This window comes from Protopterus annectens, chromosome 7.part0, assembly GCF_019279795.1.
Source record: "Protopterus annectens isolate FY-2018-M chromosome 7.part0, PAN1.0, whole genome shotgun sequence".
Lineage (NCBI taxonomy): Eukaryota > Metazoa > Chordata > Ceratodontiformes > Protopteridae > Protopterus > Protopterus annectens.
Genome location: NC_056739.1, coordinates 1,749,531,856 through 1,749,603,944, shown reverse-complemented (window position 1 = coordinate 1,749,603,944; position 72,089 = coordinate 1,749,531,856).

Genomic DNA, 72,089 nt, shown 5'->3' with positions numbered 1-72,089 from the left:
AAAGTATTTGTATTACTGTTTTAACTGGTTTTGCTGCAAAAAAATAAAAACTAAAAAAGTTCTAAGCTTGTTTCCTACCTTTGCTGTATCCAGGACAGTTTTGTAAGTTTTCAAGTTCGAAAACAAAACAGAGCAACAGAAGCAATAAATAATCCTTCAATTCTCCAATGGTAAGCGCTTTCGTCTCAACACCTTTACAACAAGACTTCTTCAGACAACACTTTCTTATAAAGAACAATCTTATATACTATCAGCAGCTAGTCACATGATCAAATACATCACATAATACATTAATTAATTACTAACCAATGCTAATTAAACATTTAAAAACGAACGTTTTCTATAAATAAAGCCTTGCAGTTTAAATACAATATATACTAATGTTTGAAACCTCTTATTTTTAAATACATTACAAATTATTCCCTATTATTAAGACCAGGGGGGAAACCGGCATTTAGCCTAAGTTGCCAAGTATACTCTAACCAGCCTAACTCTTCCTCTATGTTCATACAGAAAACTGTATCATTTAATTTTTCTAATACTAAAATTTTAAAGTTAACCTTACAATTTTTGGTTTTGTAATGCTTACTCATAGCATTTTTATCATCCTCAACTTGAATACCATATTTGTGTTCATATATACGACGGTATAATTCTCTTGTAGTTCTACCTACATAGAATGCATCACATTCCAAACATATGATTAAATAAAATACATTCTCAACTTTGCAGTTGAATAAACCAGGAATTTTAACAATATTCCTTCCCATCCCATATATAATAGTGTAGATTCGAAAGCTATTAAGAGTGTTATTATTCGTAATTGGAGCATTTTTTAGAACAAATGGTGGGTAAAATTGGAAATGGGCCAAGATTCATTCAGAAAAGGGGCAAGAGTTTTAAAAATTATTTAAAAATTATTTCCAGTCTAAACTCAATTTTACTAAACAGACTAATTCCAAATGTGGGATGGTCAAGTGTCTGAATTGCAATATGTGTAACTATTTGTATGTTGACAGTAATCAGTATGTAGGGGGAAGGAATATTGTTAAAATATGAACATAGAGGAAGAGTTAGGCTGGTTAGAGTATTCTTGGCAAGTTAGGCTAAATGCCTGCTTCCCCCCTGGTCTTAATAATAGGGAAGAATTTGCAATGCATTTAAAAAGAAGAGGTTTCAAACATTAGTATATATTGTATTTAAACTGTAAGGCTTTATTTATAGAATAAGTTAGTTTTTAAATGTTTTAATTAGCATTGGTTAGTAATTAATGAATGTATTATGTGATGTATTTGATCATGTGACTAGCTGCTGATAGTATATAAGATTGCTCTTTATAAGAAAGTGTTGTCTGAAGAAGTCTCGTTGGAAAGGTGTTGAGACGAAAGCACTTACCGTTGGAGAATTAAAGGATTATTTATTGCTTCTGTTGCTTTGTTTTGTTTTCAGTAAAAGTTTCATCCTGTGCCAACCTCCAATCAACCCAAGGCTGTTTCGTTGCCCTGCACTGTGAGACCCTGCATTGGTGGAACACTAAAGTGCTTTCAGCTACACTAGTTCCCCTCAGGAAAAGTTTCATCCTGTGTCTTGGCCAACCTCCAATCAACCCAAGGCTGTCTCGTTGCCCTGCACTGTGAGACCCTGCATCGGTGGAACACTAAAGTGCTTTCAGTTACACAAGTGTATGTTACAGTTGTATTTAATCTGTCCTCTAAACTGAAGACTCTTTCCCCTTTCACTGTACACATGCATACTACTGGTCTGGTCCCCCTCCCACCATTTTTCTATTCCCATTGTACTCCTAGGTCAATTACTTAAAACTACTTTCTCTTGGAAAAAGGTTACCTGCAGCCCATACTTCAATTATTTTTCCCTGTAGAAGTGGTGGTTTTTTCACCACACTGTACTAGATTAGTAGCATAAGATTTGTAGTTATTAGGAAGATACTGCACTGCACTGACCTGGAATTGACTTAGTTTGGTTTTCCTGCTTTCTTTTTAGCAGCTGGCCTAGTCCATTTTTTCTGACTCACAACCTTGTATTACTTTTTGTCTACCCCCCCTTCTCCACCTTGAACCTGCACAATGCCCTCCCACTCCTGCTTAATTACAGAGGTATCAAAAAACCTGATGTATAAAGAAACCATCTTTTGACTTAGCTTTTCTGCCTTGTTTCATAGGAATCCCCAGTAGTGTGGTCACATGTAAGCAGTGGCGGCTGGTGACTTCAAATCAAAGGGGGGGGGGCTGCAGGAGATAGCCAAATGGGTGGGGTCAGTGGGAAGGGGTGCAGAGAACTAGAAAGGGGAGGAGCTATGCTCAAAACCACAAAAACTAAACTTTAATTAAATATGCTGCCCTGGGTGCCAAACCCTCATTATGAGAGTCCAATCAAGACAAATTAAGTGTAAAAGAATAAAAATATTTCAATGCATTGGCTGCTTGACAGCTTACTTAATATCTAGATGGAAACAAAAAGGTTGTGAGGCATGAAAAATAAATTACTTTTTAAATACATTACTGGAATGCCAGTCAAAATAAAGTATAAGAAAAACAAGCAGCACTCAACTCAAACTGCTTCTCCTTGCACTGCAGTTCTAATTACAATTTATATTCAGCTTTATTAAAGTACCAAGTAACATGCTGAAAGTAGCAATCTCTGTGATGCCCCCACTTGTAAAAATGTTTCTTATCCAAAAAAGACCTGCTGCCTGACAACTATCTACTTGTTTCATGGGGAAAACATGATCAAAGTGAAAAACGAAAAGCAAACAAGCTCAAGATACATTGCTTAAAGGATTACTGTACAGGTTATGGACCACACATGAATGGCATTCTGTTTAGTTTACGGGTAAAGCCCTCAGAGATCACTGGAAGTCTCCAACAAGTGTAATGAGCTTCTTAAAACAATGTAATCCTGTCCTTTATTACAAATACTGTCATATGCATTTCAATACCCAATGCTTATACATTATCTAGTTAAGTATTCTCTGCATGGCAACAACAGAAAAGCTTCAATGTTGGCAATTCTTTAACAGTATGCTTATTAAAGCTTACTTGCATGTTATGATCTCAGACAAGCATACCTGATGGTAATTAAAGCATTGCTACTTAAAACACAGAGCAACAGGCACTTTGAGTAATAAGCATAAATCAACAGTACAAAAATATGACAGAAACCAGACCATTCTGCAAAATCAAGAACAGATGAAAAGCCACTGTAGTACTTGTGTCTACCTTGGATGGGCGGATACCCTGCACATTTACACTGCATAACTGCTCCTTGCCTTGCTTGGACACATCCAGAGTCACTACATGGGGGAGTGGGGTGCAACAAGTAGGTCACAATTTGAAATGTTTCTGGCTGACTGTGATCGCCCTGACACATTTGTCATACCTCTCACCCTCAGAGCAAAGCCATACATAGAAGTGGGACAAAGGCCTAAAAATAAGGACAATGTTTAAATATTGCTCTTATAAACTTAGAAAGTTAATAGAATAGTAAGTCTTGCATTAGTATGAATTTTCTGAAGGGTATGAAGTCTGAAACTCAAATGTCTGTCATTATTTTCTAACTTCAGTCTTTAATGATTTACCACTAATTTGCCAAAAAAACAATTTTATGAAAAATGGACCAAAAATGTGATGCAAAAATATAAAATAGCCACACAATACAGCTGGGAACCTGTCAAAGGAGGGACACTTTTTAATAATAGTACTGCTAACTTGAGCAGCTGACAAAATAAAATAATCTACATGCATTTCTGAAATAAAAGTATCTATAACTCTGATTATTACAGTTATTTCTTAATTGTAAACCCTCCATGTTTTCTTCCAAAATTACTATTTTGCGGAGGGATTATTAGGGGAAGAGCAACATTTTGAGCCAAATTCGGGGACAGTTGAGAGGTTTGGCTATGCCTAATTCTATATAGCAATTTATTTGCATGTACCTCTCAACCTGTTAATGCAATAAATCTGGACAAGGCCAAATATATTGGGGGAACATATAAACAGTACTAAAAATTGCTCTTGTATAAACTGAGACAGTTGATAGAATAACAGGTCTTACTTTAGCATGCATTTTTCTGAAGGTTATGAAGTCTGAAACTCAGTGTGTCATTATTTAGTAACTTAATTTCTAAATGATTTTCCAGGAAACCAGAAATATGAGGAACAAACCAAAAATAAGAAGCAAAAATCTATCCATTCTGTGAAAATCTGGACAGTTGGGAGGTATACTTCAGCTGGGGCTGTCTGAGTTTGCCGCCCTTCCCCCTCACAAAATCATGGTCGAATGGAGCCCTCCCCCCTGCAGCCATTCCAATGATCCATTACTTGACTATTTCACTCCATTTACCATAAACACTAATGTGCATACTGCTTTACTTCTATGATGATTTGGATTTCATTTGAAAGTTTTATTTTGCATTTTACAGCACAAACACTAAGACATCTGCTAAACAAAGCAACACAGTCTCACAATGAAAACAGGCTTAGCATTAAAAACTTCTCTGCCCTTGAAACTCACATTCAATGAAACAGCATTGAAACCCACATTCAAAGAAAATACATTTTGCCAGTGGCAGATAAAGATTAACTTTGGGCTGTTTTCAAATCATAGGCCCCTTGCACATGAATCATACAAGTGCTCTTTGATACACCTTCCTGATTCTACTAAATTATATTCCTTGTACAATACAGTTGTTAGACGGCATTTTAAATTTGTTATTTTGAACATTTTTCCAGTAAACAATGAAACAAAATGCATGCACCGATGACAAAACTACCCAATTCAGAACATTTCCATCATAAAAGTCTACTCAACCTTCTACATTCCACCAGTATCAGTAAATATGCATAATCTCTGAAGTAGTAAAAGTCTTCTAAATAATTCCACATTAAAGAAATCTGTAACAATGAAGAGGTTGCTGCTAGCAAACAACTTTATATGTCACTGTTTATTCATCTACAAATAAAGTGCCTGTTGCCTTTGAGGAATAAATTACCTATGTTGCATGCATTAAAAAAAATAAGTTAGTAATATTGCAATAGGGACTGTATGGCAAACTGATAACAGGTTCAGGTGCATAGTTACTACTCTAGGTATCTTTGCCAAAAAGGACTGCAGCATCCACCCACTTTACAATACAGTACAGTATCAGCAATGCATATATCTACTGTGGGAGTAGAACCCACAGCCTTCTGCATCAAAAGTAAGTGCACTACCTGCTGTGCTATTAATGCAAGCAGACTCAGAATAAGCAGCACTAAAGTTTTGTTCCCCTGCAGCTCTCAGCTCCTTGTAAAATCTACTTGACACGCAGTTGTATCTCTGAACTTTGCAGCACAAGAAATCTGGAAAAAGCCAAAATTTATTGGGGGGGGACAAAAGCCCAAAAACCAGGGACACATTTTAAACATTGCTTGTATAATGTTGGGAAGTTGCTAGAATTAAATGCTGTGTTACCACCATACATTTCACTGCAACGTCTTTAACCCAGGGGACCCTGTGCAAAACAGTCACAGAAACATACCACTATGCCAAATCAGCTGTTTGTAAAAGAGGGGAAGACAAACTTAAATGGCTACCATTTAGTGAATTCAGTTCTCAGCATAGCTGTCAACTTCTTGGCACAAAACACCTGAACAAAGCCAACAATGGGGGGGATACAGCCCCCAAACATATTCAGTGAATTTAGTTCTCACTATAGCTCACAACCTCTTAGCAAAAAACATGTGGACAAAGCCAGTAATGGGGGGGGGATACAGCCCCCAAGCATTCAATGAATACAGTTCTCACCATAGATAACTCTCAACCTTAGCACAAAACACCTGGACAAAGCCAATAATGGAGGAATACAGCCCCCAAACATATTCAGTGAATTCAGTTCTCACTATAGGTCTCAACCTCTTAGCAAAAAACATGTCGACAAAGCCAGTAATGGGGGGATACAGCCCCCAAACATTCAATGAATACAGTTCTCACCATAGATAACTCTTAACCTTAGCACAAAATACCTGGACAAAGCCAATAATGGGGGAATACAGTCCCAAAAATAGGGACAAATTTCAAATATCCATGTTATAAACTTAGACAACTGCTAGAACAATTTTGTGTTACCATGTACTTTCTGAAGAATATGAAGTCTGAAATTCAAATGCCTGTTATTTTTTAAACATTTAACCAGGAAACTAGTCTGACTTGGAACTAAACATTTAACCAGGAAACTAGTCTGACTTGGAACAAAAGACAATTTTCAGCAGAGCAGAGAGAAATGCCAATCACATCTTTGCAAGATGGGAGAACATGCAGACACTATACAGAAGGCAGCCCAGCCAAGAATCAAACCAGAGAACCTGTAGCTGTTAGACAGCAATGCTACCAGTGCACCACTACACTACAGACTTTGCAAGGAAAAATGCTGATACAGAAACCACAGATTTTATGAGGAATAGAACAAATATGAGGCAAAAATCTGCAAATGTTTTTAGAAATGGTGGTGGATAGGGAATTCAGGTCCTTGCCACCTGCATCCAAGGTACAGGGTTCAAGCCTGAGTATCTCTATCCACCACCATTTGCTCTCTCTAGCCACCAGTATATAGTAACTGGGGCATTACACACACACACCGTTTTACAGATGACACATCCAGCCAGCACGAACCAAAACCTTCTGAAGCAGCAATCCAGCCAGCGACCGAGCCCGCACAATGAATGTCCCGCGAGAGCAGCTCACCTCTCTCAGTCCTCATTGGATGCCAGCTCACCTCTCTCAGTCATTGGGTCTCCAGACCTCCTCTTCTGTGCGGTCATCATTGTCACCGCACTGATTCCTGGGTGCATTTGCAGCAATGATTGCTGGGTACCTGTCTATCTCTATCCGGACTGCTGATAAAGGCAGTCTGAGGTCTCCAAATGTGTCTGCACATGAGCAGAGGAGTCAGGACTCGTGCTTTTTTTTTCTGTTTTTGTTTTTTAGTTTTAAAGATTTTTCTTTTGCTTTTTCTAGGTGGGAGGGCTGCAGTCCGGCAGTCCGATAGCACGAGCCGCCCCTTGCATGTAAGTGCTACCTGGTATTGTTTTTGTGATTCTTATTGCTATTTTTGTGAAGCTTCACACATGGTATGCATTTTTGTCATGCATATTTTTAGTTGGTAATAGCTCTATTTGGTCACTTGTTTTCTGGACTTGCAGTTCAAGAGCATTTTTGTTTTTTTCCTTTACTCTGTTCACCCTGCATATGAGTGTTTTTGTTATGCCAGTATAGAATTGCATTTATAGCATATTGTGACTTTAAATAACAGGTAAAATCCAGCTTTATTCACTAATGTGAATATTGTCACCTGCTATGTGTACTTTTAGATCAGTAACCTGTTTGGCAATTAGAGTAGAACCTATTGTAACCTCCGAGAGATTCAACTTGACTCTGTGTATCTGCATAACATCACTGTTATTTCTGTTAGTTGGAGAATTCTAAATTGTGTGTAGCATCTTAGTAGTTACTATTTTCTCTTCATAACCCTATAACAATACATAATAGTATAGTGTATATTATAATAGCTTGGTATCAATTGCAGTTACTTTTTTATTTTTATTTTTTTGTTTTCTCTGCTATCCTTGCATTTTGTGTTGCTCATAGAATTGTGCTGTTTCTTACAAGATATGCTGCTCCTCCCCTGCATACTCTATCTTAGTTACTTAGTAATAAGAGTGTTTTAAAACGTCAGACCTAATATTTACCTCCTTTACCTTTTTACTTCCAGTCCCCTCAGCAAAAATTTCATCCTGTGTCTTGGGCAACCTCCAATCAACCCAAGTCTGTCTCATTGCCCTGCACTGTCAGACCCTGCGTTGGTGGAACACTAAAGTGCTTTCAGCTACACTAGTGTATGTTAGAGTTGTATTTAATCTGTCTTCTAAACTGAAGACTCTTTCCCCTTTCACTGTACATGTGCACACTGGTCACCCCCCCCTTTTTATTCTTCCTATTGTACTCCCATGTCAATTACGTAAGACTACTTTCTCTGGAAAAAGTTTACCAATGTACCTGCAGCCCATACTTCAACAGTTTTTCCCTGTAGAAGTGGTGGTCCTTTTCACCACACTGTACTAGATTAGTAGCATAACATTTGTAGTTATTAGGAAGATACTGCACTACACACTGACCTGGAATTGACTTAGTTTGGTTTTCCTGTTTTATTTTTAGCAGCTGGCCTAGTCCAGTTTTTCTGACTCACAATCTTGTATTACTTTGTGTCTATCCCCCTTCCCCACCTTGAGCCTGCACAACTCCCTCCCACTCCTGCTTCATTACAGAGGTATTTTCCTTTTACTGTTCTGTCCTGACCAGCCCTATAGATAGGTTCTGCAGTCTCGAGGACTGGTGCAGCCCCACTCCTTTCGCCTCACTACGCTCAGCTCACTCCACTCCCCAACTCTGCCCCTATTTCCCACCCACCCCACTACCTCTACATTTATTCTAATCCCAGATCACCTGACCACATCCTCCTCCAATCAAAGACCTCTCATACACACCCCCTATCAAATTTCTACCTTAAAAGGGTACATAGTATCTACTTGCCATGCATTCACACTCACACCCATAATTGAACCCCAAAACCACTAAGACCCAACCACTACTCCCTCATAAAATACCATTGGATTTCTCTTCCTAAACCTCACATACCTAACAAGCATCACATCATTGTATACAAACACATCACTAGAAAACACATCATTCCACATAACACTTTCTCAAACAAATATGCACTCACACATTTTCTTTCCTATCTCTTCTACATTATTTAAAGACAGCTTAATCCTACACATTCATAAGTCTTACATAGCACCATCTTACACCAGAAAAAACATCATTTAGATCCAAAATAGACATAGTGCACACAATTAAACGCATATCGTTTATCACTAAAAATCTACTTATATCTGGAGACATACACCCAAACCTTGGACCATAAAACTCTCTACTCTCTTCTAGGCAAATCTCTAACCTATTGATTCTGAATGTCAACATCAGAAGTATCTCTAACAAAATTTCTGACCTACATTCATTTATAGCTCACTACTCCCCTGACATACTAACCATTACCGAGACGTGGCTAAAACCTAGTACCCAAAATGAAGAAATTATCCTGCCAGGATATAATATCCTAAGACTGGATAGAGTGGGCAAAAAAGGAGGTGGAGTTGCTATCCTCTACAAAAATACAATCAACATCAAATCTCTACAAACCCCCATACCAAAATTTCAAAATGCCGAAACCTTAGGTTGAACCCTAAGCATAAATGACACAAAAACTATCATCATTCCCTGCTGTAATATTCCCCCAAGTAATAATTCTCCCATCACTGAAGAAATGTTACAATGGGCCACAGATAATCTCCCCCAAGAAACCATCTTACTAGGTGACTTGAACACTGATTAGTCAGCCTGTACCTCTAACAACCCCACTAACCATATTAATCTTTACAGTTTTACCCAACTTATCCAAGAACCCACTAGAATCGACAAAAAACCCGCATACAGTCTATTCTAGATTGGACAATAGTTAACTGCCCTAAACAAAACTATCAGACAGGATGCCTTCCTGATGGTCTTAGTGACCATCTCCCCACCTTCCTCCTTTCGGAAACGTACTAACATAGCCAAACCCATTGTTTTTAGACAAGTCATAGACGATCATAAACTAAATATACAAGAACTAAACAGTATTCTAAAACATAGTAACTGGAAACCACTACTAACCCTAAATCTAGACCAAGCCTTTGACTACTAAAACAATATTCTCATCAATATCCTTGATAAACTCGCACCAATTAGGAAAGTAAGAGCCAAGGCAAGCTATGCACAAATGTCTAGGGAAACTAGAGGTCTTCTAAAGTCAAGGGATAAGGCTTGGAAAATGTGGAAGAAATACAATACTAGCCTAGCCAAACAAAGTTAACTACAACTTAGAAATCAGGCCAAGAGACAAACTAAACTTGATAGACAAAATTACTTCCTCAATATCCAAAACAAACATTCAAAAGATCACCAAAAGTTTTGGCATGCCATTAACTCTCTCCTAAAACCAGACAAAACTACTGCTCCCACTCCTAACTCCACGAATGACAACAATGATATTGCCTCCCAATTCAATTACCACTTCACAGAATCCATCTTAACACTATCTTCCCAACTATACAAAAACAGCCCTACATATAACCCAACCAAATGCCCTGACAACATCCCATCCTTTACGCTCTCATCCTTTCCCACCCCAACAAATACAAAACACCTCTGAAAACTGAAACCTACCACCTTTGCTGCTGACAATCTACCAGCCAACTTCCTAAAAATAGCTTCTGAATCCTTATCCTACCCTATTTCTATTCTTATCAATTGCTCCATGCAAGAAGCATATGTCCCACATCTATGGAAGGTATCATACATTATTCCACTACATAAAGGCAGAAACTCTTACAAATACTCAAATGATCACCCCATTGCCATTTTATCCCCTTATCTAAAATACTAGAGAAATGTATACATTCTCATGTAACACAATTCCTAAACTCACACCCCCCCCCCCCTCCACACAGCATGGCTTCCGACAACACCATAGCACAACCACCGCTCTGCTCTCTTTCACCAATCTGACCAACCAACATAGAAATAATAATAACTTTGTATCTGCAATATTTCTAGACCTCTCCAAAACATGTGACATGGTTTCACATTCCTTACTACTAGACACCCTGACATCCCTATCCTTTGCCCCTTCCGCTATATCCTGGTTTAAAAGCTATCTGACAAATAGGCAAAAATCTGTCCAATGGCAAAGTGTACTATCCTCCTTACTCCCAACTACCATAGGTGTACCACAAGGCTCCATATTAGGCCCACTTCTTTTCTCCATATTTACCAATAATCTCCATACCACCACACAGCATGCTTCACTTATACAATATGCTGATGATTAATCTCTTATCTGATCAGCTCCATCACTTCCCACCCTACAACAACTCACCCAGGAATCTTTTAGCTCTGTGGAAAGTTGGATCACTCAGATCCAACTTATCCTAAACCCTAATAAAACCACATTACTATTTTTCACCCCCAACAAAAACATCTCCACCCCTCTGTCCTTCACTATCTCTTCCAAAAATGGCACTATTATCCTTCCCACTGACCATACCAAACTATTAAGTGTTGAAATTGATAAAAATATACACTTTGACATCCACAATTCACAAACCATCAAAAAAGTCCATAAAAAAATGGGAACACTATATAGGCACAGGAAATCCCTCTCGAAACAAACATAGATTACCCTAGCCCAAACTCACCTCTTGTCTACCGTAATACATGCTGCTCCAATTCTTACCCAGCTTAGAAAACTTGACCCTGCAAGACTCGAATCATGTTATAATAAAATTGCCAAGTTTGCAAACAACTCCATCTTTAAAACCCACCATTTCCAGGCTCTAAGGGAACTGCAATGGCTGGAAATTTCCCAGCTACTAACCTATCACCAATTGCCTACGATGTGGTAACACATCCAGAAAACCCCCTGCACAAGGCCAACTTCTCACCTACTATAATATAAATTGTCCTCTCCGATCTTCCGACAAACCCCTCCTCTGTGTCTCTAGGGCTAACAATAATGCAGGAAAAGCACTGTTCTCCCACTCCATATCTAGAACCTGGAATAATCTCCCTCCTGCTCTGATTTCTGCCCCCACCTCTTCTCACTTTAAAAACTCACTTAGAACACACTTAAAGAATAAGTGGCTATGCCTGTGTATTACATAAGTCCTCAAATTATTCCACTTATATACCTCACTTCCTAATATACCTACTGTAATATATATTACAGTCTAGGTCTTCTCCTAATGCTGATTGAATTTGTATACTTATTCTGTTATTAACCATGTGTAACTATTTATTCCTGTATATATAGGTCTTGTTATGTCTTCTGCTGTATGCTGTATTTTAACATATTGTTTTAAAATTCTCTGTATACTGTATTTTAACATATTGTGTAAAATTTTACTTGCTGTGGAGCTTTCCTCCCTGGGCCTCCACTGAAAATGGACCTGTGTCCAGTCGGACCATCCCGGTTAACAAATGTAAAATAAATAAATAAAATAAAAATAAATAAATATGTGTTGCATAATGTTTGTAAATGTAAACTTGTTAGGTGGTTTACATTCATATGGTTGAGCGCACATTGCTTGATCATACATTTTAGCGACTTTTCTCCGCGAATCCTGTAATGCCGAATGGTCGGAATGTCATAAAAACACAGAAATCGACATTTCTGACCACTCTACACCCTAAAACGAGTGCTAACATGGGTCAAAAAGGGGATGGGATTTTGCGATTCTTAACACTTGCAATTGCATTTTTGAGATGTTGCCGCACTTCTTTTGGCCATACCCACGCGACCATTCACCGATCGACCATATGCATGTACACCATCACAAGTGACATCCTTCTTCTGTAAAGACAAGTATCCAATCTCTTTAAGCATTAAACATTCTTAGGGTTAATCTACCCCCTTTGTTTATAATTTTCAGTCCTAAGAATGAAACAAAAATCAACAGATTCCACATTAAACTTTAAAAAATAACCGGGACCCATTTCTTGCATCTAAAGACCCTCATATTTTCACCCACTCCCTTACTAAGCTATTGCTGGATCTACAGGACAAATACCTCCTTAACGTCTCTTGACTTTGGATGCCCTAAAAAAACATGTATCACTAAAAAGTCCTATAAAAGTTGAGAGATTTCTCATGGAAGCATTGGAAAAGATTGTCCTCAACTGAAATCAGGGAAAGATTCCTATATAATGGGGAGACTCCATTTGTTTACATTGCATTATACTTGTTCCAGTTAAGTGGAGAGTAGTTACATTTCTATTTACATTTATACACATGCAGTAGTTACATTTCTATTTACATTTATACACATGCAGTAGTTACATTTCTATTTACATTTATACACATGCAGTAGTTACATTTATACATTCAAAGATTTTACAAAGGTACAAGTTACTGAAGAGAAAGCCCACGTGCAACTTAATGGATTGTACAGGCAGCAGTTATGTATAAAAATTGTTTTGTCATTGGAGTGAGAGGTTCTGAGTATTCTGTTTAAGGAGAGTATTTGGAGAGTACTGTATGGTGAGCACAAATCATTAACCTTCTGATGAGCATGTGCAGGACCAGGACTGGTTAAGATGTTGTTTAAGCAGTGGTTTAAAACTGCTCTGCTTGTCGGAGAGTTTTATTTTTGTGGGGATTCTGTTCCATAGTTCAACAACATAGTGGGAGTAGAGCGAGTCTCCTGCAACATTATTTGACTTATTTGTGAGTAGTAAGAATTTGTTAGTAGAACAGAGGTCCCTTGCTAGAGGGTAGGGCAGTAATAAGTTTTGGACTGCAGGGCATTTTTCTCTATGATGAATTAGATAATGTGCTGTAATTAGTTGTGAATATGTTAGGTAGTTGTGTAGTTCAAGCCAGTGTAATTGCTTTAAACTATGACAATGGTGGGTCATATGAGGGAGACTGGTGGCAAATTTAGCTATTTTATTGTAGCAGGAGGCAAGTTTCTTTTTTTGAGTATTGTTTAAGTTTGTTGGGATAAGAGCAGTGTATAAGACAGTTTGCAATAAGAAGGTGGTGGCTACAGTTTTTCATGCAGTATCTGTAAGAAGTCCATTGATCCTATTAAGGGAGCCTAGTTTCTGGTGTGTAGATTTAATGGTGTGCAGTACATGCTAGTTATATATGGGATTTCCATCTATTATAATGCCTAGAAGTTTACTGTGAGTTACAGTTTCAATGAGAGTATTATCTGCTGACTTTATTGTAAAAGACTGCTTTTGATTTTGGCAACTTTTTGAAGTTCATACACAACAATTGTACATTGCTGTGCATTTTGGCCCCAAGTAAACACACAACTGAGCATTTTTCACCAGCAACTTTATTTTCCTATTATTATAGCTGTACTATAAAGACTTAGCTATAACATTCTTATCCCAGTTATATACACGTTGAAACAGTGTCATACCAACACTCTTTCTCTTAGTTCTAAAGCTGTACTGTAAGATTGCGCTAAAGCATATTATACCTAGTATATACACACTGACAGAGCATTGTGCCAGCAATTTTGTCTTGATTCTAGAGCTTTATTGTAAGAATGTGCTAAGGTGTTTGTATGTTTAATTGCAATGTATATTACTACATACCCCTACTAAGCTTCTATCACTGTGTTGTGTGCAATGATTCTGTTCCCCATAGAGTCTGAGTCTCACTGTATGTTTCACATATTTATTTAAGTTCCACAGTCATAGTAATTGCATTTTATAGTAACAAATGTGTTATTGAATGTCTTGTTGTTACAGAATGCATAGTTCAGTCCAGGTAATTCCCGTGCATTGTGACTGTCCTGTACTCTCAACCTTCTAACCTACACTGCTGTACTCTCAACCCTCTAACTGCCACTGCTGAACTCACTCCGCTGACTGTCCTGAAGATACCTCACTCGCATACATATTCTCACTCTGCTATCTGCCCCCCCCATCTTGCCCTGCTGCACTCACTTCTCTCAGTTCACATATGCACTTCTCTCCCATCTTTCCACATATTTCCTAAGTCTCTCTGCCCACACCTTTGTACCCTATCCCACCACTTGATAATAACTACCTCTTTCTTCTTTCCTTCCAACTCGCTTGGTCTTAATGCAAGTCCCTCTCATCCAGGAAACTACCTAAAGGCTTCACTGTGCTCACACCTTCTGCCCAGAACCAAGGATTTACTGCTTCCCAAAATAGAATATAAATCAAACAGAACCTGTCTCACCAGAAGTGGATGTAAGCTCAAGTGGTCTTTGTACAACTGTAAAGTAAATAGTGTATGTTACCTCTGTTGGAGTGCTCCCTGATAGCTTGTAAACTCGAAAGGACCCCCATCTCCCTCTGTTCTCTGCCTGTACCACCAGCAGTCCACCAGTAGGCATCAGCAAAACTCCATTACTCTCCCTACTAGTCAGCCATCCCTACCAGTACAGACCATCGCAGTTATGAGAGGTGGTTTTGGTTAACTACGACAACGTCAAATTTGTTTATAATAGCCATAGGCAGGAAATGGTGATTCATTTATTTATTGATTTATATATTAATGTTAAACAATTCAGTTTTTAACAATATTTATTAACAGTATTATATGGACATTATTAATTTACTGCATTTTAATCAGCATTCAAAGGTTTTTAAATTTCAGTATGCTACGCTAGATTTTAGGACTGCAACTTTAAAATTTAGTCATTAAAACAAGGAATGAAGTCAATTATTTAATTAAGTCAGTAATAATTTGATGTTAATTGGTTTTTGTCAGACTATATAAGTCAATGTGATTTGTTATTAATTTGTACTTGATAAAGCCCGGTATCACCGGGCGAAAGCGCTTGTCTTTTATTTTTGCTTGAATTTTGTTGGCAACAACAGTTTTTATTCACTTAGATTTTATACATTCGTTTGTGACAATAAACAGAGTTCTACAGGATTCAGCACCTCTGTCTGGTCTCACTGCAAGAAGGCTGTTATACCTTTTGGATACAAGTCAGCTATTTCCTTGTATTTTTCTTGACCTGTGTGTTCGGAGTGTCTTGGGTCTGGTGAGCTTCCGCATTTGCTGTTCTTGGTGTTGAATACTTTTTTCGTGATTCATCAGCAAAACTCCATTACTCTCCCTACTAGTCAGCCATCCCTACCAGTACAGACCGCCACTGCTCTGCTACATTTTTCCAAGCCAAAATAGATCAGGTAGTTTCTCAGTGTAATCCCACAGCCTGGCACACAAGCCATTAGCCAGTTTCATCCAAACTACTACTTTAGATGCTGTAAAGGACTGCTAGTCTCTTGTTTCTCCTAAAGAACAAAGCTAAAACAGAAAGCAGCCAAATAAATGATATAATAATAAGCATCCAAAAATAAGTTGTCACTGATAGTTTTTGCTCACCTCTGTTATGGCTCCAACCTGCTCCATTCCCCCTATGGGCTCACTCCGCTCCCCTACCCTGTCTCCATTCCCCATCCGCCCCCATTACCTGTACATTTATACCATCCACAACTCCACCCACTTTTCCTCATCACAACATTAACACCTCACCCCACCCCCACACTCATTCATCTCTTATACTCCCCACCAAACCCAAACAATGCCCCCTCCCTCATCACATCTACTACACATTACTACCCTACTAACCTATATTACTTATCTTACTTATCTCACACAACTCCCCAACCCTCAACTAGGTATTGATGTACTGTTGATAAGATGGATAGCTGCATGTCTTATGGCAAGTATCACACACCAAATGGACAGTTGAAATCCTTGGTTACAGTCAAGGTGTCCCACAGGGCTCTATCCTAGCCCCTTACTTGTTTAGATTGTATCTTTCAGGCCTTACTTTTTCATCTTAGGTGTTCTACAGTCTATATGCTGATGACCTGAAATTGGGTAAACTGATTACAAGTGTTAAAGATAAGGCATGTCTGCAAAATAATTTGACTAAACTGACCATGTGGGCACAGGAGAATAATATGTTGCTAAATACACCATAAACTAAGCATATGAGATTTAGGAGACATAAACTGAAAGGTGAATATTTAATACAGCACACAGTGATTGAAACTGTAGACTCATTTAAGGACCTGGGTATATGGGTAGATTCAGCTATGAGTTTTTCTAATCATATCAACCAATTGGCTAATGATAGTTATAGAACTATAGGTTGTATAAAAAAGATTTATAAAGTCTAGGAAATCAAACGTAATGAAATCATTGTTTGTTAGTTATATTAGGCCCAAACTTGAGTATGGAATAGCAATATGGAAACCCTATAGGAAAACAAGCATGAATAAACTGGAAAGAGTACAGCGGGAATATACCAAGGGCATCCATGGATGTGAAAATCTAAGTTATTATGCAAGACTAAAATATCTGAACTTGTACAGTGTCTCTTACAGATATTTAAGAGGAGATCTTATTCTGGTATATAGGGCATTTAGGGACAACGACCTTTGGGAATGTTTGGGGTTATCAAAAAGTACTAGAGAATCGTCAGATAACCTGTGTAGAAGATTCTATAGGAATGAGAAGTGTGCTAATTGTTTCTCTGACAGAGTGATTGATGCTTGGAACAGACTACCAAATTACATTAAAGCAAGTACTAGTTTAGATATTTTTAAGAACAGCCTGGACATTTATTTTGAGAACAAGTGTTTTGGTATATTGGCAAGCTAGAAGGGCATTAATGCTCGTGCTTGAAACATTTATATGTATGTATGTATGTATGTATGTAACCCCAACCATACCTCACCTTCACATTCCACAACAACTGTCCAACACACCGCCACATCACCTTTCACCAACATAACACACGAGCTATACTCTTACAACCCAACCCTACTATTTAACTACAGAATCCTACCTATCCCACCATCACTTTATACACCCCCTCAACCAAACCCCAAAAATTCCAACCAGTTCCAAAACTTAAACCCTCCATCTACACTAAACTACCTTAAACTCATCCTCTACCAAATTTCCCTCTCACTCTCCAGCGACATTCATCCCAACCCTGGGCCCACTTCCACTACACAGACCTCTAACCCCCCTCCCACACAACCTCAAGCTCCCAAATCCATTTGCTTCACCACATTCAATGCCCAAACCCTCAGAAATAAAATCCCCATCCTCCATGCCTAGCTTTCCCACAACCACCCTGACATAACTGCCATCTCAGGGACCTGGCATAAACCCTTAATAAAGGACAACAAAATTCTTCCGCCAGGCTACCAAATGATTTGCAGTGACAGACCTAACAAGAAATGTGGAGGTGTAGCTATTATCTACCCATCCTCTTATACCATCACCCCATACACCAATCAAATCCCAAATGTTGCCAACACTGAAATAACCATAGCTCTACTAAAAATCAACAATCTCAAGTCCATATGCATAGCTGGCCTCTATATACCCCCAGGCAATAACATCCCAGTACTAGAGGATATTCTCTCCTGGTTTTCCTCCAGCATTAAAAATGAAACCTATATCCTATGTGACACAAACATTAATTGGGCCACAGTAAATTCACCAGCCTCCTCTCACACAATCAACCTTTTCAACCTCACTCAACTAATAAATTCTCCTACCAGGCCAAACAAAGATGGGACCTCTGGCACCATCATTGACTGGATCTTAACATCCCATCCCAACCTTATATCTAATTCTGGAATCCTTCCTGACCCTCTCAGCAATCCCCTGCCTGCTTTTGCTCACCATCACCCCTCTCCTCTTCATAGGCAACATCGCTACATTCAAACTCACATCCTTTCCTACTTCAACCCACAAACATTTTCCGAATGTCTAAAACTCACCGACTGGTCTCCCCTAAGAACCCTGCCCCTTGATAATGCCGCCGCCTACTTCAATGATACATTCTTAAACCTACTCAACAACCACACTCCCCTTAGAACCAAGTCCAAAGCCTCCCCCTGGCTATCAAAAGATACCAAACTTACCATGCTCCAAAGAGACAAATCATGGAAAAATGCCAAAAAACAAACAAACAGCACATCTCCTTACTTGAATTCAAACAACTTCATAACACTGTTAAAAAATTAATAGCTAGAGACCATAAAACATACTACTCCAAACTTCAGTCCAAACACTCAACAAACCCTAAAAAATTCTGGGACACAATCTTCTCCCTCCTCCACCCAGGTAACAAAGATAACCCCTGTCGTAACCCAAATCTTTCCGATCCTGAAACTGCCACCTGATTCATCTACTTCTTTGTTCATTGTATAGCTAAATTGTAGTCCTCTTTCCCTCACACGCCCCAACCCCTACCCCACCTGCTACCTGACCCCTCCAATAACATACCTCCCACCTCCCCCTTCAACCTAAAACTCATCCCAAGTACTATAAAAAAAAACCTTCTCTTCCAACTAAAACCTAGCCGAAACGCACCTGATAATCTAACATCAACATTTCTCAAACTATCTTCTGACAGCATTGCCTTACCCATTTTCATCTTAACAGATCCATCCAAGAAGCATATGTCCCATCTATCTGGTGTCATGCCTACATCATCCCACTTCATAAAGGAGGCAGAAACACTGACACCATCAATTTTAGGCCTATTACCATCCTTTCCCCACTGTCTAAAATCCTAGAAAAATGTATCCATACACAACTGATACCATATCTAATGCATAACAACCTCCTCACCTCCACTCAACACACCTTCCACCCTGGCCACAGTACCATGAATGCCCTCCTTTCCTTTCCTGAGACCATTAACAAAGCATGTGACTCTGGCAAACTTGTATATTCCCTGTTCCTTGACTTATCCAAGGCTTTTGACACCGTCTCGAACCCTATACTCCTATCCCAACTCTCCTCTCTTAACCTCTCTACTTCCACCATAGCCTAGCTCTCTAGCTACTTCTCTGAATGACATCAAGCCATCCAATGGAAATTCTCTACCTCTCCTTTCCTTCACCCCCCCCCCCCACTGGAGTGCCCCAAGGTTCTGTTCTAGGTCCTCTACTATTCAACATATTTATCAATAATTTCCACTGCACCATCCCTGAATCCTCACTAATCCAGTATGCTGATGATTCAACAATCATCTCCTCAGCATACTCCCCCTCTGACCTACTTCTACAAACTCAAGCAGCTTTCTCTTAAACAGAAACCTGGATGCAATCACCTGGCCCTAAACGCTAATAAAACTAAATTAATGATCTTTCCCCTTCTAGAAACTCCCCAATCGACAAAAACTCTTTCTCCATACTCAGTCAGAATAACATCCCCATTGACATTGTATCAAACACTAAGCTGCTTGGTGTTATCATTGACGAACATCTAAAGTTTGACACTCATATCCAAACCACCATCAAAAAACCCACCAAAAGCTAGGACTCCTGTACAGACACAAAGGCTTACTCACCCCCTCCACCAGAAAAAATCCTAACTTCCTCCTACCTTCTCTCCTCTTTTATGTATGGCACTCCCCTACTAATCACTTTCAAACTTGGCCTGCAATCTAAACTTGAATCCTGCTACAATAAAATAAGCAAATTTACTACTTATTCAAAAAACTCTTCCCATAATTGCCACTCTCTCCATACTCTACGACTTGAACTGCCCAATTACCTGACATTCCTCAAACTCACCACTGCCCATCTTCAAATCCTCCAGCTGCCCCTCTCTCTCTACCACCTTAACCCCTACGTTCTTAACCACTCTGATCAGAAATTCAACACCTCCTGCAAATCTACAAACCCTCACGACCCCCTGGCCACCTCCTGCTATCCTGCTCTTTATCAAAACAATGAAATTCTCTCCTTCCACCCTCTCGCAATACATCAAACCACACTAACTTCAAATCTCTCTTGTTCTCACATCTATCTTTAAAATGGACATGTCCATACCACTCTCCAACATAACTACCCCCTACACCTACTTCTCACACCTTTGCTCACCTACTACTTTACTCCAAAAAACCCACACTGGACAGTCTCCTAATGCACCTAGGATAATCCTGTTTAGATGCTCTTGTATGTAACTGTATCTAACTATGTATATACATAACCGCCACCTATATCTCACTATCTTTATTTCTTTTCATGAGTTTAATCTACCTCATATGTATCAAGCTGTATTTCTCAAGCCTATGAAAACAATTGCATAGCTTTGTTATGTCTATATCTCATTATCTGTATTCCTTTTCATGAGTTTAATTTACCTCATATGTGTTATGCTGTACTTCTGAAACCTATGAAAATCAGTTGTATAGCTTTGTATGTTTCTTTAATTGTCATTGGAGTTTTTCTCCCTGGGCCTCCACTGAAAATGGGCTCTTCTTGGCCCAGTGGACTTCTCTGCTTATCAAACTGAACTAACTAACTAACTAACTAACTAACTAACTAACTAACTAACTAAATAAGTAAAAAGCATTAACTGATTTTTCTTGGGCTTGAATAGGTTTGACTCTCAGAGCCAGGTTTATACAGAGGAGAAAGATTTTTGGGTAATGTCTTGAAGCTTATTTATTGTTGAGGCCGCACATAATAATGTTTAGTCATCTGCATACTGAACTAAACTAGCATGGTGAGTGGAGGTGTGGAGGTTATTAATAAATATATTAAATAGTAGAGGGCCCAGGATAGACCCTGAGGGACACCTGTAGTAACTGGCTGAAAGGATGAGTAGGTTTGTTGCCATTTATTGGCTTGTTGCCTTCCAGATAGGTCACTAGGAAACCACAACAAGGAGTATTGTGAAAGTCCTATTGAGGAAAGTCGAATGAGTAGCTCCTTGTGCAAGAGAGTATCAAATGCCTTTGACAAGTCTAAGAACATGGTGGACACAAGCAGACCATCGTTTCTATGTTGGTTTATTATACTGGTAAAGTATAGCAGGGCAGTAGTGGTGGTGCTGTGCTGGGGCCTAAAGCCATGTTGTGTTTCTGAGGCCAGTTATTTGAGGTGAAGTATTGCATCAGTTGCATTTGGGTACATTTGTCTAATATTTTGGAGAGGGGGAGTGGATCGCCATCAGTCTGTAGTTATTAAACTCTGTAGCCGTGCCACCTTTGTGCAATGGTATGATGTAGGATTTCTCCCATAGTGATGGAACGTGTCTTTCTGCTACGGACCTATTAATTAGTATGGACTCAGGGAAGGCTATGACTTCTAGAAGGTATAGGTCTTTCCTAAAAGACAGTTACTTGAATGTTAGGTTAGGGATCTTAACATTATTCCTTCTACACAGTGGAATACCCCATGTGTGAGCGTTATTTCCTCCTCTTTTCTCCTACTTCATTATCAAGCTACCTGCTGACATTCCACTCCTCATCAGCATACTCTGTGCAGGTAATATGGTAATATGCACAGCCTACACTTTTCTTCCAAATTAAAACTAAATTGAACAGGACCTGAGACTCCTCTCTAACTGGATCTTCCAACAAAAACTTGTCCTTAACACCCAGAAAGTATAGGCTATGCTCTTTGCAACCAGACATAAGCTGTATACAATACCTGTAAACTGGTCTATACAGTTCAACAACCACATCTAAATTGAAACAGTGAACACATTCAAAACTTAGATATATGGCTCAGTATCATATCCAAATGACTAAAGTTAAAATAAATAAATCCACTCGTATGTGCGGGAAAAATCTCAAAACTTCCTCTACCCAGTGGGAGGAACAATAATAGTGAAAGGAGTGCTTCTCCCACAGCTCACACATGAACTCACCTTTCTGAAAGCAATGTTAAATAATATTTTCATCTTTATAATCCTTCTCCTACCAGACAGCACCATTGCATTACTCTCTCTGCAGTAAGATGGCTGCCTTATCTATCCAACTAAATTCTACACTATTACTCAGCAACCTTTTTTTAATTAAATATCAGTTTAAATTCCTTCCCCTTCTTTGCCAGAAGACTGTATGCAAAATACCTTTTACAACTTTCACAGCCAAACTCACTGACTAAGAGATCTTCAAGTCCTCCAAATAAACTGCATACAACAGACCAGATTGTTTCACTTCCAGCACCAGAACATGGCAATAGCTCTTTATAATAAAGAATTGATTATCTCCTTTTCTACCTTTTACCTCATATTTAAAAATACCTGCCTAAAAAGTTAAATTCAAATGTTTCCATGACAACAGCATAACATAGGCTTACATTAATATGTTTACATATTTATCTTCTATAATCTTTTTATTCTCATAGCCATGTAGCATCTACATCATCTCCCTTTCCCTCAGCCACCGCTAATCCTGTGCCTTGCACTCACTTCTCTCTCTTCTGTCATGCTCTACCTTCAGTCATGTAAACTAATGTTTATCTACCTTCTATTTTCTCTTAAACTTTTAAGACTATTGCTGCCCCTGTTCATTCCCCTCCTTTTCATTTCCACTCTCAGTAAGGGTACTAACTCATAAAAAAATCTATGGTACCTCTATAAGTGCTATAAATAGTTCAACAGTTGTATATATGGCTTTCAATATAGTCTCTTTGTATTCAACTGCTACTGCCTGCTTTATAATAGCCACAATATTGTCTGATCCACTGTTCAGCCATTGCCTCTACATATTGTCTGTAATTATTCGTTTATTCTCTCTCTGTCTATATGAGCTCTTTACTACATTTGTATTATGTTACCAGCACTATTTCTCAGCAATTAGTTACTTTGTTTAATTATAAATTGGTCTCTGTGATGAAACCTGAAAAAGGCCCACTTGGATCAATTAAACAAGTAAATAAATAAGCAACCTTACTAATTTCTATGGTCTGTGTTGGAAGATCTTGATTAGTATTTAGCTGTTATTGGTATATATCTCAGGCTTTCTAAGTACTTTTAAAAGTATTTCCCACTCAGGCAGTATTTTGTTTGTCTGTGTCTTTCGGCTTTTCCTGGTTAGGGGTCGCCACAGCAGAACTCCGGTCCGCTAATGATTGGTAGTTGAGTTTTACGTGCCGAGTTACCAGCCCTGATGCACAACCTTCAATGAAGGTATGCCCATTCACGCATGTCTCCACGCAGAAGACGCTCTAGCTGAGAATAGAAGCGGACAGCGTCCTGCTGTGAGGCGACAACGCTACTGCAGCACCACCACCATTATGGTAAAAAGCAAATTTGCATCATCACATAGATGGCTGAGTGGCTAAACAATTGAAAACAGTGTTTCTATTATGGGTCATTATCTGAGATGGCTTAACAACTTAACAGGTGTACTACAGGTGTCTGGGCTGTTATTTTAAACCTTCCTAGGGGTAAAGAAAAAAGCATGTATACAGTTATGTTTGCAGAAGATTGTAAGACTGGTTCTAAAATACAAATAAAGATGATTTAAGTTATTTGCAATTACAGTTGGAATCTGTCTTCAGATGGTATACTACTGAAGGTTAATAATTAAATGTCATTAAATGAACTGTCATACAATTTTTGCCAGAAAAGTATCCCTTTTTAGATTACTAATTCAGGGCTCAGCAATTAGTCCTCTTTATCAGTTAATGTTCTGGGAGTAAGTACTATAGAGAGACGCAGCCACCTTTAATAATAATTCTAACAAAACCATCTTATTAGTCAGTTATAAAGTTGGGATAATCTTCTCGTCATTTAGATTACTGAACCACTTCTGGGTAAGAAGAATTTTATAAATGCTTTCTAAGACCATTATATGAATATAACAGCATTTTCTACAGTTATAAAAAATATAAACTTAAAATACTAAAAAGTGTCCAAGAAGATTTGCTAAATAATTACCTAAACTAATAAACTTATAACACATTAATTGCAGTTATACAATATCACTATGAGGTTGTTGAGTTAAGATTAGTACTATTATATAAAGTACTACATGGAAGGTAATGCCAAACATACTAAATTTTAACAGGAAATTTATATTTTAAGAGTTGTCTATAATAATTACGTTCTCAAAATCAAACTTGCAGTAGGTCATCATTTTTCATACATGCACCTTGTGGATTATTATTTCCTCTTGAATGTTTTAGTATGGACTATAATCTTTAAAGTTCATGACTTCATAATTTCATAGTTTAAAAAATGTGTATGGGCTGAACAGGCCAATTAAAATACAAAATCTGGAGTCATCGATTCTGCTAGTTAACCTTTCCAGATATCTAATGAAGTTTTCAAAGCTCTTAACCTACCACTTTGCCTTCTCTATGAAGGTAAGTTATACCATAAGCATTGCACAGAATGCTAAATAAATTTACTCCTTAATGGAATTCTACATTTAGCAATTTCAAATTTGTACTTTCCACCTTAGAAAGGAATTCAGTTTGTAATAAATTAAAATGTATTAATATTCAAAACTCCTCTTTGTGATAAGCTTTAAAGACTAGTATAATTTACCTGAAAGTTGCCTATTTCTTAATAGATGGAGACCAGAATTGTCAAGCCTAATGTTATATGGATTTTTTTTATTTGCAAATTGTAATTTTCTCTCTCTCTGCTTTATGATTTATTTTGTTTTTACCTTTTTTCTTTTGGTTGCATTCTATGTCAGTAGTAGCTGCTCTGTCAGAATATGAGATGTCTGGTCATTTTTCCTACCAGGTTGCAGTCAGGTAACTCTTTATTTAGTTTATTGTTCTGGATTCATTTGTAAGACCTTAGGCAGTTTTAAGCTGTATACTTGTATTTATTTACACATGTTTTTTTTACCTCAGGTTGCTGGTGTCCAGTGTGCTTCAAATGCTTTTTTGTCACTATGATTTTATCACTAAACTAGGATTGTTATGTAATGAGAATGAAAACAGAGACTGGTTCTTTGTCAAATGCAAATAACTTCCGTGGTGTGCTTGTAAGCATTTTGTCTCTCAACATGCTTCTGAGATTTTTTCAGACTGAAAAAAAACATTTATTCTTTCTATATATTTAAAAAAATGCAAAAAACAAATAGTCAAATGGTAAAATAAACAAGCTACTATACAGAGTAAATATAGGTATATAATACCAAATACTTTTGTGTATGCAGTATTAGAACCTTTAAAAGACTGATTTTTAATATTTTACACTGCATTGGTCACACCAATTTCCTTACCATCTGACCAATGTACACATTAGAGAAAGTGCTGATCTGCATTTTCTCCCCACTGAAGAATATTTGCAGACACATACTGTGAGGAAAACATTTTTTTTTAAAACAGCGCTAAACCTATTAGCCAATCACCACAATCAAAATGTAAACTTTAACCTCGCTGACATCAGCACTGCAAAGCCTGAACTACATCCATAGACTTTAATGGGTGAAGCAACATGCATGTCCAGAATTGATCCATTAAGGTCCAAGGACATAATTAATGGTATCCCTTTGCAGGGGGGGGGGTTACTGAAGGATATACTAAATGTATATAGTTACACAAGCAAATGTACATATCCACCTTCTCCAGCACCCTTCTCTCTTTCATAATCACTGTCTGTCAAACACATTTCTATCCCTTAACTCACCTGTCAACCTTTTCAGGCTCATTGGCTTGTCCTCCCAAAAAAATCTTCAGGGGTTTTCATGGGTTTTGAAATGTCCTCTCCTCTTTTAATCTCATCTTACAGCCTCCTGCAGCTTTCATCTTACTCTTCCACTCACAACAATAGGGTTTCCTCCCCTGCTGCGAGGGAATACACTTCTCATACATCGCTTAAAATTCTAATTTCTCTTACCTTAGTAATTTCCATTTAACTTCCCTATTTATATATCCTAGTATGTCATCCCCCAACCCTATCCACTCCCTTACAAACTTGTCATTGCATGTCACACCTACTCTCACTTGTTGATACTACAAACCTATCCCTTACAAGCCACTCCCTTAAATTTCTCAGATTCCTCTATAAATTTACCCTTATAATACTCCTCCTGCTCTTATGCAGTAACAGTGAAACTAACCCTGGCCTATCACTTTCACCTTGTGTCTTAATTAACATCCATAGTATCAAGAACAAAACAGACCAAGTAAACAGCTTTTTTATCCTCCACTACCCTCATATCATAGCTATAACAGAATCCTGGCTCAAAATCACTGATCCTTCCATCCACCACTACTTCCCTGAGTACAATAATTATATTGATGAGACACCTGGTTTTAGACCTGGCAGTGGGACATTACAGCTTTTTAAATTTGATTTAAATATCCAACTCTTGACTCAGAGCAAGACTACTTCAGACATTCTTCCTAACTGGCTATTTCTCTGTGTGCCATCCCTTAATAACTTCCCATTCATTTTGCTGTCACTTACCTCCCTCCTCTTACCTCCTTAGCCATATTCAAAACCTTTCTACTTGAAACTACCACCTCAATAAAAAGCTTCAAAAACTTCATCTTACTAGGGGACTTCAATCTCAGCATTCTTAGCCCTAATCAAAACAATATCTTGAAAATTCTTAATGACTTCAAACTCACACAACTGGTCACTGAACGCACCAGACCAAACCTTAACTCTTCTTATCACTCACTTTTTGATCTTATTATTACTAATAATCCTAACATTATTTCTCAAAGTCTTAGTCACTCCCCTTTCTTCAGTGACCATTGTCCAGTCAGCTTGCCACTGACTTCCATCCCATCTCCGTTCTTCCCATACTTCATAAAATCTTTGAAAAACAAGTTTACAATCAACTCACCCATTACATCTCCCAATATAATCTACTATCCTCAAAAACAGCATGACTATTGGGCTGGTAGGAGCACTTCTACAGCACTCTGGACACTTACTAGTAACATCCTCCTGGCTATGGACAAACACTTCCTCACTAGAGCCATCTTTACTGACCTCACCAGAGCTTTCAATCTGGTTGACCATAACATTCTATTAAATCACCTAACTGAAACTGGAATTAGCCCAGATACAGCTCCCTGGCTTAAAACTTATCTTTCCAATTGATACTTCTGTCTTCAGTTTCAGAGCACCCTCTCTAATTCCATCCCTCTCCTTAAAGGGGCTCCATTCTGGTTCTGCTTCTTTTTTCATTCTCATTAGTAAGCTACCACTTGACCTCCCTCACATATCTCTCTCTTTCTCTCTCTCTCTCACTTTATGCTGATGACATTGGTCTTACTTCACTCAAACCTGACCTACTTAGCCATACAACAGCTATGAGCTGACTTCTTTTCTGTTATCAAATGTTTTAATAACAAAAAAGTTAATTCTGAACACTTCCAAAACTAAAATAGTGCTGTTTTGGTACCTCCCATAAATTCTGGAAAAACTCTCAGCCACTTTTTATCCATGAACATCTTGACAACCCCACTTATGAGTCATCTCCTTGGTTTGTGGCTTGATCCCACACTGAGCTTTCACCTTCATCTAGAACAAATATGGAAGAAAATAAATTCCCTCCTATTTTTGGTCATATAAAATGTCCCCTTTTCTCTCCAGACCAACCAGAAATGCCATAGGCAAAGGCATTCTACTAGTACAACTTGAGTATGGATTCCACTAGTTGCAGCAGCATCCTAGAAAAACTCCTCAACCATCCAAACTCTTAGCAACTCTTAGCTGCCATTTCATTACCCTCTTCCATGGAAATGAGCATCATTGTGTCGCACTTATTAAAGCTATTTGGCCAAAAGTCCAACAACGTGTCAACCTGCTTCATGTTTCTATTTCTAGAAGATCCTCAAGAACACTCCTGAACTTCCCTTGCCTCCAGCCACTTCAGATAATTCAGCAACAATTGTCTGCAAAAGAAATAGTGGTATATCCAGAAGTCAGCAGGAAGTGCAAATCTACAGATTTTGTTTTCAGTAGTCTATAGTCTTTTAGTATCTTAAGGACAATGACGGAGGGAGGCATATGCACTGTACACATTCCTGTATAAGCTATGTGACCTAGGAGAAACCATTCTAGCTTTAACACAAAAAATGGTCACATACTGCATGAAATTGCTGTAATGTGAGACTGCATTGCAATTTGCAGCTCACCAGATGTTTTGATTTAACAACTGTTTTGTCCTGGTGTTGTTGATTGAGTTAAAAACATGATAATTGCTTTGAAAAAAGTGTGAATAAAAGTCAAGAGGTGAGAAAGCTGCAGTAAATGAGATGGATTTCCTGGTTCTCCTTTATGCACTCCGATTGGTAGAGAAGTTCAAGCAAGTTTGTCAACAGTAGCAACAAGTTGTACAAGCTAAAGCACTGAAGGGGAAGCATGTTTAGAACAGTTCAGAGTACTGGCAGGTAGATTTGATTTCTGGACCTTTAATTTTAGAAGATTAGAATATACTGTGCACTACACATATGCAGCCAGGAGAAACATGCAGACTGCTCTGTTGTGTGCATACATTATATGGAAGAGTAAGGTTTTCTTGTTGGGCCTGATTGTTGCTTTTTGTATGAGTTTTGATTCAGGGAACTACAATGTTAAGTAATGTGCATTTCCCTACTGCTGCCTTATTGTTATTTGCAGGTGCTGTCACTTTTGTTATTTATTAATTTTGAATGGTTGTATATGGCTTCTCTATTTCCATAATCTCAATCTGTTATCTCCAGAAACAGGGGCAACTCTAGAAATAATCAGGAACACTTTTTAAAATATTTGTACTATTAATTTGAGAAACTGACAGATTAAGAGAATGTGAATTAGCGTGCATTTTTTGAGGTTAAATATATCTATAACTCTTAATAAGTGTAACCCACCACCTTTCTCTCAGAGTCAACAGTTTTAGGAGGTATTGGACAAACACAGCAAAAATCAGAGTCAGAACTAGGGACAACTGAGAGGTAAGTCCAGCTTTGTTACATTTTCTCACTGCCTGAATCCTGTGGTGCCGACTTGGCTTTAGATTTAAAGGGTCCAGGAGTGCTTCTTTCATATACTGCTTGACTAACTTGCTCAGTACCTGACCTCACATTATTTTTACTTACTTTATTTATATATTTTCACCACCCACGTAAGTAAGGAAATTGTATTTAGTTGTACTACAACTTGTGTTGACTGGTCAGCTAATGTCTTGACTTGAGGCTTTTTATAGTCTTTCTAGCATACCTCTCAACTTGGAAACATCAAAAATCTGGACAAAGGCCCATGAAAAGTAGGTACAACTTGCCAGAAATAGGTGGATTGATTAACATAAAATTTGCATACACAGTCATGTAACTCCTGCCACTCCAATGGAATTGTGGGATACCGACATGAAGACTGACGTCAATAAATAATGGCAGACACTTGAGTTTCAGACTTCATATCCCTCAGAAAATACATAATAATGCAAAACCTGTTATTCTAACAACTATCTGAGTTTTCAGGAGAAGTATTTAAAATATGTCCCTATTTTTGGGCCTTTGTGTCACCATTATTTTTTACTTTGACCAGATTTCTTGCTCTGAGAGATGGAGAGGTGTTATAGTTAATGTCAAACAAATCAGAAAGAAACTTTGTATGATTCTGTATATTATAAACAAAACAACAAACAGATCAAGAAACAAAAGTATATAAACGAAAACCACTCAGCAATAGATCCCAAAGGAAAGTTTATTCAAACCTAAGTGCCTCAGCCAACACAGCCTTCAAGAGGTATAATGCATAGAAAAAAAACATTCCCTTAAATACATAGCCCAATAAAACAATTAATAAAACAATCAAGACTCAATTAGATTGAATATCTCCAGTTAATTTCACCATTAAGTCCAATAGGTACTAAAGTATTATACTTTAAATTAAAGATAGATTCTTTATAAAACAATCTATCTTTTAACATAGCAGCATCACCCAATTTAATAAAAAAATTCTCTAAAACAGTTGCTTGCAATAAATTATGATCACCATTATGACATTCCCTATAGTGAACAGCCACAGAACTTTCTATTTTTGTTTTTTATATCCGTAATATGTTCTTATAATGTAGTTCTGAACATTATTTTACTTTGACCTAAATATATTAAGTTACATGAGCAATGAAGAGCATAAATAATGCCTTCAGTAGTACAAGAGAAATACCCCATCAGATCAAATTTTTTTATTATTAATTCTATTAAAACCTGTTAATCGCAGACATTACATCTCAAACAGGGAACTGTACCTTTAAATCTCAGGTCAGTGGGCAAATTATCTTCAGGCAAGATAAAATAAGATTTAAGCAACCTATCACTCAAACTTAATCCTTTTTTATAAGAAATAACAAGATTATTACCCAATACTTTATTTAATTTTTCATCTTTAGTTAGAACTTTCCAAAAATACTTAACTTGTTCAGATATTGTACCACTTAAGATATTAAAAGTTATTACATAATACATTTTATTGGAGACTTCCATTTTTGTATTATTAGTCTTACTAATGTTAATACATCCAGATGTATAATTTTCCTCCAAAATGTTATCTAAGGCATTATAGATGGTAATTATATTGTAACCTCTATTAAGAAATATCATAGAGGTATGAAAAATTTCTTTACCCAAATCTACACTGCTATTACAAATCCTATGTAAATGTAAAAGTTCACCAAATGGTACAAAGTACAATAGATGGGGAGGATGGCAACTAGTGCCATACAAAAATTGCTCCCCATCATAAATTTTTCTATATACAGAGGTACATATAAATCCAGTATCTAAACCTACAAGATGAACATCAAGAACATTAATTTCCTTTCCAAATTGTAATCCATGAAATGTTAAATTAGAAATATTATCATGCAAATCACTAACAAAATTCTGTAATTCATTAATGCCATCCAGACATATAAAGACTAAATCGTCTATATATCTATAATACCGCAAAATATGTTTCTTAAAAAAAATCATGTTTGTAAATATAATCTATCTCAAACATGGCCATAAACAGATTTGCATATGAGGGGGCAAAAGGTGCCCCCATAGCTGTTCCTTGTAACGGGTGATAGATTTGGTTATTAAAGGAGAAATAATTATTCAGCAAACAAAATTCTAACAATTCTACAATGTAGTTGGATAAAGGACTATCACTCAGGAAAGTATACAATGCCTTAATACCATTAACATGTCTGATATTTGTATATAAACTGGTCACATCCAGTGAAATGCAGTACATATTAGAATTCCAAGAAACTGTCTCAATTTTATTCAAAAACTCAAATGTATATTTTATATAAGATTCTAACTCACATACAAATGGTAACAGGAAGTTATGTAAAACAAGTCCTATATTATGTAAAAAAAATAATTGGTCGCAGCTACTATAGGTCTTCCCAAAGAGTTTTGAAAATCTTTATGCAATTTTGGCAAACAATAAAATGTTGCCATAGCACAACCCTCAATATTAAACTTTTTATTCAAATCTACTTTTGCAAAATAGCCCAATCTAACAGCTTTAGCCAGCAGAAAAAAAAATGTTTCTTGGCTTCTTCATAAACATTAACATCAACAGTATTATAGATGGTAGTGTTATTTAGATGTTGGTAACACATCTGCATGTACTGTCTATAGTGTAAAACCACAATTTTGTTACCTTTGTCGGCCGGTTTTATTATCAAATCTTTTCTAGCTGCCGATTCCATTAAACCCCTCCACTCTTGTTTAGTTAAATTATAAACAATTTGTATCTGATTATCATTAAATTCCTTGTACTTCTGATCTATAGAAAAACGTAACATAGCAAAAAATTTTTTAACATGTTCATTAGTATACATAGGAATAAAACTGTTTCTATATGAAATACCAGATGTACCCAATAAGTAGCAAGCATTTATGTTCTCAAATTTTTCAGAAACATCAACATCATCTATCTCAGACGCACAAGAATAAAAGGTATCATCTTCAACAAGATTAGCAGCATTATTATACGCAATAAGAATTAAAATGACGCTTTAAATGTAACTTTCGTGAAAAACAAAACAATTCCTGTTCTATTTTATGCCTACAAGGTAAATTTGTTGGAACGAATTTAAACCAAGATTTAATACATTATATTCTTTGACTGTTAAGAAATGTCCAGATAAAACTACCAAGGGCAATTCATTATTACAAGAACTATTGCCATCTGCCCTTTTTAGATGTATGCTTAAATTGTCCTTCACCTGTAAATGTAGACGCTGCAGTTCCTCTCTTTCTGTTGTTATACCTTTCTTCTCCATAGGAGTGAAAATGCTGTATATGTTGTTCTGGCTCTTGAGCCGGAGGAAGTGGTGGGGAAGACCTGTTTTCTTGTTCCGAGTTTGTAGTATAAGAGGTACCTTCACTTGATGCAAAAGAAACAGAACATTGATTTTTATAACTTCCCTTCTGACATACTGCATTTGCCGACTTTAAAGCCTTGCAATTGGACTTCCAAAGGAAAGCCCGCCCTGAATTGTAGTCCTTTACATCAGGATGTATCTTATTGGTCTTTTGTTCAATCAGTTCTGTTTCAAGTTTTTTAAGTTTATCATTTATATTACTGAGTACCCCATCCAAACGCTGCATGCCAATTTTTGAAATTAAGTCCTTATGTATTTTTCCAATCTCATCTTTGACTCTGGTTTGTTGCAAATGATCCCTTTCCACCAAAATAAAGACCCATTCCATTGTACATTTGTGTGCTGCAGCTAACTAACGGTCTCTAAACTTTTTATCCCCCTCATCATTTACATCAAACGAAGTTGAGAGAGACTTAAAGGCATGCTGTCCCCGAGGGGAAATGTCTAGTTCTAAATAACGCTGCAGTCCCAAAATGTTAAAGTGGCATTGCGTTTCTTTTAGTAACAGTTTTTCAAATTGTTCAACTACTTGTTGTACTTCCAAAGTAAAAGAAATAGTACTTATGCCACCCAGTGCAGCAAAGGGGTTATTCAGTCTATGTTGTCTCTCATACACAAACTTATTCATGAAGCCATTTAAGAGAATGTTTTTTTCTATCCATTATACGTCTTGAAGGTTGTGTTGGCAGAAGTGCTAAGGTTTTAATAAACTTTCCTTTTGGATCTATTGCCGAGTGGTTTTCGATTCTGTATATTATGCCTGCTCGCTGTATAACACAAAACTGCTCTTTTTCTGCATCAGGCTTTGAACCTTTGACATTAGAATGTTTACAATATCATGATGGACTTCAGAGTAGTCAATCCTACATTTTGTCTGACCTATTTTGAAAGTATGTTACCTAAACCTATTCAGCAACTATATGAATCTTTTGTCATCTACTTCTCATGTCTGACCTCACATTAATAAAGCAGTTAAGTAAATAACTACATATAAAAAAAACTACAAAAGGAAAGCTGCCCCCCCAAAATAGGCCACTTCATCTTTTATGAAAGTCTTGCCCCGATATAAAGTTAGAGAAATGGACGGAAATAATGGAACCAATGAAGCAAAATAAATGAAGAGTATCCCACCTAAAAAGTATGTTAGTAGTGAGAGTTGTTTTTAATTTGTCACTCTGTTCTAGACTAAGATACAATGACAACAACATCAGGCAAACATCACAGAGTCAGCAGCGCAACAACCTCACAACCTTTCCATCTTACATTGGTAGTGGATACTTTCAGACATAATATTTCCTACTATGCAGAGTACAAACTGTCATGTTACAAAATATGCCAAATGAAATAGTGTGGTGCAAAAAATGATTAGGTCTAGATCAGAAAAGTCAGACACACCATCATGTAAAATGGTCCTAGTGACATACAACTGAATATGCTTGTGGAAAAAAAATCTTCACTTCCTCATAAGGAAACCCTCATATATTGCCGATGGTTGGCCAGATACTCTATGTGTGTTTTGGTGTCCCTTCCACTTTTGAATTACATGGGGCAAATAACATAAAAATGTAAGTTATCAGAATTACCATATTCTGCAATATCCAGTACCAAATGTTCACTGCACAAGACATGGATGCACACAGTTGTACTCACCTGTGTAATGTAGCCTAGTCTGTAATTAATTTAGAAAAACACATAGCCTGCTTAACTTCCAAGTTCGAGACCCCATAAATGTACAAAACCAGTTCCCTAAGTTGCCATCAACTTGGCTAGCCAGGTGCACAACTTACCATGTTTACAAATAACAACAAAACATTTATACTATCTACTGACAATGTTACACCCCATTACAAAATATACAAAACTAGATTTATTTTAGTATACTTCAACCACCTATGCATTATTTGTATACCAGATCAGCAGATTCCTTTTTAACCTAGCATTTTATATACAATAATTATTAGTGTATATCTCTCAGCTATACTTAGTTCGCATTTGCATTGAACCTTTTATAATGGACCTAATGACAAGGCTACTTTTCATGGATTCCCTGAACTCTGGGCCACCAAAACCTTGCGGCATTCTTCGTCCATAAGCAGGGACAAAATAGAATACATCAGTTTCAAATCAAACACATGAGATTACAGCACAATACAAGGTTCAGTTGAAGATCAGCTTTGACACAACAGTTGCTTGCAGTTAGTTGACCCATAAAAAACCCTAACACACTACCACAAATCCTAACCTCAGCCGATTCCTTTTTAACCCACCATTTTATATACAATAATTATTAGTGTATATCTCTCATCTATACTTAGTTTGCATTTGCATTGAACCTTTTATAATGGACCTAATGACATCTTTAATACCACTATTACTGTTTAGATGTGTGCTGTCAAAAACCATATAGAATTTTTTTTTTCTCTGCACAGCTATCAGCCTAATTGACTCAAACCAAAGGAACTGAAAACTTCCATTCGATACAAAAACTACTCACTCTTGTAGAGCACACAGCCTTCAAGGGATTAGAATGGAAACAAAACCTTACAGTCATGAACTTTGACAAGTGAGGAACACCATGGAGAATCCAACATTCGGACTCTGAAATGGCAAACCTGGCGCAGTTGCAGCCTTGAAGAGTGCCTCAACTTTGGCGTTGATGTCCTCGCTTGTTGGTTGGCTGCGCTACAAGTCACTCATGGGCAGGCTGTGCCACAGCTGTAAACAACTGTCTGAACTTTGGTTTTATTTATTTTAAATCTCCTGCCTGAGTCTCCGAGTCTGACAGCAGTCAGTCAAACACTGCCTCATGAAGCTGATGTCATTATGCACACCGCTGCACGTTGATGACATTGCAGGATATGCTGGCAATGTGTGGTGATGTCAGCCAACTTAAATTGTAACTAAAAATAAAAAAGAAAAAATCGCATATTGAAGGTTCACTCAGAAATTCATGACACTCCATTATTTTGCTCTCAAAACTGGTAAATGCAGAGGAATTTGGTACTGTTGAGATGTATGCTTTGTAGGCATTTCGATGGTGACAGCTTGTGCATTGGTGTTTGCAGTGTGATGCTAGATAGGATAAGAAAAGCCATAATATATGGGCTAGGTGGTTGGATATACAGCTGGAAGAAAGTTTCATAAACATGGGCTGGAAAATATTAACTTAGGTGGCCACTGAATTAAGAGTAGCTAAACAAAGAGAGCAATAGGAGAGAGGCAAGAGTAGGTTATTATTTACTGCACACCTGTTTAGTCCTCATTTGATTTGTTTAATATGAGTAGGAAAGTAAAGAATAGTTTGGATAAGAGAAGGAAAGTTGACAATGGAGGAGAAATAAATTTGTAGATGCTGTGAATAAGTTAATATCAGAGAGCTGTGGTTAGGCAAGTCATTAGCTATTGTGATTTGTTTGTAAAGTTCAGTTTCTCTTCAAATGACAGACTGTTGTAAGGATTTCCATTTATTCCAGGTATCTTTCCCATAGTTCTTTTTTTTAATTACACCAGGTGGATGAATGCTGTCCTGCAATTCTGAATGCAGAGCACAATCTGTGAGAAAACCAGCTGACCTAATAACATGGGACTACTTGTGTCCAGGCTGCAGAGTGAGGAATGGTGCTGAAAGCTTAGATAGATGAGACTAGGTTGCCAGCATTTCTATGGAAGTTGATAGCATTGGTGAAATTAAAGAGGGCAATAGTTGTCCTGCTGTTGATCAAAAACCCTGTTGGTTGGGGGAGAGAAGGTTATTACTAGACAGGTATCTACAGAGTTGTGAATTAATACAGTTTTCCAGAATTTTTGATAGAAGTGATAATAATGGCTATGGGTCTGTAGTAAGTGAAATCAGTGAAATTCCCAGATTTGTTTAATGAGAGTCTATAGTAGATCAGTGAACGCTTAAACAAGCGAACGCTGATTGATCGACCTTAGTTTAGAGAAAGTTAAAAATATCGAAGCAACAGAATCTCAAATTTTTTCCTAGGGAAAGAATTTGGTTGTCCGTTTCTGTTGCTTCGGTATTTATAGTGCTGTGGTGGAAAGTTACGGGTCAGATTCAGGTAAGTGTGCGATTGTGTGGATGTGAGTGTTAGGGTGGGTTAGGTTAGTTAGGGTTAGGGCTCGGGTTAGGTATGCGTGTGATTGTGTGGACATGAGGGTTAGGGAGGATTTAGGTAAGTTAGGGTTAGGGAGCGGGTGAGGTGAGTGTGTGATAGTGACGGACCTTAGGGTTAGGATTTGGGTTAAGGTAAGTGGATAGTTAGTGGTGTGTGCATAGTTTAGTGTAGGGTTAGGTGTCAGATTTTAGGTGTATGTGTGTGGATTTCTGTTTGTTTGGTGTGCTTGTGTTGTGTGTATGTGTTTTGGATCAGCGATTTTTTTCCCTAGGAAAAAATATCTGATCTGACAGTTTGAGATTGTAAGCTTTCGCTTACATAAGGTCGATCAATTAGCGTTCGCTTTTTTAAGCATTCGCTGGTCTAATATAGACCCATTTAATGATACAATGTAAATTTTTTCCCATATAGTTGCTACATGTTTTTTGATACAGCAGCTTATTAGTATGGAGACTGGATAAACTGGACTGTCTGCTGCTAAGTTGATGTGTTCCAACTGGTAGGTGGTAGGAAATAAGCAAGGCTATGAGGAAAGAAATAACAGACAGCCCATGGGTATTGTGAGCCCAGGCAAAGGGCCTAACCAGCATTGGAATGTTTTTACTTTCCTCCATTGCCCATCCGGTCAGGCATTATTGCATTTAGATAAAGGACTGCCTGTTAAATTTTGCATCTGTTTTATTTTTTTTATATATTTGATGTAAAACATCCTCTGCCTAATGTTTCATATTTGGTGAAGAATTTATTTATGTTGGAAAAAGTATTTTACATCCAAAGTATAAGGTATGCATGTATTTAATACACACACACACACACACACACACACACACACACACACACACACACACACACACACACACACACACACACACACACACACGCACACACTCATCCGCTCAAGAGTGCACAAAGAACATTATTTACATGGGCCCATCAATTATAACTACATTCTTGACTGTATATACCTGAGAGGTCTTACTGTAAATGAATGAAGAAACACAAAAATAAGAGTCATAAGAAAATACTAGGTAATCAGCCTGCAGACTATTACATGCCTGGCCAATAACTAGACAGCAATCAAAGGTGAGAATCAGACCCTGTCCCTTGTATCTCTGAAGTAAACACCTTAGCTGCTATGCAAAGCTCCCAAGAACAATATTAAACATATACAGTGAAAAGTATTACAGTCTCCACAACATGCTAGAAACAGGCAATCTATGTTGGGAGGGTGACCTAATGGTTAAGGTATTTGCTTTACAACTACAAGATGCAGGGTTTGAGTCTCACAAGGGATAACTGGCTATGTTTAAAATGGCTCAAAAGAGCAGTTAACTTAGTACTAATCTATGAACCTATGAAAAAGGATCAGAACCACTATGAACATATGACATTCCAAAGACAGTGGGGCTATGGAACTGAGTGGAAAAGAGGATTAGATCCAGCAGGAAACATCCAAAACTTTAAATAGATTGGGAGGGTGGCCTGATGGTTAAGGTGTTTGCCTGACAAATGCAAGGTGCAGGGTTTGAGTCTCACAAGGGATAATTGGCTAAGCTTAAAATGGCTCACAAGGGCAGTTAGCTTAGTACTAACCTATGAACCTATGTTCTGTTAGAAGCATGGGTACATGATAGAGCATGCACATGGGCATGTCCCTCCTCAGAGGAAGGAATGGTAAATTTTGGAGCAGTCTTGGGCAAGCATTTGGTTCATCCCATCACAAACATGGTAGTAGGGGCACAGAAGCATGCACATGCTTGAGGAGGAATAATGGACCCTGTGATGACATGGGCCATACATCTCCCACCCAGGGAGAGGGGCAAGGACTTAACATCCTTAATGGGGGAGGCTTAATAGTCAGCAGTCATGGAAACAAAAAGCATACAAAATGTTGTGGATCTATGGCAGATTGCATTAAAAGGTACTCATAAATGGCCGACTGAATACAGAGTAAGTCTCCATAATGTAAATGGAGAGATACTTTATCTGCTTTTCTACCTTGGGCAGATGTACATTTGGACTAAAAGATCCATTTTTATTTTTCTGTTTCATGAAATGATGTGCTTCTTTGTGTACATTTGTTGTAGGGTTGGTAGGGAAGGACAGAAATGTGAGGGGGTGTGCTGGTATAACAGTATGTAGGAGTAGGTGGAGAGATAGATGCTGATGGGGCGTGGCTTAGGAAGAATGGAAGGTCAATAAGGGAATGTCATATTCCAGTCTAGGGAAGAGAACATTTTAGTCAGGGTGATTCTAGCTGGAGGAGTTAGAAGGTGAGAGATTCTACAGTGTCATTTAACTTGAGAGAGAATACTGTTTAATAATGTCTGTATGGATAATAAAAGTGAGAGACCAGTCAAGGGTGAGACCCAAGTAACATAGGGTATGATGACATAATGAGTGTCTGTAGTAGTAATAGGGGTTAAATTGAAAAGTTTGGGAGTGAATGAGAAAAACATATTGTTTTTGTGATTTATCAAAAAAATGTATTAGCAGTAGCCCAATTTTAAAGACTGGTTGAAATGCATTTGCAGCGCTGGTAGACATTTGTTAACTTGAAGTAGTAAAATGTCTTCTGCATACAGTATAATGTCTAATGTGGGAAGGTCTTTAGGGAGGTTGTTAATGAACAGGGAAAAGAGTAGAGGGCCTAAAACTGAACAGTAGGGGGCCCCCTTTTTAAGTGTACCCAAGGTAGAAAGATGATTATTGGAATGTACTTGAAAAGTTGTACTCCCTTGATAACTGTGGAACTAGTTTATAGTGTTTTGACCAAGGTTAAGCTTGACAGGCTTATGTAACAAAAAGCTTAGGTTAATAGTTTAGAATGCCCTAGTCATTTCTATAGATATACCGGTAGTAATGAGGCCACCATTGATATTATAGTAGATGGAGTTAATTGCGGATAGGGGAGAGGTGGTGGTACTAAATGAATTTCTGAAGCCATGCTACTTCTTAGAGATAAGTCCATAGGTATTTTTGCGTTTAAGAAGTTGTTTGTAGAAATGTTTTTTTTTTCAAGATTTTAGCTGGGGACAGAGAGTGGATATAGGGTGAAAGACCATGTGTGTTTGTGGAAAGTACTTCGGGTTGAGTAATAACAATGATGTTAAAAGATGGTTAAGGAATAAGTTATGGATGTAAGAGGTTTAGAAATCTTATCTGTGGACTTGCTAAGAAAATTAGGGTGTACTTTTGAGTATCCTACAGACAAGTGCTTCAGTGTTTTTTAGGAGGTTATTTGCTTCTTTTGAAGAGATCTCTTTAAAGTGGATAATTGCAGTATATTCTGCAAGAGGGCAGCCCGAAATGTGAGGAAAGTTATTTACAGATGCATGGAAACTGTCAAACTGAGCAGAAGGAGTCATTACTCGGCACATTGTGGGTGCTGTAAAGAGTACTTCTGTCTAATGTCAAAGACTGAATCTACTAATTTCATGAACTTTAATCATACTTTGAATTAGGAATGGGGTCCATTCCCAACATGGTATTAGAATCCCAAAAGACTTGGAGAAATTAAGAAGGGGAAAGAATATGTGATGTCAAGTATGGTGGGGGTGAGGAATGGTATGCATTCTTCATCAGTATTGTTGTGGTTATGTCTGGCTGCTGTGCAGGGACGGTGAGATGTGCTAGAGACCTAATGTGTGAGGTGCTTCACTTCTTTCCAAAATTAGTTAGGATTACTATGGGCAGACAATTTTTATTTCTTAAATAAAAGGCTTTAGCAGAATTAGTAGCTATTCTAGTTTGTTTTCTTAAGTTTACTTATTCAGAGAAATTTTTTTAGAGAGCTAGAGCTTCTTATTGTCTTATGTGGGAGTCTTCATAATTCATCAGAATATGACTCACAAATGTCAGCAACAGCCATTGTTATAATTATAACCAATAGATTCTTCTCCATATCTGCAAAAAGGCAGTGAAAGGTTAATATTTGTCTCTTATACTTTAACAGCTGTAGCAATGTTAGCTATTTATATAAAATCCGATGAGTACTTACATAGCTGTCAGTCCAAAGTGAAGTCTCCAATATTAAACTCCTTTTGGATGACTGTGTACACTCAACATGCAAACTATACAGCTACTAGTAGTATTTCATCTTCTTCTTAAATTCGCAGTGACTTTTAGCATAAAATAACGTGCTGGTAAAACTGAAGATTTCTCAGTCAGCATTTCAGTAATACATATGTAGGAGATGGAATAAAACCTCCATGCCCTTTTCATAAGCTGATGGCAACTATATTTCTTTGGTATCGCATTTTCAGTCACTATTAACATAATTCCTAAACTCAGACTGATATCCCTGTGGAAAGAAACATCTGTGCACTACTTTCTTGTTTCAAAGAAATCAGTCTCACCACCATGAATATAATGCACATAAAAGGATGTTTCTGCCCAAATTATAAACATTCCAAAAATAAGGCAAAATATGTATTCTTTCTAAACAGATTCTCTGGGGGATGGTAAACACCATAGAGCATTTGCTTCCAAATGTTTTAATGACTAAATAAGCCACAGAAGTCAGACAAAAAAATGAAAATATATGGAAGAATAAAGTTAATATAAGTATTCTTTCACAGGAGGGATATTGTCTTTGTCTTACATAATAATTCATGATGTATAACAGTAGTATGCAGTATTATAGCAATAACCCACGCCTGGGTGTGGGTAATGCTAAATTTACTCACGGTTGGCGTGGTTTGGTCCCGAGGGTGAAACCCGAGGGACCAAACAAAGCCAACCGTGGGTAAATTTAGCATTACCCACACCCAGAAGTGGGTTATTGCTATTATACCATGACATTATTTAAGAAAAGAAACTATTACTTTTCTTAAATAATGGCATAGTATAATGCCTGTTTGCTGCCCTTCCGCAGATGTCTGGCATCTGCGGCAGTTCTGATGTACCGCGCCTGCGCAGTACATCAGAGCTGTGGCAAGCAATGGAGAAAGCAAGATCTCCGTTGCTTTTTTAGCTATGTTAAATGAGTTTAACATAGCGAGACAGTTTTAAAATAAGCAACGGAGATGTCCGTTGCTTATTTTAAAACTGTCTCGCTATGTTAAACTCATTTAACATAGCGAAACACTAAAAAAGCAACGGAGATCTTGCTTTCTCCGTTGCTTTAAACACTGTCGCTATGTTAAATGGGTTTAACATAGAGACAGCTTTAAAATAAGCAACGGAGATCTCCGTTGCTTATTTTAAAGCTGTCTCGCTATGTTAAACCCATTTAACATAGCGAGACAGTGTTTTAAAAAACTGAGTTATACTAATGGAAAAAAGTCCAGGCGACCGGACCTTTTTCCATTAGTATAACTCGATTTACAACGGGCACGCTGGCCAATCAGCGTGCACGTTTTGGGGGGGTCATGGTATAATACAGCATATATTCTACTTGCCAACCATACCCCAATATTTTGTTGGCTAAGACAACACTCCATGAGGAAATTCTACTTGTAATAATTGCATCTGGGATGCTCATGCCATTTGCTTCCTATAAAGACATTTGACATTTGAAATTATATGTAAAGGAGCCATCAACGCACACACACACACACACACACACACACACACACACACACACACACACACACACACACACACACACACACACACACACACCAAAAATCAATAAAGAAAAAAAATACAGTCAGCATCTCCCGCATCAGGCAAAACTGTAAGACTGAAAATATCAGCTAAATAACAAATCATAGAATATTAATTCAATTAACATAAGCAAATTGTCATACAAACTCTAGTATACCATTTCTCTTCTCTGTTTCTGCAGTCATAAAAGGAGAAGTCTTGCAGCTGACAGGAAACAAATGCTTTGCATTTGTAATTTGGCTTCTTGTCACCATCTTCAACCATTCGCCAAAGTAATACAAAAAATGTAGCACTACTTTTCATATAAGATGATAATTGTGCATGATGGGACACATTGAATACATAAATATAGTTGCTTAACACTTGGTCTGATTAGAAGGCACCTCTGTTTTTCCTTTTTCTTATGAATTGTTAAGTATTCAAAATGAAAATGGAAATACCACACCACATATACTGCAGTTTAATTATTACAGTCTGTGGGTGTGAGTTATGGTGGGAAATTTTCCACTTAGGCAGAGTATTTAGACCCTTTTGTTTGTCTTTGGGACCAAAGCTGGCCTGACCCCAGCCATGGATTATTGCTAAACTCATGTTTAGCCTAGTTGGAGAAACAGCAGAAATGCCAGCATTAGTCTGATCCACTAGTACTAAATTTGAAACACCTAGAGAAGGGATTGTTTTTCTTGCCTGTCTATATCTAGATGTGGAACAGATTACCTAGGCAAATGTGCTAACTGAAAATCTGATCATCATTAAAGTTCGATTACATGACTTCATTTCTCTCAACAAAAATATTGGCATAACATGAGAGTCAATATTCCCCAAAGGCACAGCTGGCTAGAGTGAGAGTAAAGTTTTTTTTTTTTTTTTTTTTTTTATGAACTTAAAGGCATTGTGACTTGGAAAATGAGTATTACTGAGATTTTAACATTTAATAGGAAAATGCTGTATGATAAAATTATGCAAAAAATTTGCTATGAATGAGTGAGATATTCCATATCACATACAAAATATAATTAGTTATACTTTCATGAACAAATATGGGAAAAAGCCAGCATGAAATATAAAACTGAGAATGAAAGAATATGCAGAGCATGGAGCTCCACAATTGTATTTTGAATTCAGGAAAAAGGCAGCTTTGTTAAGCACCTTTTTGACATAAGAAATGTGCATGACAAAGTTTCTTTCAGCACTGTTAAGCTCTAGGGCTCAACTCCATAAGACTTAATCTCAGTGTGAGTGATCACTTTCACTGAAAGCAAAGTGTTTTGGAAACTGGCCCCTAGTTTCACACTGCAGCAAAACAGTGGATACCACAGAAGTGTCTGAAGTATTTTCATAGCTGTAAAAGCTGTTATACACTTAAAAAGTGTGGCAGAGTGAAGTTTCTAACAGCATTTAAAGCTATTCATTCATCAGAGGCACACTTTGCTTCTGCCTGTTCCCTGAGTGGCATAGCTAAGAGTTTCACATATTTCAAAACTGTGAAATACTTTACTCACCTACAGTTTTTATGTAAGTAGTGGTGCATAGATCAGATAAAGCTTCATGCACTGTAGAGAATTATGATATAATCTTCTGATCATAACTCTCTTGCATGGAGCTCTGGAATTATACTCCAATTTGGCAGACGCTAACTTTATTAAGCACTTTCCTGACACAAGAAGGATACTTTACAAAGCCGTGTAAGCCACCTTTCATTGCTGTTACTCTATTTTCATGCTAGAGCATAATAGCAGCCAGTATTGCCCATGACAGAAAAGGGAACAAATGATTTTCGTAGCTTTAAAAGCTGTAATATGCTTCACTATTTCTCTCCCCCTACACACAAAACAGAAAAGAAAAAAATACAATAAAAAAGAAGTTTGCCAGACTGAACTTTGTAACAACTTTTAACGTTGTTTATTTATCAGGATACTGTGCTTTGCTTCTGCCTGCTGTTTGTATGGCAGTGCTAAGCTTTTTGTGGCTTTCAATGCTGTGAATCACTTCACTCTCCTATACATTTTTTTGTAGCTGGTAATCCATGGAGATGCAAAACACTATGCAGTACAAAAATATGATCTGATTTCTCCCACAGGATTCATTTGTAATGAATTATTGACATGTGTTTCAAGCATCACCTGTTGAGCTTCAATTTGCCTTTCTTTTGAGGTGACTTTCTTCCCATTTGTTTCTGAAACACTTAACAAGTTGGTTATGATCACAGACCCAGCCATAATCCTTCATGTTACGTGTTTGCAGCTCAGATGTTAAGATGTAACTTATGAGATTTGCTTCACTCTCAAGGTGAATTTCTTGACATCTGTCTCACACATATTAAGATGGTTATAATTGGAGAACCAATCATAGTCATATATATCTTACAGAGGGATATGGGTATAATAATGAAACAATAATGCCTTTGTTCTTAGAATGCCATTTTATAAAGTACTTTTTATGTTCAATTAGTGAAAAACTGAGCTGTCAAAGACATTCTGAGAGGTTGACTTGGCCATCCAAGTTGTGCTTAGGTGTGTGTATGTGCATGTTTTGTAATGAAATAGTATCACATTCCCACCCAGTGTTGCTTCTATACTCTCAGTTCACTGCATGCTAAGAGGACTGTTGCTCCCCCTAAGTAAGATAAAACAGATACATGAAAATGAATGAGCAAATGACTGGAATAGAACTGGGAAAAGCATGAAATCTGTGAAAAAAGAAGATGGGATACTGTTTAATATTTAAGATCTAGCTAAAAAACATCTGAAAATAATTCTGGATGCTATTAAATCTCAAGTGAATAGAAACTTATTGTAAAGTCTCATCTAAAGAAAGCTCCGGCCTGCTCACATTGGAAATGTAGCGCCAGTACCATAATATGAATCAAGGCATCAGGCATCTAGGGTGTGGATAGAACCACTGAGTCCTTGTACATAGACTGCACTAATTGCTACCTACGTTTCTGGGACTTTGAATCATCACAGGACTGTCAAAATCAGATTTCTTGGTACCTTTTTATATGCTTTCTCTAAGTTTAATGCCAAATTGTACATTTTCTCATCTCTGACTTTCTCCACTATCTATCACACTGTAAACATTGGGTCAGCTGTACTGCACTTTAATCTGAATCCCATCTGCTCATCTCGCATCTCACTTTCTGGTACTCTGTGTATTCGTTTATCAGTCATTATCACCAGCACTTTCATGCAGTGTTCCAGGAATAAGATAAGTTAATTGGTTGATGGGTTCATAGGTTTCTACTAAATTTATAGCCAAAGGTAATTGAGTAGTTCAGTTACATCACCTAATATGGTAGGAGACTAATAATAGCCATAATTCAGTAGACTTTCTCCACATATCCTCGGTGAAAATTGGAAGTGACCCATCCTGTTATCCAGACGGGTTTTAAAGGTTATTAGAGAAGTACCCTGCTTGATAGATAAGGTCAGCCTATTCCAGAAACATGGTATAAATTGGGTTAGGTATCTGTCACTCCTTTTGGTGCTGTTGATTTAGAAATATAGGTTTAGGTCTCTAGAATGTGGGTTTGCTTCACCACTGGATTAACTTTGGTGAACGAGTTCAAGAGTGCTGGGCTATTCATAGTATGGGAAGAAAAGCAGACATTACCATCAGGAGTCTGCATGACACAGAGTAGAGGGACATGGCTTTTAGTCTGCCAGAGCAGTTATGAGTACTGAGCTCTGAGGTCTTTTTGGTCCCCTAATCCATAACTCCAATAACCCTGTCAAAGAACTCATCCAGGCTGAGCAGACATGATATGCTTTTAACAAAGCTGAACTGGTGTGTATCCAGGGATGTAAGGTCACCTATATTATTGTTTATTTGTTCAGCTAGAATATGTTTCATAACTTTGCAGATGATACTAGTGATGCTACTAGGCCTGTAATTCCCAGAGTCTTTAGCAGGACCACTTTTATGCAAGGGCAACACAACAGTCATTCTTCACACCAAAGGGACATAATCAGTGAAGAGACTCATATTGATCACTTTGTGGAGAAGTTTTGTTATGTGGGACTTTACATGTCTGAATAAATATCCTGACATTGCCAGAACCCATGGAAGAAGGGTTTTTAATTTTGGAAAGTGCCAAAAGAACTTGGTTCAAACCAATGCCTCTGTCTTGTCCTCAGTTGTGATTATCCCCCTTCTTCTTGTACAATAGCACTGGAGTGCATATTTTCCATTCATCTAGGATATGTCCCCCCACCATACTGTGACAAATACCCTCTGAACCCAGTTCTTCCTTTATTCACCCGGCATCTTGACTGTATCTGCAGTGAGTTTTAGCTGATCCTGTTGCTTTTCCTGATTTCATTTTCTGTACTTCTAGGTTGGTCTCTTCTTCCTATTTCATTATAGGCTGTGATTGAAGTTTTTTTTTCTTAATTCAGAACCTTCTTGAAATACTCATTTCATCTGCCACTGATGTTTTCAGGAATTCTTTATCTGCTGAGTCACTTTCCAGAAGCTTGTAGATTTTTTTCATTGCATTGTTAGTCAAACAGCATTCCTTTTCAACCTAACATCTTTTGTATCTCTGATTTCTTCCTGAAATCCTTTTTTGTTTTTAATAACGTCCTGGATTTCTGCATTTCACCACCAGCTTTCCTTATGTACACTATTTCCATACCTGGCTTGGCCACATATCTGCTCTATTGTCTTCACACATACTGTTTTGAGACCATGCCATTATTCTTTGGCACCACCTATTTCCTTTACTTCCTGAGGTGCTAGAGCTCTGAGCATTTCCTTGAACTCCTGTAATTTTGCTCCAGTCAACTTCCAGATCTTCAGGCTAATCTCTGTTGACCACAGAGCCTTTTTTTACCACTGCTTGTACATGATCATGGTCACCAGTGACTGGGGGTCAACCTTTTCACAAAGATGACTTTGCAATCCCTGATTTGATCCCATTGCCCTGTCCATACTACGAGGACAACTACCTGAGCTGAATGCTCACCACCTTTGTATGTGATCTTGTGATGGTCTGTCTTGGTAGACCATGTGTTGACCATCAATAAGCAATTTTCCAGACTGAATTCTAAAGTGGCATCTCCTTCATTGTTCCTGTTGCTACACCCACATGGACCCAGGTATACCTTGTGCCATGTTCTGTCTGTCATTATATGAGCATTCACATCAAACATTATCAAGACCAATAGATTTTGTTCTGCTTTATCAAGGAAGTCCTGCATCTGCTGCCTGAATGCCCTCATTTCCTTGCCTTCACATCTCTGCTATGGGGTATGGGCCGAGATTATGAATACTGCCCTATCTTTACACTGGAGTCTGACTGCTATGAGTCTGTCACTGATTCTGATGACATCCCTCACTGTCTTCAGGAGACTCTGTCTCTTGCCACAGTTCCCATACCACTTCTAGTATGTCATATCCCCTGAGTAGTAGACTGCGAATTCTAGGTTAAGAGACTTTGCTGCACTTCCATTTTATCTTGTCTCCTGGATACCCAAAATATCCAGTCTCCGCCTTATCATCATATCATACAATTCTAAGCTGTTTCCTGTCAGTAAACTTTCTTTCAGTTTAGCAATCTCTTAACTAAGCAGCCTTTGCCACCAAAGTAGGTTAGCAATTTGCTTCAGCTATAGGTGGGTGACTCTGCTGTGGCTAAAACAAGGTATTAGCCATGCCCTTTGTAGATGTTAGAGTTCCCTCAATGGGCAAGGAAGAGCTATTCTAGTTGGTCTTGGAAAAAGAGCAAGGGAAAGTGCCCATGGTTAGCCAGAATGTTGTGCCTATCCTTGGGGAAGTTGTTGCTGCTATTAATAAACCTGTTTACCCCAATTTTCCTGTCAAAACAAAACAGAATACCAAACCTTTATCTTCTTCTGCACCAGTTCTCTGGACAGGTGTAATTCACTGGGACTAGTGCAGGGTTATAGTTCAGGCTATTGACCATTCTTATAAGAAGACTTGTGGTAAAAGAAAAAGATTTTCCTCTTTTCCTGAAGAGATTCAAGATTTTGAATCTGTAGAGGAATGTAATGGGACAGATGCATTTTTTCCTCAGATTTGTGATTCAGACTCAGTGGAGGGCATGGTATTTGAATCTCCCTGTGAACTATTTACAGAATGTGCCAGTGTTTTCAGTGGGAGAACACTGAGATTTATCTGTCTCTCAGAAAATACTATGAGTTGTTACAACTGGAATTCCCAGAACCTACTCAGATCTCCAAATTCCTGCCAGCATTGGAGGGTGTTTTTGTCACAGCCTGTGGTTTCCCTGACAGCCACCTTGTCGCACCTAAGGAAGCAGTTAGAATGTACTAAGTTCCTCAGTCTTCTTAGACATGAACCAGCAGCTATAGCTTTAGTTAATCCAGCTACTGTCAATATTTTTTTTTAATTCTAATCTTTCCCTTTCTGACAAGGATGGTAAAACTATTGATACATTTGGGAAAAAGAGTTTATGCTTCAGTAACTCTGATTTTTTTTTTAGAATTTTGATTTGTCAGGCTTGTATGTTAAAGTTTATTCTGAATAATTTTGAAAGTATGAGGAATGTTTTGCCTGAAGTTCCCTCTTGGGATGGAAAAATCTGCTTTGCATAGTTTAGATTTGTCCATTTCTCAGTTCTCTACTTGTTTAAAGTGTGTTTATGACTGTAGATATTGCATTGAGTGCTGTTGCCACTGGCACTGTGCTAAGCTGCCTGATTGCACTATTGGAACCTCCCAGAAGATGTAAAAATGAGATTTTGGATTCTCCTTTGGATAGTGATTTAGTTTTTGGACCTTCTGCTTTGGCAAGAAACAAAATAAATATTCTCAGCTGAACGCTGATATACATTCATTTAAAAAACAATGGTAGGGACGTTCCAAAAAGAAAGCAGGACCCACTGCAGAATAAAGGACAGTCAAATAAGGCTGAATGACTATATAAGGAACTTTGTCACCCCCCTCCCACCCTTGCAGTCGTTTACCCTTCCCAGAAAGTCTGAATCTCCATTTCTCTCTTTGGCAACAAATAGTTTCAGACAACTGGGATTTGGAGCTGATTCAGCAAGGGTACAAATGGCAGTGGGAAGAAATTCCTCCTTTCCAGGGAATTCCTCCTCGTCCGCCAGGCCACACCTTTCTGTTTCCTCCTGTCTTACAACACATGCTATCCTAGGGGGTAATAGAAGCAGTTCCTCTATCCCAGTTGGGAAAAGGATTTTATTCAAGAATGTTTTTAATGCCAAAGAAAGAAAATGCTTGAAGATCAGTTCTGGATCTTTATTTCCTAAACCAGTTTGTGATAGTGCCCAAGTTCAAAATACATTCACTTCACAACCTGTAACCCTTTCTTCCTCATTTGAGTTTTTTTAGTAACCTTAGATTTAAAAGATAGAGAATAAAAAAAAAAAACATCAGTTGAAATCAAAATCCCCTAAGACTTCATTATTGTTTAGCACTTTCATGTTCAGCGAGCCAAGACTTCATCAGAATAAATACAAAATGAAATGTGCTTCCTTAAATCATAATGTCATTTAAATTATGTTATACAAAATCATCAACCAACGTATTGAATTGTGTATGTGTGCTATACACCGCTAATAAACAGTGTATTAGTTAATTCAAACCACGTGTCTTATCAGCCTCCAGTAAAAGTTACCAATGTAATTCTCATTGCGATAACAAGTTAAACCAATCTCATCCTCTCATTTTCCTTAACCTTTTCCAAAAAAAAAAATAAAAAAAATTGTTGAAGTTTATACAAGACGCACTATGTTTCACTAAAGAATTATGACTGTCTTTTCTCCTAATAGTTTAATTGTGTTGGTAAATTCTCTTTCTAAATTTATTTTTGGTTTTAGCAACATAAAATGCTGAATAGGTGCTTCATAGTTAAACATCAAATTGCTATTCTCAAAGGTATCACAGTCAGGGATCATGATAGGCTCTATGTATTGAATTTGACAGAATTCTTTCTCAGGAGCAACATCACTCCAGTTACTTCCTGTTCATCAGTCACGTCAGCTCAGCCCAGCTGCTTTCAGACTCTTGCGTCCTCTTGCTGGGAATAACAACATTTCACCTATTTTCTGGCTAAATTCTCTCCACAGTGTTTTAAGTACTACTCAGGACATGGCTGAAAGGAAACATATCAGACAACTTAAATAACTTATAAATAAATGGATAATGATTAAATAAGAAAAAAACTCTCAAGTCATATGTAGAGCTATGTTTTTAGCACTTGTCCAAACAATTTAAATCAGAAAGTACGTATTGATTGCAGATTGATTTTTCCTTTTAGTGAAGTTTATTTTGTTTCTTACTCAAACATAGTCTGATCTCTGTAGTAAATCATCCAGTCTGGTCCAAGTAATTAATGTATGCAAGTGACTGTATCTAGTAGACACATACCAGTATTGGTTTAAGAATGTATGTTACTTTAATTAGCAAGTCTTGAGTCTGGCATTACTGTGGAAGATCTTTCACTTCTACATGTACTAAAATGGCAGATTTAAATTGAAGAGATATCCTTCAATTGATAATCTATTTTGATTCTGTGCAGTTCCATCACTTTGCTCCCTTTTACTATATTTGCATCTTGCTGTGTTTGCAGTCTATGGTGTAATATTCATGCTGCTAATTTCCTTCGCCCTTTCACAGGCAGCACATGAAAATTGCTGTGTTAGCCCAATGTGCAATGCTGATAATATGCTTGAATGAATGAATACATTACCCGCATGCAAAGACTGATACATAAATTATTGAACTTAGAATAGAAAAAAAGTATGTCTGCGTTGTCACTCACAGAAATCCTTTAAATTGTACATGAAATAAAATAAAAGAAATCATTCAAAATGCATAATCCATCACAGCATCCCACAGATGTGTCTTCTTTAGACTAATCTTTTCTTATAATTCATTCCTCAACTCCTCTTACAATTAAATGCTTGAATGATAGGCAATAATAACTAGTTTGCATAAACAAAAAAATAAAAATAAATTACTCTGCTATTTACACAATCTCTTTTCTCTTGCTACTAACAACAGCAGATTATAAAAATAGAATACAATGCAGAAGAGCTTCTGCTTTTTCATTCTGAAAATGCTTAAAGTTTTAAAGACCTAGATAAGTTATCAGCACCAGCTATGTTTCAGCACCTTTTCTTTCAGATTAGACAAATTAAAACATTTAACATCTCTTGTCTTCATTAATTAATAGGCTGTTTAAGATTCCTTGGTTCATAGCACAAAAAATCAATAGCCTTCAGAAAAATTGGAAACCACTGTCCCTAAGCTATACTTCCTTTCATCTAATTATCTAATTATCTCTCTCTTTCTTAAATTCCTTTGTACTTTAAACACATTGCAATTCTATATCCAAGCTGGCTGATTGATGTGGAACACTGAATAATAAACCTATCTCTCGTTCATATTTTATTAATGTCTAGTTTAAGCAGTTTTTTTCACATCTGATGTTAAAGCCCTAAGTCACATATGCTGAACACAGGTGCATAAAAAACACACAGGGTCACAAAAGTGTAGATCATCACTAAGCACCCATTATAAAACTGAAAATGAGGACAACATATTTAGTTTACTCTCATAATGAGAATTCCTAACCTTGTGTGTTTTTTTAGTATTCATTCAAATTATGTATGGAGTTTAATCTGACAGGAGCATAACACTGCATTGTTTTCAATAACTGGTGCCATTAGAGACTTATGTGATCAGATGTTTTGTCAGATCTGAGCGTAACATTGAATGGTGTTGTATACCAGGCATCGCTACACACATACTGTCAGATTGTTACTCAGACTTGAACATAGCTTGCACAGTATTCCATACTCATACGGCTGTATGTGCAGGTATTAGTCATCTGTATAATCCATTTTCCAAACTGCTTGTCCTGGTGAGGCTCACTGTGGTAGTAAGTTGAATAGGGTGGATCAGACTTCCTTAACTCCAGTAACAAACTCCAGCTCATCCTTTGGGATTCCTAAGTATTCCAGGCAAACAAGCAAGCTGAGTTGTATAATCTTCATACCATGTTTTCTATCAGCTCTGGGATCCTCCCACTAGGCTCTGCCTGTGGGAGGCACCACTTGGGGGTTATTCTCACCTGGTGTCCTGACAGCCTCAACTGTCTTGTTTCATTTGAGAGGATCAGTGGCTGTACTCTAAGATCTTTACAGACTACTGACCTCTTCATTTTGTCACAGGGAGTGAGCCCAGCAGTCCATTAAATGAACCTGACATCTATCCCTTATAGATGTGATCTCATCCTTTGGGTCACTACTCAGATTTTGTGGCCATAGCTGAGAATGGAGCTTCAGCCCATGGCGCTACTGTTACTTTACCACAGTGGTCAGGTGCAACTGCTGCAGCTCTGCAGTCACTGTCCATCTTCTGGTCATTCTCATATTTTCCTCTACCCTTATTCATGATCTTTCATAATTCATTATAAAACCTTGGGTATGATCTTGGTATACTCTTTTATCCTGCTCAGCCTAGTTGTTGCATACTGAAGGCAATTGTATGTCATGTTCGTAATTTGGATAGCTTGATGTTTGGTACCCAAATATTACTAAATGCACCTCACATTTAACTGAAAGTCACCTACTTCAAACTACTCGCAGATACTTTATTCATTTATTCCTTTCTGGGAAAGAACCTTGACTTCTGACTTGGATGTACTGATTTTTATTACAGTCACATTGCATTTAGTAGTGAACTGCCTTGATCATACTGGAGACCTCGTCATTTGGATACAAGAGAGGAATAAAGTTCATAGGACACAATCCAGGAGACCACTGAGGAGCTTAGCCTAGTAGTGCCACTGTAGACAAAATGGAGGCTGAGAGAATCAAACCCCAGACTAAAGGAAACAGTTCACTTAACTGATCATAGCCTTGAAAATCTGCACAATCTGTTAGACTGTCAGCACTGTCTGCAGGTAGCAAACATGCAACTCCCACCTTCTGAAACTGGACTGAATGCACTCCAAAATTTGATTGCACTTGAAATCATGATCATAAATATCAAAAATGGGAGAAAAGACAAGACATAAAGCTTGGCACACTAGTTCTTAGGTCCCACTGTGCTGGTGGTTCCATTCCAAAATGAGCAGTTTTGATCTGTTTCATACTACCTTAGGACAACAAAGGTGATGCAAATATAATTATCTCCCATTTTTTGTACAGCCATATAACGCTCACAAACTGATACCTTATCCATTACACTGTAGTAACATCTTCCTTTTTGCTTACATACAATTTTGCATTCATAATGACATTTAAATCCTTTACATTGCATGTTTAAGCATTAATAATGTATGCATTCTTATAAATGATTTTTTAATCTTTTACTTATTCACTGTCATCCCTTGACTATGTTTTGTATGTGCAATATTTATCAAATGCCTTAATCGCATGATTGTTTTTTTTCTTTGTATTCCAAAGTGTATTTCTTATTTCTTATTGTCTTTGCCATTGCAGCTGGGGTTGTATCTGAATAGGGACCCTGGACAAGAGCACTTACCCAGTTAACAAAGTATAAATAATTAAATAAATAAATGTGTAAATAAGTAAGTTAATAAGTGAATAAATAAACAAGCTTTCTGAAGCCCTTTGCCCTCTTAGAGTATATTTGCTTTAATGTGGCACAAATACAGGAGTTGAATAGCTTACAGAAGTGTCTTTGCCAATATGTCCCAAGTTTTGGCGGAAAAATGATCCTGGACAAATGTCCTAATCAAGTTAACAAAGTATAAATAAAAAAATAAAAAAATAAAGTTGGTAGATTCCTTTGCCCTCTTAAAGTATGTTTGATTTGGTGCACAGCAAATACAGGATCTAGCCCTGAAGTGTTTGCATAGATATTTTATTCCCCAAGAAGACTCCAAAGAATTTTTCCTCAAGTAGATGGCAAATGTTGGAGGTGTAATGGACAAGAATGAGGTAACTGGGAAGTATGTTCTTGGAGTGTAATGAGATGGCAGACTTTAGAAATTTCCTACAGAGTACTCTTTCAGGGATACTGGGTGAGAAAATCAGTTTATTTAAGGATATGATTTTTATGAGCTGGGACACAGGAAATTAATTGTCTAGACATAGTAAGGCCTTGTAAGTTTAATTCTTTTGACTGCCAAAAAAGCAGTTACTAGAAAACTGAAATCAAAATCTAAACCAACTATACTTGAAGTAATGAATATTGTAACAGAGATAATAGAAAATGAAGTAGGTTCTTTAGAAAATGGTAGGAGCAAATTAAACAGAAAAAATATTGAAATTGTGGGAATAATACATGCTTCGGAGGAATGAGAGAAGGCAGGAAATAAACAATTTATGTAATGCTGCTTTGATTTTATGATAGAAAACAATATATGTGATGTATAAAGTTTGTAAATGTGAACTTGCTAATATAGTTTGATTACGTTTATATAAATGTAAGCTTGCCTATGCCACAGGTGATAATTCAATTAAGGATCTGAATGAATAACAACAGTGACCCCAGGAAGGGCAGTCATACTGTAATAGCTCCGCCTGAAAGATGTTCTGAGTTAAACATATGTGATTTTCCAGGTCTGCAGTACACACACACACACACACACACACACACACACACACACACACACACACACACACACACACACACACACACACACAAACCACTGGTGTGCACTCACGCTCTCTCACACGCACATACACACACACACACACACACACACACACACACACACACACACACACACACACACACACACACACACACACACACACACACCTTACTGGTGAATTGCCATGGCATCTCCAATATCTTTACAATGACAAAGAATGGATCCACTGTTTCACACAGGATGTAACAAATACTGCTTCTCTTGAAGTACAGACTGAAATATTGGACAGACTTCTTACCATCAGCTTGACATAGGCTTTCCCATGGAACCTGAGAAGCATGAGTTCAGTATGAATAAAATACATTCTCCTGTCCCTTTTCTGAAAAATGGAAAAACACTGCAGTCTGTCAGGCAATTGCCTCACCTTCACAACATAGAAAAAGAATGTTACCCGAATGTCAAATAAATAAACAAACAAATAAATGAATAACGATGACATCCCAACAATACTCAGTACTTTCTTTATTTCTAAACGCTCTCATCCACTGGTTTGCCAGTGGGAAACTACTGAAATGTCTCACTGTCATCATCTCCAGAAACAGGAACACTATCTTCAGCTGCTTTTGGGACTACCTCCTAAAAGGATGGCGTGTGTGCTGAAGTCAGGAATTCTGCTTCCACTATGTATGACTGGAATGTGACTGCCTAGAAACTAATTTTTGATTACAGCTATGAAGCTCTTACACTAGTCACCCTAATGTCACAAATTGAAAATAGTCTTACTTACAGGTAGCAAGATCTGCATATCCCTTCACTCCTGACCTACCAAATAGCTTCTCTTTGAAATGTCGGCACTGAAATGCCAAGTGCTGAAAAGCTGAAAAAAAAGACCAAAAACAAAGGAGAAGTGTGAGTCTCAAGAATCTCTTTTCTCCTTTAAATTCTTTTTGCAAGGGAGGGCAAGCCCCCTGCACCCCCACATCCTGGAACTTATATATACCAACTCTGAGATCGCCATACCTCAGAGTAAAAGCGATATTCTGAGAAATGGCATCTCAAACTTAATATATATTTAAGTCCATTCATTTGGCCATTCAGTCTCCATATTTCGGGAGTAACTCTAGCAGATCCTGACATTTCAAATAGTTACAGTATCAAACTCCAGGGTCACTCAAAAATTGGGAATGGAGAAAATCCCCATCACATCACACAGTGATGTTGAGCAATCATTCTTTTCACTGTATAAGGACAAGCAAATGATTTCTTTGAATCTCTTAGTGATGAAAAACAGGACACCCAGGTGTTACTTTAAGTGTTCCCTTTACATTATGACAGTGCCCTCAATTGCGATCAGCATTTCTTCATCATTGCTGATGGTTGCCTGGGCAGCATCTAGCTATGCTTCCAAATTGTTGAATAGTTTCCCAGAATCTCTTAGACACCATTCAAATATCATACCATAACAAGGATGGACTACCTTCCTTTTCTCCACAATTCTTTGCTACTGCTTCGACTACTTTGGTCCTGAAGAGATCTCAATATCACATCCCTGATCGCTCTTCTTATATGAAAAAGTATTTCTGGAAGTGGGAGATGAACTCAAACTCTACAGAACCTCTACTCTGTATTCTTAAGAGATGCTTGGACACATTTTTCATTTCTTAGGTTGGTTAGGTATAGTACTGTCTGTTTGGCCCAGCTCACTAGAGTTGACTGCTTAATAGTCTTCTTGACCTGAAAGTCCAGAGTATCTGATATCTGGACTGATGATACAAGCACAAATCCAGTCACTGATCTGCAGTCATGGTGCACTGGTACCAAATTTACACTTATGAGCAGCTTTGTGTTCAGAAAATTCACGGGTAACACAGAAGTCTAATAACAGTTAAACACTCAATTTTACATCAGGCAAGCTGCACTTCCCAATTATGTACCTCTAGATAGCTTTAGCATTCCCCATGTGGGTATGAATTTTCCCATCAGAACTTAATTTGCAAGATGGCACCCTGTTAGTCATTGCTTCCATGGTCTGCAATAGAGCAAAGTACTCTGAATAGTTAGATCTAGAAGTTCAAAGCATTGACTAATTTTACCTTTCAGAGGCACATTGAGGGAATAGTCTTGCCAACTCTAACTGTATGGTACCCATTCAGGGGCTTGAGAGAATCTCCATATCTGTCTATGACCTCTTCTTATACACAACTCCAAGGTGGAGAATCTATCCCTAGTCAAGATCATAGGTTCCTGAACCAGTTCTGTGTACGTTGGTAAAGACAGCTATTTTCATCTAGTACATTTTGATCTCCTGTAGCCGTGGTGGTGCAGCGGTAGTGCTGTCGCCTCACAGCAAGAGGTTTTCCTGTTCGATTCTCGGCTGGAGTGCCTTCTGTGTGGAGTCTGCATGTCCTTCCTGTGATCGAGTGGTGTTTGAAAGACATGTGTAAATGAGTGTGCCTTTGTTGAAGGGTGGGCATTGAGCTGGCACCATCTGCCAATCATTAGCGGACCGGAGTTCTGCTGTGGCGACCCCTAACTGGGAAAAGCCAAAAGAAGAACAACATTTTGATCTCCTGCACAAGCTCTGCCTTCTTTTCTAGTAATGAAAGGACAGTTTCCACCCTGCCAACCTACTTCCTTTGCCAGGATCTAATCCATTCTAATCAGTTCCATTTCTGCCTGCCATGTGTTTGCTACTGCACCTGTCCTTCCTCCTTATGCCTTGGGGGTACTGAGTCCGCATAGTAGCTGCAGAAATTACTGTACATGTGCAAACATAGTACATGTAAGCTCACTCATCCTGGGTACTCCTTTCATTTCATGTATGTTTGATGATGTACAGAGAATATAGAAAGGAGCACCCAATGTCTAGCTCCCTGATAGTCCCTCTTTCTGTGGCCTTTGGGCATTTGACAGCCCAGTAGTGTGACTCCTACTTGGAGATTCTGCCTACCAGGAGAGACCCTATTTGAATGTTCCAAGGAATGGGAGCCATTACAGTCCACTCACTGGGAAAAGGAGTGCTGTATAGTCTGTCTTAAAGTATGCTACAGTAATATTTGCCTTAAGCTCTGTCATCCAGTGACATACTGTGCTTACATCCTAAGGTGAGTGTGTAGTGGGCACCACAAGGGAAACATCGCTATCTATGCAGTGATACATGCATGATTTGTCCATCCACTTTATACTACAGCAGCCACTACTCTGGCCCAATTCCAGTATTACCACTCATGCTCATGACTGAGCTATGTGCGTCCATCACACACATAAACACACACACACACACACACACACACACACACACACACACACACACACACACACACACACACACACACACACACACACACACACACACACACACACACACACACACACACACACACACACACACACACACACACACAAACCTGCCAGAGTAGGGGGAGTAGGCATTTTCTCATCTTTTGATTCTGTCAGTACCTGAGCTGCTTCTCAAACCTGTGTTACCTGGACTGTAGTCAGGACTTCATCACTCTTCTCTATACTGAGCTGACATTATAGAATATATTTTGGATCAAACACAATACAATGGCTACAAGTGCCAACCTCAGAGTGTAGGCAGAATCCAGCCAAAATCATGGAGGGGACGAAGATAACAGAAAATAAATATGGCTCATGTTAGATTTAGTTTTTGATGAAAATCTTGTCAAATGTAATTTTCCCATCCCTTCCTGGAACTGAAAATTCCTTAGCTCTTTTAATCATAATGCACAGGTACCATTTTACAGTTTATGATGGTTCTCTTTTTCTCTTGATTGCATAATTGTACTGTATAACTGTAGTATAACTATGATGTTATTATATTTAAGCTTTGAGGAGGGTGAAATCCTCAAAAAAGAGGATGAAGTGGGGCTTGTGACCCCCCCCCAAAAAGAAAATGAATAGAATGATTTTTCACAGGGGATATGCGATTCACAGAAAGTGGAGAAGCCTTGAGCTGGCTAACAAATATATTGCTGGCCTACATACCAAAAAGGTGCAACATTAAAGCATCATTACAGTAACATTTGTTACTAAAGACAATGTAATGATTCTGGGAAATTGAATTATATTAGTCAAGTCTTATGTGGTGGCTGTGGTGGTGCAGCGGTTAGCATTGTCACCTCACACCAAGGGGTTCTTCAGTTTGATTCTCGGCTGCGGTGCCTTCTGTGTAGAGTCTGCTTGTCTTCCCTGCCATCACGTGGGTTTCCTATGGGTGCTCCAGTTTCTTCCCACATTCTAAAGACTGGACACTGTAAATTGGCCATAGGTGAGTATGTGTGTGGTACAAATGAACTACTTTGGCAGGGCTAGCCACCCAGCAGTGTAAACCTTGACTCAAGATGATTGTAACTGCTGGTGACACCCCAATCCTGTATGCAAAAAGGGGATGAGGATGGATGGAGTCAACTCTTATGCAACTGCAATAAACTGGCATCCTATCCAGAACTGTTTTCTCTGCCTTGCAACCAAGGAATGCTGGGAATAGGCTTTATCTCTCCTGTATCACTGACTTAAATAAAGTGGGTATCAGAGATTAAATGAATCAAGTGAATGAACTTTTCAATCAGAAACAGATAATTTTGAGACTCTGTCATTGCTTAACAGAAAGGGGGTCATTGGATGAGTGACACACAGTGGTAGCTATAGGTAACGTGCTAGTACTTATGAGCAAAAGTACTAATGAGTACCTTTTCAAAATAAAGAGACTTTGAGTGCAAAACAATGTTTATTAGGAGGTGTGCATGGAAACGAGTTGTACAGTGGGGTGTGAATTTTTCAATGACCTAAGAAACCATATGTTTCTTATATAAAAACAAGGAAGCAAATGATTTTCTTCCATAATAAAGCACAATTTACAGATCTACAGTAATATATGCTGCTACAGTTACCAAAAACAGCTCTCAATGAGTCTTTTATTAGTTTTGCCTTCCAGGAATTTTATGACCTGAAATGCTACTAGCTTGCAGAAAGCACATAAGTAATGCAAGGCTAAAACTTCATTAAGTACAGTTTACTGTTCCTTTCATGTTCTGCTAATTTTCTGCTTATTTCTGAAGCTAAATGCAATGATTTTATGTCATGGCTGTTAGCTTCGTAGAAAGATCTGAATGATGCAATTTTCAAACAGTTGTAAAATAGTCTTGTCTTTCTTTTTACCTCTCAGTACAAGCCATATGCACTGACTTTCTGACCTGCAGGTAGTTCTGTAAAAAAGCATACGAGTATGGTTCAAGCAATACTAGAGATCGTCTTCTGTTCTTTTCATTTTCCCTTCTAACATACGTAGATACTAGCCAAGTGCCTGCTATTATGGCCTGATTGCATTTAGTTCTGTAGAAAAACGGCAGTGGTACAAAACTCAAACATCAGTAGACACACTCATCTTTTACTTTAATTTCATATATTATTTTGTGCTGTCGTCTGTCTACTAGTAAAGTGCATTTTCCTAGTATACATGCTACATCTTAGTGAGTTTCTGCTTACATATGCTTTCAGCACTTTTCTTTCTGTGTCTACCTTACAGCTGTATGCATCTGAGCCTGGTTCCACTGTTACCTATAAACATATAACTGAAATGATATTCTGTAGGCTTTTGTCATCATTCTAACAGTTTGCAATGCATGTTGAGTAGCTGATTCCCAGTCAGACAATTATTAGTCCAAACGGCACCATTAAAACTGCATTGCCCTTACAACTTACTCACATGGTAGTGATGTCAGAACAGTGACAGAACTGCTATCCCACCATGTTTACTGCTGGCTACTCTTGCCTTGTCCACTATGACAAATTAACACAAGATAAATACAACATTTTATGTGTGCTGTTGCCTGACTTCATATACTGCTCTTGTAGAACTGCACAGAGTGTTACTGTATGGTTGTCAGCTTTCTAAGTGCCCAAAATGGGACATTTTATGGAAATCTAAGATTTTGCAGGTTTTCACTTATAACTAGTGCAAAGGACTGGACTTCAATTTATTGTCAAATAAAAGGACATTTTTGTAGAATTTGATTTTTTATGCTGTTCCATATAATATTTAAATATTTCCAATCCAATATAATTCTTTTATTCAACTATTAAATGAAATGTAGGAAACATTTTTGTCCTAAAATCTCAGGATATTTGCCATTTTTTATGTTTTTTTTTTACAGGACACAACTGCCCCTGCATAAAGTGGGACATGTGGTAACCCTATGTCAATGTCATTACTGGAGAGACATAGCACACATTCTTTTGTAGTGGTTGTTAATCACAAGGGTATTGCCATCTGTCTTTTGTCTCTGTTACTGAGATTATGTAATATTACATTCCATCAATGACTATACTTAGCGGTTCCAGCATCATGGCAGAATGTGCCCCCCCCAAGTGTAACGACCCTACTGGTCATGTCAGTCCATAAAGCTGTCTCCTTTGAAATAAAAATAAAACCTGGCATACCAATTGACTCTGTAATTTTTAGGAATTATTCTAAGGAAAACTTCTTACTTTTGAGTGACATCCTGGCAAAATGTCAAGCCCCCCCCCAACCCCCCCCCCCCCAGGTAACACCACTGTCTATGTGGGGTCATTCATAAAACCATTTACAATCATGTATATGGCTGCATAGAGACAGTGCTATCCACCTAAAATAAGCACAGGACAAATTAAACAAAAAAGGCCAGTCTGGTGGAATCCCAACAAAAATAAATATATGTATAATAAAAGGAAGAAAATTGTAGCCAAAAATAGGAGAATTCAGTGATCAGCAAGATAACAACTCCCACATCAAAGTAAATAAACAATATGGGGACTAAGTAAGTCTACCAAAGCTAAATTTTAGGTAAAATGTGACTCCCAGGCTAAAGACAACCACAAGACATTCTTCAGCTGTGCTATACACAACAGTGTTCTAAACTAATTATAAATAGAGACACCTATACTGAGCTGGAGGGGAGAGCAAATATAATGGCTAATAAATTCAGCTTTAGTTTGCTCTGCTTTCTCCCCAGACATCTCTTAAGAAATACCACCAGTCATAGCTTCCCCTCTGTCACTAGGTAATACCTCGACACGGCTATTAATAGGACGCGCTGGAGGGATAGATTCATCACCCAAAGACTCCCTATGCTGTGGAATAAAATCCCGGTATATGTGAGGCAGAGCACCTCGCTGGCCTTGTTCAAGAGAAATCTTGACCAATGGATGGGAGATCGCAGATATACCCCAGGGATTACCTCAGTGTCACTGCTCAACAGAGGCACAGCAAAATAATGGGTATAGTTCCCCATACTAAAGGGGTGGCGTAAGCCACAAAACTATGGGCTAGGCTTGTAAATGCCCTCGGGCAGATAGCCTAGTATGAACCTATGAACCTATGAACCTATACGTCCTCAATGCTCACTCCAAGGCCAAAAAACACTGCATTGATGCGACCCAATAGTATTCCAGGATTGCTGCTTAATAGCATGAAAGATGACCTACTGGGGCCACTAGAAGTACTTCTCAATTGTAGTCTCCAAGCAGGATTTATGTTAAGAGAATGGAGGACTGCAACTGTTATCCCTCTACACAAGGGCAAGCCATTCATAGACCCAGGAAATTATGACCCATATGCCTGACTAGTCTTGTATGTAAGACCATGGAAATAACCATGGACATAAATAATGATACAGGAAACCTTCAGATATTGGATTCAGCCCCATTTGGATTTGTCAAGGGGAGGTCATGCCTACTCAACATGGTGGACTTCTTCAAGAAGTTCAAGGCAATGGATGAGGGCAAAATGGAGCACTCTGCCTACTTTGACTCGGCCAAAGCAGTTAATAGAATACCCCATTCTGGCATTGTAGACAAGCTCACAAAATTTGGTATAAACCCCTATATCACCAGCTGGATATCCATCTGGCTCACAGGTAAGACACAAGAAATCAGAATAGTGAGTCTACCTCCACAGAAAGGTCAGTCACTAGTGGGGTCCCCAAGGGCTAGGTGCTGGGGCCACTCCTTTTTGACAGCTATTTCTCTGAAGTCAAGACCAATGTGAAAGGCCTTTGGCTGACAAAGTTTTCAACTGGTTAACTAGGGGCACTCACAGAACCCCCCAAAGTCACAAACATCCACCAAGAAGACTAAGACTAATAACTGGTGCAAGAGTTACAGTCTAAAACTCAAATAAAAAAATGCATAATGATATCATTTGGAAAGAAAAAACACTCCTGGAAATTGTTGCATTGATAAGACAGCCCTAGGAGTTGATCATGTACTCAGGGATTCGGGAACACAGGTAACACTGTCTTGGCCTTGACCATGTGTCTACTGTAGTAAGGAAATCTTTCTACATTGTGCAACTTAGAAGTAAAAGCAGACAAATGTGTTTGTTAGGAGGTATGCCAATAATATATATTGTACAGGGTGTGCAAAGGAAAAGTGGTGATAAAAGAATGTAGTCCAAACAAATACATCTCACTCTCATGTCAGACAGAATGCTTTCCTAGATCTCCAAATATCTGCCCCCAACAGCATCTAGGAAGTAGATGTGAGATGGCATGACAATAAAAAAAAATACAAATTTATAATCCCTTGCATCATCACCAGAGATATTCAGACTGCAGATATAACCACACTTGTTGTTGTGTCTTTTAGCTTTTCCTGGTTAGGGGTCGCCACAGTGGAACTCCGGTCCGCTAATGATTGGCAGCAGATTTTTATGCGCCGATTTGCCGGCCCTGACGCACAACCTTCAATGAAGGTATGCCCATTCACGCATGTCTCCACACAGAAGACGCTCTAGCTGAGAATTGAACAGGACAACATCTTAATGTGAGGTAACAATGCTACCGCAGCACCACCACCGCAGTTCCAGATATACCCACACTAATGAATGAATATCACATCTGTGAAGTTATACATATAAAGACAGTAAAGTAGTCAACAGCTGAGTCTTAAACTGCTTAGGCTGATGGTTTCTGTTCTGTGCTGGCCCCCTACTGCTCAGAATGTATTTCTCAGAAATCCTGGCAAACTTGAATGGCCATGGCTGTCAAAGTTTGCTGACAATTGCAAGTGATCATTGAGTGCCCCAGTGATGTTAATATACTGCAGACAGGATTAACACAGACAAATGATTGGTGCCAAAGCCCCTGATTAAAGCTGAATGCAAAAAAAAAAAAAAACATTATTATTTCCTTTGGGAAAGCTGACATCCCTGCTAATTACATTAAGGACAGCACCCCCCTAAGGGTAGTCCCAGTGGTACAAGATCTGGGTGCTCAGGTTGATAGCAATATGAACTTTGACCACAACGTGTTCACAGTAGTAAAGAAATCCTTCTATGTGGCACATCTTATAAGTAAAGGCATCGCATCTTGATCTAAGGATGTTATAATTTCATTATAGTTGGCCCTCATCAGACCAATAATCAAGTACAATTCTCCCTTATGCATGTACCTCACCAGACACCTGCAACAACTGGAAAGAACACAGAGTTTTCTTCCCAAGAAATTACAGGGTACATAAAACAAGTCTTACTCAGAAAGACTGAAAGCCATGTGACTCTATTCTGTCCCCTACAGCTTGTTAAGGGGTGAACTGTGCTGGCTTACAGGGCAGTCTCTGATCTGGCCCTGATGGAAATGCTACACATTCATAAATCAAACTGCAGGAGGGTAACTTGCTCCAGGGATCTTAAGCTAGCCTCTGGCATGAACAGGTCATGCTGGAGAGATAGATACATCTCCCAGAGACTGGAACTTCTCTGGAACAAGCTTACAATTCACATGAAACAGACCCCCTCCCTTACTCTCTTCAAATGCAACCTTGATGAATGGATGGGTGACCTTCTGTAGTGGTGCCCATGTTCCTTCTGGACAGAGGAAGTCAGTATTAACTACCATAGACCCTTACCTCTGAGATCTTCACTCACCTAACCACTGACAATTGGGGCAACTTAGGATAAATATGGCTAGGCTTGTAGGGGCTCTAGGGCTGTTAGGCTAGTAATCTCCTATGAACCTGAAGTGACACTTCTATGTAACTAGGTACCCAGGTGTCCCAAGGTTGGCAAATATGTTTAAGTGTGTCTACTTAAAGTTGTATATAGCTGGGCATCTTTTGCCCTCATCATCACCTGGTTAGTATTACTCCTGCGTTACTATGTACAGCACGTGTGCTAAGAGCCCCATCAGAAAACTAATGGTAATTACTCACATTACTGTTTGTTACCCTCAAAAAGAAGGGAGCAATCTGAAAATAACGACAGACAATCAAACACTTGCATAAACATTTTTTCTCTGCGCACACATGCATGCACACATACACATGAGTAAGAAAATAGTCAGCTAATTCCCAGCTGTTAGAAAACAAAATGATCAGCTGTAAAATATTAAATTAAAAAATCAAATCAAAGTAAGCCAAAAAGCTTGGCTAGTCCTATTCACATGTCAATAACTGCTCCTTCACACCACGGTTAAAATAAGAAACCTGGAAACTAATGCATAAAACCAACACTATAAAACACTTGGATCCTTCCTCATAAAACATTGCAACAATAATATATTAAATACATAATCATACCAATTTTGTTTCCAATATGTACACATAGTGCAGCATTTGAAGTCAGCAATACAAATTAGTTGGACAATTTCTCAAAAATAAAAAGCTACACTTACCTATAATATCAGTAGTTATGGCAAATGTATCTGTTTCACTCAGTCCTTGGTAGCTACTGACTTCTACAAAGATGATTTCATTAAAATGACCTTCTCAAAAACATATTCAGTATACATGTAACAAAACATGGCTATTATCCCTAGTGGGTCTCAGTGGCAGCTGGTGACTTCAAATCAAAGGGGGGCTGCAGGAGACAGCTGGATGAGTGGGGTTAATGGGAATGGGTGTGACCAACTAGAAAGGGGAAAGGCTATTCTCAAAACCACAAAAACTGTAACTTTAATTAAATACACTGCCCTGGGTGCCAAACCATCATTATGAGAGTCCAGTCAAGACAAAATGAAGTGTAGTAGAAAAAAATATTTCAATCCATTGGCTGCATGACAGCTTACGTAATATCTAGATGGAAACAAAAAGGATGTGAGGCATGAAAAAATAAATTACTTTTTAAATACATTGCTGGAATGCCAGTCAAAAAAAGTATAAAAAAAACAAGCAGCACTTAACTCAAATCACTTCTCCTTGCAATCCAGTTCTAATTATAATTTATATTCAGCTTTATTAAAGTATCAAGTAACATGCACTTCTCTTTGCAATCCAGTTCTAATTATAATTTATATTCAGCTTTATTAAAGTATCAAGTAACATGCTGAAAGTAGCAATCTCTGTGATACCCCCACTTGTAAAAATGTTTCTTATCCAAAAAAGACCTGCTGCCTGACAACAACTATCTACTTGTTTCATGGGGGAAACATGATCAAAGTAAAAAATGAAAAGCAAACAAGCTCAACATATATTGCTTAAAGGATTACTGCACATGATATGGACCACGCATGATAGATTGGCATTCTGTTTAGTTTGCAGGTAAAGCCTGTAATGAGCTTAACATAATGTAATCCTGTCCTTTATTACAAATACTGTCATATGCATTTCAATACCCAAGGCTTATACGTTATTTAGTTATATAAGTATTCTCTGCATGGCAACAACAGAAAGGCTTTCAATGTTGGCAATACTGCTTATTAAAACTTACTTGCATCTTACAATATCAGACAAGCTTACCTGATGATCATTAAATCACTGCTACTTAAACACAGAGCAAAAGGCACTTTCTGAATAATAATAATAAGCATAAATCAACAGTATAAAAATATGACAGAAACCAGAACATTCTGCAAAATCAATGTCAGATAAAAGGCCACTGTAGTACTTGTGTTTACCTTGGATGGGGGGGAATGGTCTACACATTTACACTGCAAAACTGCTCATTGCCTTGCTTGGACACATCCAGAGTCACTACATGGGGGAGTGGGGTGCAACAAGTTTGTCACAATTTGAAATGACTCTGGCTGACTGCGATAGCCCTGACAGATTTGTCATAACTCTCAACCTCAGAACAAGAAATCTGGAGAAAGCCATACATAGAAGTGGGACAAAGGCCCAAAAATAAGGACAATTTTTAAATATTGCTCTTATAAACTTAGAAAGATAATAGAATAGTAAGTCTTGCATTAGTATGAATTTTCTGAAGGGTATGAAATCTGAAACTGAAATGTCTGCCATTATTTCTAACTTCAGTCTTTAATGATTTGCCAGTAATTTACCAAAAACACAATTTTATGAAAAATGGACCAAAAATGTGATGCAAAAATATAAAATAGCCACACAATACAGCTGGGAACCTGTCAAAGAAGGGATACTTTTTAATATTAGTACTGCTAACTTGAGCAGCTGACAAAATAAAACAATCTACATGCATTTCTGAAATAAAAGTAATCTATAACTGATTATTACAGTTATTTATTTATTAATTGTAAACCCTCCATGTTTTCTTCCAAAATTGTCATTTTGCAGAGGGATTATTGAGGAAAAGCAACATTTTGAGCCAAAATCAGGGACAGTTGAGAGGTTTGGATATGCCTAATTCTATAAAGCAATTTATTTGCACATACCTCCCAACATGTTAATACAGGAAATCTGGACAAGGCCAAATATATTGCGGGAACATACAAACACTACTAAAAATTGCTCTTGTATAAACTTAAGACAGATTTGCCAGAAAATTACACATTGTATAAGGAACAAACCAAAAATAAGAAGCAAGTATCTATTCATTCTGCAAAAATATGGACAGCTGAGAGGTATAGTTCAACCGGGGCTGTCTGAGTTTGCTGCCCTTCCCCTCTCAAAATCATGGTCGAATGGAGTCTCCCCCCTGCAGCCATTCCAGGGTCCCATTCCTTGGTTATTTTGCCCCATTTACCATAAACACTGTAATGTGCATACTGCTTTACTTCTGCAATGATTTGGATTTCATTTGAAAGTTTTATTTTGCATTTTTACAGCACAAACTCCAATAGATATCTGCTAAGCAAAGCAATGCAGTCTCACAATGAAAACAGACTTAGCATTAAAACTTATCTACCCTTGAAACTCACATGCATTGAAACAGCATTGAAACCCACATTCAAAGAAAATACATTTTGCCAGGGTCAGATAAAGATTAACTTTGGGCTGTTTTCAAATCATAGGCCCCTTTTGGGCTGTTTTCAAATCATAGGCCTCTTGATCAAGAAACATACACATGCTCTTTGATACACCTTTCCGATTGTATTAAATTGTATTCCTTGTACAACACAGTACAGTTGTTAGAGGGCATTTTAAATTTATTGTTATGAACATTTTTCCAGTAAACAATAAAATAAAATGCATGCACCAATGACAAAACTGCCCAGTTCAGAACATTTCCATCATAAAAGTCTACTCAACCTTCCACAGTCCACCAGTATCAGTAAATATGCACAATCTCTGAAGTAGTAAAAGTCATCTAAATAATTCCACATTAAAGAAGGGGAAGAAAATGTTTTTTTTTTGCAAGAAACCTGTGTTTATCAGACTTATTTATTTAAATGGTGCCATTCAGAGAAACTGTCAGATTTAAAGAAAGCATTGTGCAGGTATGCTGCAATTGGGCAAATGAAATGGACTAATACTTTGCTTTAAGTTTTATTTATGTTGCCATCCTCCAGTTCATGGTTTTGCCAAAAAAAGTAAATGCTGTGTAGAGTTTTATAAATAAAAGTTACTATTTCTAAAAAGAAAAAAAAGAAAGAAGCAGGTATTTTCACTCCATAAAACATGTTTGGTGGATGCAGCAGGCAATTACTATCTCCTTAATTCCACTTACTGTTGCCAGTGAGTTTTTTCCCCTCTTATAATCTGTCAAGGATTCTGTCTGAAATGAGTAGTCAGTCTCTAGAGGGTCATCCTGAGGCAGGGGGCATATGGCACTACAGTCGAGCAGTTCCTTCTGTTGACTGCTACCATCACTAAACGGATGGTGGTTGTAACCTAATCTTTGGCATATATGAATTATGTTGCTGTTTATACCACACATAGTGCTGAATGCCTAGAAGCACAGCTGTTAACCTTTGAAAGGATATCTATCTAGGAAGGCAGGAGGCATAGTAGCTAGACAAGAATCCCAGCAGCACATGTTAAGTAGGAGGTCCTCCATGGATACATGGACATCACTAGCTTGGCCTCTAGTGACTTGGATAAGGTAAAGATGACCTTAATAGCAAGGGAAGGAGTTACCTCAGAGAACAGATCCTCAAATTCAGTGAATGGAGTTTCTGTAGAATTAAGAACATCTAGATACAGCTATTTCATTTGAAATATATCATGAAGTTTGCTATGACCCTGCAGGGGTAAACATTAAAGAAACTAAGATGAAAATTCTAGTAAAAGATTATTTCAAAATGGGTTTACCAATAATTGTTAAGGAGTGGGGGTGTCAGGCAGACCCACAGGATGCAAAATCTTTTGCAAAATTAGAGGATTTTCTGATATTAAACTGTATAGAAATAAACACCCAAACAGTTTACTGAAAAGTCAAGGAATAAAGGGAAAGAAACCATGTCTTCTATGCTTTTCTTTCGATGGGGAAAGAGAGTGCACATTGATGAGCATCATGGGGGAAATCAAAACAGAAATTCCCATTAGGGAACTAAAAAAGTGGATGGGGTGAGCAGGATATGGAATGTGTCCAGGCTGGCCTTCTGTTATTATGCCACACAAAATTAATGAAATGTGTTGTTAAGCTAGTGGGGCAAGAGTTACAAGATTTGCTTGACTCTTGGATTGTGATCGCTCTTGTAGAAGCTTGATACATTTCTAGAAAAAAAAAAGTCCATTCAGGAAAGACAGTAAAATTAATATTTATATATTGAGAAAAGAGAAAGTACCCAGTTGCTCTTTAGGAGGTAGAGGCCCAGTTTGGGAAAGAGCTACACTTAGTAGCAGTGGTGCTCACCTTTAACCATAATGTAGTCATTGCAAATGATGGAAGCAGTGGGAACAGGACATATCTCTTGTACAGACTCACTTCTTTTAAACTACAGGTCATCAGAGTTCTCCGCTAATATATCACTGACTTTCTCAAGGTGCTCAGCTACTTCTTATCTCAAACACATACCTGTCTGGTCACCATATATCTCCCCCTGCATATCTTCTGCTAAATATTCCTCACTAACTCATCACCCACAGAACTTAATCTCTGTCTCATCTCACAGTAATTCTCTTCTTCTTTATCCTTATCCAAGGACCTTCTTTGCATTACACAATATATCAAACTGCCTTTATTTGTATATTTATATGTAAATATATATCTAGATAGATATCTCACTACTTGAGTGCCTCACTACCTCCAATACTGTATTTCTATAAAAATTAAAGTGTGTATTGAGCAGTGCAACCAACAAAATTGTCCTTGTATTAATTTTGTATAAATGTTTTACTGTAATGTATATTTACTAGAGTGCTACCTCCAAAACTATCTTTGTATTACTTTTACAAAGCCTTCACTTTAATGTATATGTATTGCATAGTGCAGTTAACTAATTGTTGAACTCTTGACATGTTTCTGTTGTAACCTTATGCATGCTGTTGCTTAAATATATGTCAATTGCCATAATAACTTTGCGTGTATAACCATGAATCTTTTATCTGGGCATCTCTTTAATTCCCAGTCAGAATGCATTTATTTACTTATTTAATTTCCTTTTCTTAACTGGGTGGGTGAGATGGTTTACTGATCTTTTTCACTCACATCCTGGTTGCAAATACAAGTAATAGCTGTGTAATTATAGCTTGCTCATTAATAACTATAACATTTCCAGCACCATTATGCAAACAGGAAAGTTGGTATTTACAATAGAAGCTGTCTGAGTTATAAGAGTTATACATGAGGATTTCAAGTTGTCCAGAATATTACATGTTTTTTCTTTTCCGACTGAAACAACATTTGATGCCAGACAATCAGCCAGAGTCTTAAAAGCAGTTACACTCTGCCTTCTTTTACAGGTGTGCTTTCAAAGATTTTCTGAATGCTATGAATGAATGAATGAATGAATGTATTTACATCAGTCACAATAGCATATTGATTTGTGCTATGTAAAAGAAACTAATAGAAAAAAACATTGTCCACTAAGAATGCAGCAGCCATATTCAACACAGACACACACAGACACACACACACACACACACACACTCACACACACACACACACACACACACACACACACACACACACACACACACACACACACACACACAAACACGAGTACTTTATGTACCACTGCCATGGCAAACTGCAGCAGGTACAGAGAGAACTGACTGAGAACTCACTACTCAACAAGTATAAAGAATTTCTTTAATGGCTAATATTAAAAAAACAAAAACAAAATGGAGAGAAATAAATTCCTAAAATTAAATAAGTTAATGCAACTTTCTCTCAAAAAATCTGTAATTACTCATAAACAGAAATACTGGTTTCTTTTTACCTTGAGATTCATTCATTATGACAATTAAAAAAGATGCAGTTGGCTGGGACAATAAAAAATGCTACAGCACATACCACCAAGAAGAAAACTTGTGTCTCTGTACTCTAGTTATTCTAACTTCTTCAGTTCTTCTTCTTCAGCTGCTAACACCCAGCACAGCTATTAATTAGCTGACAAAAATATATTTAGGCCGCCAAAAAAAAAAAAATCCAAATCCAGAAATCCTTCACTTGACTGTGACTGTCACGATTCAAGAAACAATTTGAATCAGTCCACAAGTTCCCACAAACCAAACTGCCTGCAACTGTTTGATTCTCGCTCTTTTCCCAGCACATAAAGCCCGGGAAGAGAGCAACAACCAATCAGCATCCATTTAGCCAAAGCACGTCATGTACATGCCTGCAGATGTCACAGTCCGAACCCCTTCCAATTCTATGCAGTTCCAAACCGCATAGACTGCTGGGCATCACACTGATGCCTTCATTTGCTCACCG